Consider the following 72,089-nt stretch of genomic DNA (forward strand, 5'->3'; position numbering starts at 1 on the left):
TCGGTTGAAAGGAGCGAAATAGTGAAAGAGAAACGGAGGTGTGATTATTGCAACCGGACCCCGCGAACTAGGAGTGGAGGCTACGACAGGGCGCGGGATGGGGGAGAGGAACAGGAAGTGTTTAAGCTGGGCTGCGGTGGTGCGGGGGGGCCTCCAAAGAGGCTTTCGGGAAGTGGGGGGCTAATGGGGACGTCTTGCGGGTGCAACTGCAAGCTTTCGTCATTACACGCAGTTCAGTAACCCCAAAATAGCACCCGCAAGACGCCTCCTTGCCCCCAATTCCCGAAAGCCTCTTTCGGGAAGTGCGTACCTGTGCGTACAGCTGTCGGCATAGTCATTTATATTTTAAATGAGAAGTGCGTTTTATGATCTCTGCGCTTCAATAACAGCGCAAGGGCAACCTTGTCAACAAATACTACACAATATAGAGCTACTGCTCCATTATTAAAGTGTGCAGGAATTCCCTATCTTTGGAAAGTCACATCTTAGTGCAATAACTAAAAAAACAACCTCAAAGAGGGCTAGAATTACAGTATATTCCATCAACCTGTTTTGCTATTATTTCCCGAAAACGTCCTAATAACTCGTTGCTCCCGCTCACAGTTTTCTGTGGGCGTTACGTGTTGACCCAGGTCGCAGAACTGGCGGAAAATTGCTCTTTCTGGAAACCAGCTTAAGGGAGTTGAAGGGCCATTGAGCCGCCGCTGATTCGTTCGATGACCTGATTTTCCTTCGCCCCTGTTTGCTTTTTTTTTATTTTAGGAAAACCTACTACGGTTCTGTCGGTAGGCAGGTAAGGTTTCCGCCAAGGCGCACCGATGAAAAGAACTGAGTGGGAGCAATCAGCGACGTTTTCTATGAAAGGGTCGCCGACCGAGCTGAAGCGAAATTGAGTGCTTTGAGGGCGATTTGTATCTCGTTTTCCTTTAATCGTTTGGACCGAGTTGACCAAAACTTTCACTCTAACGCTCGACGAAGGTTCAGCAATGACGCCCCTGACTTTAACACTTGTGGCAAATAATGCTTTGTAAGTTCCGAAACAAAGCGTGGAACGTTCTATTTTTATCAGGCTTCACTTTTTCTTCCATTGTCTCTTCGGGATGTGCCCTACTTTTGTGAAAGCGAAAAGGTTGGTCGATAGGTTCTTTTTTGCTCGCCAACCTTTTGGTCTCGTTCGTACCAGGATATCTCCGCAACGACGCGACGAGAGTTCCTTACTGAGTCTGAGCCAGAGAAATTGAGTTATCGTGGATGGGTCAGACCATGTCGTTTTTCTTGGTGCTCCCTTGGAAGTTCTAGAAGTAGGGCAACAGGCTACGTGACAAACATGATCCGGAAGAATTTTCTTCTCTGAGTACATCCTTAATTAATCGTCTAGACCAATATTACCACCGTCTAAGAAGTGACCCACTTTTTCCAGCACCAGATTGCTTGTTTTTGGGCCAAAAATTAAAAAGTAGGTGTGTGTTCATTTCTTGCAGTTTGGTGCTCGACGAGCTAATTTACAATTGTTGAAGTCGCGCTTTTTATGAACACGCCCCACTGAGTTTGCCTTCGGGTAATTGAAGCAATTTGTCATGGACGCTACGCTTGCACACGAAGGAAATTGCTGCGAACAAATCAGGCTGCCATTGTATTGCACGAGTTCCAGTGATGTAACAAAGTTTTATTGGCTTGGGCCTAAAATTTATGCTCTTCTTTCTAGTTCCGAGCAAACGAGTTATTTCTGCGACGTTTTCTTTTTTTTTATTTTTTTGAGGAGTAATTGGGCACAAGGAGTTACGGTGGCGAAGGCAACCGGCGTGCGGTTTATATCAATTACGGTGATTTAAAATGATCTGGTGGCATTATGTGAATTCCCAAATATCGATGCGACGTCACAGGGGCGATATGTGCGTTGAAATGAGAATCCTATCAAGAAAATGTTGTTAAGGGACTTAAGGTTTTGCATACAGTAGCATTAAGCTGTCTACCCTTTGGTTTCGCGAATTTGAAATTGCAATAACATATAATCCCACTCAGAAAGCATTGCTATGTTTGTTATTTTTTAATCATAACGCAATGGAACACAAGCAAATGGTAATTACGCAAAATTTAGGTAGATCTTTAACGTTCACACAAAAAAACTAACGTAGCTCCAGCAAGGAGCTTTGTGTAAATCTAGAAAAAAATATACTGAGCGAACACTCGGGGTGATTGAATGTAACTGCAGGGAACAGTGAGAAAATGAGTAGTAAATCTTTGAAAACAAGATAAGACCCACATTTAACATGCTTCACTTTTAATACAGTAGTTGGGAAGGTACCATATGGAAAGCCTTCAAAAGTCGAGAAAAATGCAGTACAGTCGGGGGATAATCGGTGACCGAAAATTATATCTAACGGGGGAGGTTAAAGAAGGTAGTTATGTCTAGCGCAAAAATATTGGCGCGAACGATATTGTGTACATAAAAAAACTAGGTAAAGGAACAAAACTGGACGAAACAACAAAGTAAACATTTAAATGGTTTACTTCCATGATTCCCGCAATAACAGATTATCCTTTTTTCTGTGCGCTCTGAATTCAGTGCGTTGTGAAGGTGCTGTGAATTCAGTATTCGCTAAATAAAAATGCCCAAGTGTGACACGTCCTGTACTGGTATGTCTTTATATAAATGTTGGTCCCACCGGGGACCTGACGTCTGGAATTCTGCGAATTTGTTACCCTAAAAGCGGATCATCAACTCAGTAATCTAAGCTCGCTTTTCGTGGCTTAGAAGTTTTATAAGGTCGACGACCTGGCTAGTAAATAAGTCACGGTAAATACATCCTTGCTAGAAAGCGCACGCTCGCCGAGGTAGCCGAGGTACTGCCGATGAAAAATAGATGATGCTGGAAGTTAAATGCGATCGCCGTCCCCTTGGAGCCGCATTAGGCACATACAAAGAATAGCTGCACGAAATACAAAAATAGGCTCGTCTCGAATTTGCCCTCATATGCAAATACTAGACTGCCGTCTGTTATAAGTTATTCATCGATAAATATATCCCAGGTGGGATTCCCCTCCGATAGTTCTCCTTCGAGCGTTAGTGGGAATAATGCCGCTAAGCTTCCCATAATGCTAACGAGAGCTTCATCACTATAACAAAAATTCTGCTGTAATGCTGTAAGCAATATGGTATCGAGTAGCTGAGCGTAAGCGGTTCCTTAGTCCTATATCTAGCTGCGGTAATATGCAAACGGGGTCAGCTTTTATTTTAACTATAAAATCGAAGACAGGACTCATTCGGTTTAACAGCGAAGCTGTTGAGCAAATCGTAGCTTTTCGTGTGCACAGTTGAAAATACGAATAAATTGCCCAGCACGCGCCTCGCGGCGAGCGCACGTCAGTTAACGAAACCAAGAAAATGCCTAGCGCGTAGTGCGTGCGTGCCTCGCAACTACCACCCAGCGTCCCCTGCGCAAGTTCGTCAAGCCAAGCATACCCAATTAGGGAGATTGGCAAATATTGGCAAAACAAAAACGTTCTCCGTAGTCATGGCAACACTTGCTCCGAACAAGAAAGACTCCAGCGTTCACCGTAATTGCGGTAATACTTGCTCGGAACAAGAAAGACGCTGCAAGAAAAACACTCCTGAACAAGAAGGACACTGCACCGTGATGTCTAATGATTATCACTTCCAAAAAAATAAAAGGAGCTCACATTTAAAGCTACAATGACAGAGTAAAGGCCATTGCGGCAGCTAAGAAGAAGGAAATGGGCTGCAATCGCGGAGTTAAACCTTCGTCATGGTCGTGGTTGCGTGCAGCTTTGCTACCTTCAAATTTTGCGCCTTAGTGTGGGCTTTGTTCATTTTTTAAAAGTCGTTTGTTGTTATGCTCCGAAACAGCATCCGGTTCTTTTGCCAAAAAAACTATTACAGCACTAGCACTCTTATTAAAAGTGTATCCGCCACGATATAAAGTAGTGACGTACCACCATCATAATTTGCAGCCCCTCCTTCACCGCTAGCGATGCAACACGGGCCAAACTTACAACAGTTGGGATTTTGTAATAAAACCTCTATATTTTACGTGTTTCCCGGCCGCGGAGGCCGCTTTTCTGATGGAGGCGAAAAGCAAAAACGCCCGTGTGTACGAGATTTCGGCGCACGTTAAAGATCCCCAGGTGGTCAAAATTAATCCGGAGCCCTCCACTGCGGCGCGCCTCATCGCCTGCGTTGCGTCGGTGCGTTAAACCCTACAATCAATCAATATATTTTACGTGTGGAGCATATCTCATCGAGTCACTTATTTTTGAAAGCTTGTTGGGGAGGTTTGTCTTCTAAAAAGTAGAATCTAGTTATTCTGTACAGAAAATTTAGTTTTCTAGACGATTTACCCGCACAAATGAACCAGTGGTTTAATATGTGACTCCATTTGGCTCATTTGGATGAAAAAATAGGACTTTCGGTTCCTGTATTGGTGTACATGCCCACCTATACGTATATGTAAATTGTATGTAGATTTTTAGGAACATGAATAAACATATTAACCAATATCCGCACCCCTTCGGTCTTTACATAGGGCGCAGTCATTGTTTCATTTTGCGCATTTGTTTCTCCATTGAACGTCAGACCTGCTACACAGACGCCCTTCCGGACACTTGTCTTAAACACATTTGCGTACCGTCATCTTGCTATAGTACACACTTTCGTGTTCACTGCTATGCACGGGCTTTTTAGTGGTTTCGTAATGTGTGCTCGTCGTCGGGACTCTTGGGCCCGTGGTTCTTCAACAGGTTCATTTTATTCCCTTAAAGCGAACCAATTCTCGCGGTAGCTGACTCTCAAGCCACTCGAATGAATTCTGTTATCCCCATTTTGGGATCTTCACCTCCTCCCACAACCCGACCATAAAAAGGAGGTGGTTTCGCAATGTCCGGGGCCCCTCTCATGAAGCCCATCTTATTCATCGCTCGTTGCCATTCACATCCAGTGCGCTTCTCGCAACCTTTTCATACTGTCCCGTTTCGGCGCACGTGCGAATTTAGACGAGGAGTGGAGATGGAAATGTAAACAGCCCCGAGCAATTCCCGACAAGGTTGAATTTGGCGCCCTTTCTTCGTGAGTCTCCGTGGGCTGGCATCGAGCGCTGGAGGCAAAGCAAACCAGAAAAGGTCGAGATATCTGCATACATCTTTCCTCGCTTTTTTCTTCGTCTAATCCGCAACCGTGTCGCCAAGTTCACGGCTTCAGGCAACAACTGCCATCTTCCCTCCATCAGAATATCGTCTTTTCTATTCGACTTTATGTTCGTTACATTTTTATTCGCTGATCCCAGCGGCGAGATCGGATTTCCAGGCCCACCGGTGACGCCGCCAAACAGTTACCAGGGAACAGTTGGGATCAGAGGACGCGCCAGCCTCGAGAGGTTTCTTGCGTTCCCTGGAGCCACCGGGCTAAAAGCGCCCAGAGTAGGAGTTAAGAGACGGTGAAAGACGTAAAAGTGACGGCGTGGCCCTAAAAGCCAGCGCCCGTCGATTGCGTGGCAACCCTGTACGAACGTGAGTCGCCTCGGAGATTTCGCCGAGGCGAACCATCAATAGGACTGTTCCCGGATTCCTCTATCCGTTGTCACCGCCGCCACTCTCGATCCCAGCGCCTCCAGCGAAAAGTGGAAGAGGCTGGCGAATACGAAGAAGAGGGCAGTGTTTGTTTGTGCGGCCGTTGTAAGGGTTGCGTGCGTGGGTAGAGCTGGGATTCTTTGCGGAGGATGCGAACGCAAAGTGGGGAAACGCAAGTGCGGCCAAAAAGCCTGTGTGGGACGCTTTCTTCTCGAGGCTGTGGCTTGGACTTTCTTTCATTCTTTATTTATTTTTTGGATATCATGTTTCTAGCAGAGCCCAATCGATCGTAACATTTTTGGTGCGTGCGTTAGTGCGTGAGGGGGAGTGTACTGCAAGTCTACACTTTTTAGCCTGGATCTCCTAAGCAAGTGCGATGTAAGCTGGAGTCAAATACCCGGTTTTCAAATTCTTCTGAAGTAAAAATTATATCTATTCCGGCACCATTATTATCTTACAAGCAGGTGTCAGCTCGCTCCGACGCCATCGCAGAGAGCCACGACCAAGCTGACACAGACATAATACGAACAAGGTTTTCTAAACCCCTATCACAGCCTGTTACAACAGGAGGAAGAAAATTCTGAAGCAAAGCTTAGAACTGCTTAGGCCGGGCTCAGACTGTTGTTTCCGCGCACTGTCGTAATTACTTTAAATAATGACGTCATTTCACGTCCCAGCCAACCCAACTGCGTGACACAGCCTTTTTTTACGTTCATAGGTTGCGATATAGATTGTGCGTCGGTAGTCTGAACATAGCATTGCGTGCAGAAACCGCGTAATGCCAAGTAAAGGCGCAGGGCACCCTGCTCTTCCCCCTCATTGCGCAGTTCCCCGTTCTGCGCATGCGTCGTACAATAACAGACAAACAGCCGCACGCCCAGCAGCAATCGGCATATGCGATAGTCGAGCAATGGCGCCGGAGCACCACTGCCAGGGTCACGTGACTTTTGGTGCCACATTCGTGTTGACGCCCACTTCAACGGCGGTCACTTTTCGCGTTTGGTGGGACACGTGATGCTTCAGGAGAGCAGCTAAATACTGTCCCCGTAGTGCCCTTTGATTCGATAGCGCGGGGACATGGTCAGTAAAAGTAACTGAGAGAGGATAAAACATTAATGGGAAAGGGACGCTGATATAATGAGATTATTGCACACGTTCGGAAACTGGACACAAATGGGGTTTCCTAATCACTACATAAAAGGAGCGCTCGGGTTCCCCAGCAGTTTCTGTCTCTGCAGCGCATAGGTATTAAGGTAAAGTCCTTATGCGCCCCTTCACTACAAAAGGCCGCTGTGTGGGCGACGTGACGGAAGTATGGTCACAAAAATACGTCGTAAAGCGTGTGGCCTAAGCTCCGAACATAAAAGAACGGAACATATCACAGCAGACAAGAAGCCACGTCATCTGTCTTGCTTGAGAAGTAGGGCAGCGTCCTACAGCGCTGTATTTCATTTGTGCTGGTTGTATGCTTTGTTCGATAATCTTGAGGCGACCGCAACCGCGTCTGCGACCTGGACGTTGGCACCGCCGTCTACATCTACGGTTGCTGCCACTCAAAAACATAACGCTACGCAAATACGCCGTAGGTGAAGAAGCAGAGAAGCGCGACAAGCGACAGAAACTCCTTTCCTCAACAAACACCTTTTCCTTAAATAGGCTTGATAGCACTGCAAAGAGTAAACATCCTCCCCCTAATTTGTGACCACCCGTTTTGAGAAGTCGTGAGTGGTGCTAAATTGGCTAAACTGGCTATGGCGGGAGTGTTAACGCGGCGTAGAAGTGGCAGGAACTGTTTTTCAATCCTAAAAACAGAGTAAATGGCGTACCGCCTGAAAATAGCCGACATGAAACCGCTTTCATACAAACTGACGAATTAAGTTTTTTTTTGCTTCTCTGAATAGAAATTACGCCAATTAGGGGCGATAGGGATAATCTAATTGTTTACACCGTGGGCATTTATCATCGAATTGTAACAATATTATTTGAACATTCATCGAACTGCCTGAAAACATCTCATGGTTCTACGGAGCTTACATTTAAAGTAAAAATGAAATGCCTGAAAAACATCTTGACTAACCAGTAGACAGTAAACGGAGCAGGACTGAGCAAAAAATGCGCGAGTGAAAAATGTGACAAAATGACAAAACAAATTGTAAAGGCTATTTATAATTATACGAGAGCCCATCAATGCGAAAATGTTTATTGCTGGGGTGGCCACTTGTGCCACCACAACGCCTTCAAGACACGTAAGAATTAAACCGCGTTTGATACCCGTGTTTAGGTGTTGAGAACACCGATCTGCAATCCACAATCTATTTCAATGTAAGGTACTCTACTGAACACGACACAAATATTTCACACTGCTTTACACACCACATGTTCCACTCAACCCATCGTTCTCTCATCAGACTATCCCAAAGTACCGGTTAACGGGGCAATGAAGACGAAATGCAAGTTTGGTTTATTCGAAGGCTTGCCTTGTGAAAATAACACTGACACCACTTTTAACGCTAACTTCACTCTAATACTCTGTATAACGAGGACAGAAGAGGATGGCCATGCAGGTCACTAGCTCATCTCCCGCACTAGAACCTATGACGTATTGTGGGCATGTGTGCAATTGCCTCAGGCCGGCAAAATTAAACGCAAGTTAGGCAAGGCTTATATAAGCTTGCAGAACGAGCTCGTGGTGTGTGCGCTTAAATTTAATGCATATTCATTTTATAGCAGTAAGAATGGTGGCGTTAAAAATAGAAATTGCGAAAATGTACGTAAACATAAAAGCCCATTGCGTACTGCTGTTGGCACTGTGTGCACTATGCTTGTTATAGCTGCCCGTCAGTCCGGCGCTTTGGGGTTGTCTCACACGACATTGACCTATTAGCGTAAGCGACATCGTCTTACGTGACCCTGTTTGTCGAGCACACCCAATGTTTCACCAAACGAACACTTCGGACGGTTACAAAAAAAAAGGCCCGGTGCAAATGCGGTCAAAAGCAAAGCGAGTGTGGACAGCGGTCCTGAGCAGTATTGTGGCGCCATCTAGAGGGTGGGCTCTAAACGAAAAAACGAAAAGCCGTTTCTTCATCCGCCGCAACCCTATTCAACACATTTAACCTTCGTTTCAAATACCTGCCCTAGATACGTCATCGCTGACGTCACAAAACATAATTTAGCCCAGCAATTGAAATTCCGGCTTAAATTGTGTAATTTCTCCGCGAAAAAAAGCATCGTTCACTGCCAGACAACACTGGAGGTACAATGAAGCGCCTAATCTTACGAATAAAACAAACCTGCATTTTGTTTTTACGGCACCTTTAAGTGTGTCTTTACTATTGATAGAAAATCAGGTTTCTACAGCCCGTCTCGTACCATGCATAACCATTAAGTGGCTCCTTACATTACAGCAGCACCTTTTAATTGATTTTTAAATTGTCTGCCCTCTGTTTACCTACCAGAATTTAGTTACACTTTATACCAGTTTTTCTTTATATCTGTAATTTTCTTGGCACCCTTTGCCCAAGTTGGCCTTTCGCCACTAATCCAAACATCGTCATATGTAGCAGCATCAACATAAAACCGCGGAAGTTCCGGTTGCAGGACACTAAAAGCGGAGCCCCAACTTCTGGGAAAGCAAAAGACTCCCCAAAATATACATACGCGAAAAAATCGCTCTAACGAAAGCAGCCGGAGAAGAAAATACATGATCGGTGGATGCAGTTCATACAAAAAAAAAAAACGTGTTGGCAATCTGTTGTATTTGCAGTCTTATGCTATTGTTACAAATGTTCGCCTTCATATTTGATAACAGTCCTGCACCTGAGAGTTTCACAATCTTCACGACGGATCGAAAAGTACTCCAAGCGGGCGAATCGGAAAAAAGCTTCACATCACGTCTGTAAATTGGGCCTGACCTGAGCCTGAAGTAAATAATAAATAAAATAAGTATATTTTACAGGCGAGTAAGCAAAAGCATTTCTGGAAAACCATCTGAGCGGGGGCGTCGTTCAACGACATTTTCACCCACACATAAAAAAGGAAAGGTATATTACTTCGCAAGTATTTGCCGAGTCGGGAGGTAGGAGCAAGTCTTAAAAGCAGCGGACGCGCTCATATCTGTCTGCGATGTTGAACCTCCGTTCTTTCTTTTTTTCTTGAAAATTTGAAGAATGGAATTTTGATCTTGCCTGAACTTTCCTGTTATCAGACAGGTGCGTCAAAAGATATCAAAGAGATCGATGTTTTTTCTCTGTCCTTCTGTCGCTCGACGTGCTCGTAGTCTTTTTAAAATTTTCATGTGGTTTGTTGACAAGGGGCTTACAAATGTGATTACCAGCTGTCTGACAGAAAAATTGCAGCGAAAAAGTACCAACCTACCATTCTTCTTGAGTGACTGACCTTTCACAATTCCGGCGAACACAGAGAATCTCCTTTTCTATTGGATTCTATTTACCGAATAGTTGCTTCATTTCAGAGCAAGAATATCAAATACTTGTGCGCGTACCTCTGAATGGTGCCGTTGGAGCTCATTTCTTCCCGTATCTGTTGCTCTTTCACGGCAGGGGCTATCACTAGTTTAATAGAGGTGGCACTCTTTCTTTACGAGGAACAGGAAACGTGTTTCATCGCCGATGCGAGAGAGTTTCGCCACGATGTGGGATTAGAAGAACAAAATGCTTCTATCAGTGCGGACATCCTGCGGGTGGAAACCCAGAATTTCTGGTTATTCCACCCGAATCAGAACAAACTAAACTACGAATTTTTTTTGCAAACAACAAAAAGTAGCAGTGGCATGGCTCGGCTATGTCAGGATATACGTAGCGTGAGCTAAGGTTCACCTGGTTATTTTTAGGTTTCCTGATTGTCTAGGATTAGCTGATTATCATGCTTACTGCTGCTAAAACGATTGCCAGTCCAATATAATCCATCCAATTGCAACGGCGGTGGCTCCGACGTGCCAGCTGTGCGCCATGAGACGTCGCTGCTCCTCACGCAGGCGCAGCACGGCTCTCCAGGAGCCACGCGAAACTGCTCAACCTTGGCCAGTGTAGCTCACGCTACAAAAGCCCACTTGTCCCTAAAAAGCCATTTAAAAAGACGCAAACATGTCAGTTTATTTTGGAGCCTTCTTTTTAGTATCAGCATGTTTCGGAACTTACAAATCAGTATGTTCCGGAGCCAATTTTAAGAGCCTTCGAAAGGTCTCTTAAAATTGAAGCACTGAACCTTCGAAGGCTAGCAGACAACCGACAAAATGGCGGCTCTACCGGAACGCGATAAAGCATTACCTTGATATTGTAGTGGAAGAAGAAATCGAATTCAATAAAGAAGAGCAGACCAACAGAATGGTGCGCCATTTCAATATTCACTTTTATGTGGGCGTGATCCACGAACTTGGGAGGTCGGCTGGGTGTGCCGCTGTTTCGCAAATGTCTGAGCGCAGTCGTGCAGGCGATGCAGACATGCGAGTATAGTCGTTTTAATGCGAAACCTTTGAATGTCTGCTTACGCGAAAATCTGGAGCGCGGCGTTGAAATGCGATTGTTCCAAAAATAACCGACTGGGCAAAGAGAATGGAGGTAAAGAAACGAAACAAAATGGCAAATGGGCCCTGTCATTTCAACCAGGGCATGAAATGCGAGTCTGGCATGCATTATCTACAACATGGCCTTTCCTTGGCGTTGGCTAACTAACGATGGATGTAATGAATGCGCTGTGGCCTCCGACCCACACATGTGTATCTGAGACATGTACTTGTACGTACAGGGGCAATTATAGAAGTAGCAAAGCATGTCTACGCCAATAGTGTTTGTGCATGTTAGAAAAGAGGAAGACGAAGAAAACGAGATACCAAAGTGACGGTAACCATCTAAATTGCGTCGCATCATGGCGGTGATCACTGAGTAGCCGGATTTACTAATCAACACTGACTCTGGCTTGCGTGTGAAGTTTCCGATTGGGTAAAAATCAAGAACGGCTTCTCCAATGCAGGGCGGCCGCCATGATGCGACGCTATTTAAATCGTTAGGCATAATTACACCACTGGGGGCTTATGGGGGTTATTTGAGCAGGACAATTGCAAAAGTGCAAAGCTCCTTTATACCAGCAGCGCAGATACGGGTTAACAACAGCGGTCGGCCACGCATCTGAGTCGTAGTAAACGAGAGAAGAAAATGAGGCAGATGGTGAAAATGATGACGATGGTAATGGGGAGGCACCAAGACACCACTGGACACGTTTCTGCAACCGGTGCTACTATCTCTGTTGCGACGGCCACTGAACCGTCTACCTCAGCGACAAGTGTGAAACGATGGCGGCAACGAGAGTACACTCCAGAATATTTAAAGGAGCACACAAGCACAACATGGCAAGGAAGTAGTTCGGCCTTCGCTGCAGCTAATATTACCACCAGCTGAAACCACGGCAATCATTCGGACGCGAAGATGGTACGCCGAGCACACATCACTCTGACGACGAAGAGATTAAGGCAAGAGAAAGTAGCAGAATCATGACCACCTACGATTACACATAAAAAGCCCAAAAGTCAAAAACATTTTATTGCAAACCGAAGGCTCAGTACATGGTTAGGATATACAGAAAGAGGCCTACAATTAAAGACTGCAACGTGACCTCCTATAAAATTGATATACGTAATTTTACAAAGCGCAGCAAATGGGGTATTTGAGGAAACGGGTGTTTTTAGCATAAATATCTAGACAATACCGTTTTTAATTACAATAGTGTAGATGTTATGTGTCATAAAATGCGAGTGAACATAAACATAAATATAATAAAAACACTCAAGTAAAAATATCTACCAAAATGAGCAAATAAACAAAAATATCAATTACTACTATATGTAAAGCACAGAAAGAGAACAAACACTTCATTTTGAAGGGAAAATTGGCAGAAAGTGTAGTGTACAATTTGAATAAATTTTCTTGAACTCAGTGTTGGTCGTATCCCTGTAAACACAAAAGAAATTACAAAAAGTTATGAATTCTGTTGGAGGAGGATCGCATAGCATGAAATATAATGCCATGCTTTTTATTTTTGTTCCCGCAGGCAGTTTTAAGTGTGTTGCTAAGTTCTTGTTTAATTTTTAGTGATATTAGTTTTTTACGTCTGCTCTGGCATGCAGTTTGTATACATACTTATGACAAGGCTGATATCAGGCAACATTATTCCGAATCATTCGGTGATGCGTAAACGGTGAAAATTCAGTTGTTCGGAATGGCGACAGCAAATGGAAGTGTTTTGCGCGAAAAAAAAAACAAGTTTATGGACCCACAGAAATAGTACGATAAGTGTGCTGTCCCTCTGATAAATGAACTCTGTTTTGATGATGCTGGCGAGTGTCGCAGAACTGGGAAGGCAGCCCAATATGAGCGCACATTGGGAGATATGAGCGCACATTGAGAGATATAGATGCTAGAACTAACTTGACGGAGCATTGCAGAAATTGCGAAAAAAGTGGGTGCAGGCCGCGACTGAATGAGATTAAGATTCTTGGCCGGGGCAGCAGCGATGTCGCGCGTGAGGTAATGGAATCCTTATTGATAAATAATGCGCGCAATTGCGTGAGTGACACATCTTTGGCTTTGTATAAAAGAGAGTCTGAATTTTTAAAGTCTTGTCTGTAGGGTTGACGATGAACATGTCCTTTCTTGGTGTTTTGCACATGTATGTTCGGCGCTTGCGCCAATTTGCCTGATATTTGGGGGCGTAAGCCCTTGAATAAATTAGTTGTTAGTTGCGCTCGTCCTGTTGCCTCCTCTTTCTGTCGCCGTTCTACGCAATCCTCATGGCGTTTCAAATATACCCATATTTAAATGCACGCTGCAACACTTGCGATAAACGCTTTCACTCTTTCCTTCCCTTTTGAAGGCACTGCGAAAGCTAGACTTATCGCCGGCATGGAGCGGCACTGCCTGATTTGCTCGTCGCAGCAAATAAGCCTTCCGTTACACCTTCTTTTGCTTTCGTGGCTTTGTTATTTAAATTGGCTATCGAATCCGTTATTGCTGCAACTGAAGGAAGGCCGGTCAATAGCCGCTGCACTACTGTAATGATAAATTCCCAGCGGTTGGGGAACGCCAACACCAGGAAAGAGGAAAAAATCGTTTGAGCAAAATTCTAAGCACTCTGGTAGGCATATAGCAGTTATTTTTGGCTTTGCTACTTTGCGACCACCTAATCTAAGTACTGGATGTGTTGGTTGACTACCTACTGAAATCAATTAGAATAAAAAAATTTGAAAGAAATGCGCGGGGACCCTTTAAGCGATCCCTTTTTGGTGTTTATAAAAATTAGAAGGGGAAGAGAAGGTAGTAGGTGCACCCTTATAGCGAGTCATGAAAAGTCTGCATCAAATTACTAAAAGATAACATTTTCCACAAAAAGCTGCGACATCTTTCAAAACCATTCATCCATACGAATAATGATTCAATTCTTAGGGAGAGATACATAAAGGGCATTTGAGAAAAAGGTCAAGCAAAGCAAAATGACAAGTTTCTTGGATCATGGTTAGAATTCATTAAAAGGTCACAATGCACCAGGGAGCTTCTAAGAATACGTAGGGTTTGTAAAAGGAAGCCCGAACTAATCAACGGAGATAGCTATCAAGAAGACCTTTTCACGGCGACACTGTACAGGGTGACAGTAGGAGACTCGCCGAAAAAGATTGCGATCCGAGAAGAATAGCGATAGAATAGTCGAAGTGCGATTAAAGAAACCGAATACAACGGCCAAGTCACTTGCGCAGAGATGGAAGCACAGCAGGCTTTAACAAGCATTACGGAGCTCTGTTTGCTCAAAGTAGCGTCGATGTGGAAATGTTGAAAAATGAATACGTCTCTCTTGTGTCTACGTTCTATAACGAAACAGCTGTTGACTCTGAAATACCGATCTAAACTGGGTACGTAAAGTAAAATATTTCAAATATTAAACAGGGGGAATATCCGGCCCTGACTGATTGAGCGCTGCGTTCTATAAAATATTTACACTTTAAGTATCGCAATACTTGAAGACGTCTGCAACAAAGTTGAAAGCGCTGTATTTATTCTTTCTTTGCACACATGTGATGTCAATTCCCAGAACTCTGAAGGTGATGGTATTGATGGCACTCCACGCGCCAAGAGCTGAATGACTTTTGGCTTCCCCGTCATGTCTGTAGAAAGCGGCAGTGAAATGTATAAAACATCGTTATTTATTGTGTTTTGATTTGTGAAATCAAAGTGTCTGGTTTATTGTGTCCTAATGGAATGCCAAGAGTTCGGATGTGCTCTAAGGCGGTGGTAATGGGAGTTCCCGCGAAAAAAAATAGTTGTAGCTTGAGAGTTCTGGAGTGGTGGGGCCGCAAGCAGAAAATGGACGTGGTTTTTAGCATGACAGCGAGCTTAAGCAGAAAATATTGTTGTGGAATTTCTGAAGACTTATGATGGCTGCCAGGAGTTATGTTTTCATAGCCTCAGGAGAAAAAGAACTAATTGAGTAGGCCATAATTTGGTGCCGTCGGCTTTGCTGGCAAAGGTGGCCCGGAGGATTTTTTTAACTGTCTGCGGCCAGTGGCCCTGCCCCGGAAAGTTTTCAACTGAGAATCACACAGCTCACACAACTGCCCAAGACAGCAAACGGCTTCTTATGTCTGCTGTTTCCCCATTGTCTACGACCACCTTTTGGTCTCGTCATCGCCAGCACTGTGAACCATTCGATTAAAAAAGGACAAGAAAAATCACCTCCGAAACTTCACTCCGCACGGCTTCTTCGCGTCCCTTCTCGGACTCCTCGATCTTCCAAAACCTCCATCAATAAATACATCGCCAGTTGCAGCTATTCTCCAGGAACTTTCGGACGATGGTACGCCCCTCTGCCAACACCGAAGTGCCCTTACTGCCTCAATGCCACCAAAACCAACCGGAGGCACCTAGTCTGGTTCGGCCACAAATACGCACATTACCGCGAATTCACAGGCCCTACAAAACATCCATGAACCCCTATAAGCCATCATCCTCTTGTGGCCTGTTCCCTCGCGTTCATTGTAGATTTCCCTATCAATAGCGCTTTTGCGCCAGCAGTCTTGAGCTGCAAGTCGGATCTCCCACGCCAGCAAGCCCACCCATTCCCAACCTCCCAGGGCACAGATACCCAGTGTTTTGTCCCCAACCGACACCACAAACCCTCACTCCCACTCCCCTCTGCGCTCTCTCACAATAGGCCCATTGCTTTCCTTTTTAATCAAAGTTTCCTTTCTAATCAATACATAGTACACTGTAAAACTTCACTTTTTCACGTCATGTCTGCACCCGTTACCCATAAGGTGCGTTGATTACAAATTACATTACAGTACAAGAAAGAGTACATACCTGCAGTAATAAAAGAAATAATTCTCGCCGAACGTGCAAAATCAAAACAACATCTTCATTTACAAAAATTCACCTAGCAAGGTGAGTTCCCGGAGTACTGTGACGGCCCGCGTAGCACCGTTGCAATGCAATGTTCCTATCTATTATGGGCGTGTCCTTCACTGGACTCAGCCAGAAGTCGACACCTTAGAGGCACAAGCCTGAACTCTAGAAACCCGGCCCCTTACCTCCAGCGGTGGCTCTGGGGACCCCACCACAGCTCCTTTTCTTGCCTTCCTCCAAGAGATGGGTGCCTAGCTGCACCTTAAAATTGATTATTTTTATGCCAACAGGCATATTATCGCAAATACAAAAAGAACGCGCTGCGTTGTGTTAGACACGATATATTATTATCAGTGTTCAGTCGTGTTGGAGTTGGGCCAGTAATAACAGAAGCTGTTCTGGTAGAGTACAATGATTGTCAAACAAAACTTGCCACTAATAAGTTAGTTGGGGAGAGTATGGCGGTTTCGATGCCACTTTGTCAGGGATGTCAAGTGGCACCTGTACTGTTCAGCAGGAACAAACCATTTCTTATTACTGTTATCTGAAGCACCGAACTTTGTGGTATACAACTTCAAGCAGCCTAACTTCGTGTATTGGCTTATTCCAACGACATTATGGTGTTCTGCGTCAATTGACAAAGTAGTTCCCAAGTCCTGAGGATCCGTCAACTGGGGCACATGCCCGGGATTCTGGTATGGGCACTGACTTAGAACAGACGTGTTTGCGAGCACAGAATGCAACCCTACACCACTCAAATACCTAGAAGAAAGTCTTCAGTACAACGAAAACCATGTGTCGCACAAAACCACCTCAACGGGAGTAATTGTCACTGTTCTTCCTCTCCGTTGAACAGCGAAGCTGTTTAGCAATTTGTTGATTCTGACGTTTCTATTGATTCTGGTGTTCAACGCGCCTACGCAACGCAGGTGACAGAACGCGCCGTAGAAGGCTCCTGATTAATTTCACCACCTCGGGACCTTTAACGTGCGCCTAAATCTCGTATACACGGGCGTTTTTGCTTTTCGCCTCTATCAGAAAAGGGGCTGCCGAGTCCTGTAAACGATTCCACGTCCTCGTGCTCAGAAGCACAACGCCTTAGCTGCTCAGCCAGCGCCGCGGGTAATTTCCGACGTTTCACAAAACTCAGTGTAACAATAGAAAGAAGAAATCACCGGAACCGGCCGGATTAGAACCTGTGTCTGATACAGGTAAACCAACGGAGATAGAGCCTGTCGTCTTACCCACTCGGCTACAACAACGAGTTAGTAACCGACATTCAAACGGCATACTCACTCGACTGTGGCTGTGGGAAGACGAATCACGACACATGCTCGACACAGAGCATGTGACATGGTACAAGGTGCACTTGCAGGCGCCTAGTTGAAGGGTGCGCGTTGAGTTCGTTTCTTCTCCTTCTTGCATTTGCTTCTTCTTCGCCGTTATAGCAACAAAGATGAAGGTCGTTGAGGCAGCGAAGAAGAAGCAATACGGCCTTAATCCTCATAATGGTCGGGAAGGTTGCGTACAGCTTCGCTCACTTCATGTGTTACGCGTTAATGCAAGCTTCCTTCATTTTTCTTACGTTACCCACGCTCGGACTTCTCGTCTTCATGTCGTAACCAAAGTCCTTCAATTAAAGTTATTATTCATTACCGCTGATTCTATTGTACTTGTTGTGACCACGATGTCGCAGGTTCACGTCTTGGCCTCTTTGGCTCTACTTTTTTATGAGACAAAGAAAGAACTAAAAATACCTTCCGGTGCATGTGAAGTTTCTGTGCCCGTTAAAGACACTTCGGTAGTTCAAATTAATGCCTAGCCATTATCTACGGCATGCAACATGGCTGACAAAGTGAAGCTTCGGCGCGTTTAAGCCCACTTAGGAATGGGCCTCATTCATTAGTGTCATCCTTCGGACCACCTAACAGAAAAAAGGAAAAATTAGGCCGCTCCCGCATGACCTCTGTACAAAAAGCCACAGACAGCCACTGTACTAAAGCTGTCAATGTAAGACGACCGCACATTTTTGTAGATCACTTCGGTACGGAATGTGTCACTTGCAAACGAAAAGCACTGACATTGCAACGACGGGGTGGGCAGGATGGATGGCACTCTCAATTGAGAGTTTCTAGAATCAACACACCATGGCTATGGGCTCAGTATCTACTAGGTGCATCGATGGGACCATAGCGCACTTGTATTCCCCTTTCTGATGCAAAAGGGGTCGAAACGTTTTGACGTATTTGTCTTTGCTTAGAGTCCAAGAATAGCTATTATTTTGAATTTGGACCACATGGGAAGCTACCAGAGTGCACTTACCCAATTTGCCGCCAGGGGGACTATGCATGGATGAATGCCGCGCTGACACAGACAAAGGGTCAGAAATGGGGATATAAGCACAACGTCACTTAGTGCATTTTGATCTAAAGCTTTATGATTCCTCTATGTACTATTTAATGGAGGTTACCATTATTCATTACTGCGACCATTTAGTAGAGGTGAGCTTTGGCAACCAAGATGCATGCCTGACCAAAGCGGGCTATCCCAAACACTTGCTTATATTGAACGCTCAAACACTACTTAAGGAAGTATAAAATTAGGCGGAAAAGCTGTCATAAAGTAACGGCCATGCAAATGCGTGCATATACCGTATCTACATAAGCTGTTGATTTTGGTAAAAACACAGAAACTGCAATTTTGGCACGAACAAACCAAGAAAGCTGCGTAAACTGTCAAACCCAAGCATATCAACCAAGCATGGATGCAACGAAAACACAGAAATAATTTTCTAGAATGCGCAGAAGGCGTCCTTTACACCATTCGACTGCGTCCTGAAAAACGTTACACTGGTATGTTCGAGCAATGTCAAAAAGGTCGGTTGAGGGAGAAAAACAATGTAAAGATAGAATCAGGTAGGTGGATGGCCATGTATTGCAATAAATCTCGCCGACGGTCTTCTGTGCAGTAAATGTAGAATTGTAGCCAAGCACAAAGACCGACTCAAGCGCAGAATTATAGAATCCCAGATAATTGCGATTTCGAAGTACAAACGCTTTGCACTGCTTCACTGGTGTTTTCTACGACAGATCTCAATTTCGGACATCGAACTCTACGAATTAAGTATGTAATTGCACGTCTGTCACATTCATTACATAGAGAGAAACCAACAGCCCCTGAAACTTGGTCGTTGGAAGTTAGAACCCTGTATGCGTTCTCCTCTCTTGGAACTTGTCTGTGTTAGCGCTATTTTTATCGTTGCGGTGTCGTGCAACCCATTCTAATCTAGCACTCTCGTAGAAAACTGTTTTACTTATCCTGCTCCATTATTCACGCATCTGGTGGTTATCTTGTTCGAGACGTGTTCGCATCTACAGGATTGGGAACTTGTGTACAGAATTAAAGTTCATTGTGTTCTCTTGTTAGTGCGCATTATTTGGTATTGATATGTTTGTATGTGTGTGTATAAGCGTTCTTATTTATTTTCCCCGTTCCCTCAAGTGTTCAACTTCCACTCATAACTTTGCATTTTTAACCACTCCTGCTATAGCCCTTAAAATGCTGTAATATTTACAAATAAATAAACAAATAAATGAAAATCTTCCCATTTTCCACCAAAAACCCTTTTCGATGAATTATTGCTTCCTTGTACTAAACTACACATTTTGCAATAAATTCACTGCTTTACAGCTTATTTTCATCCTTGAGTGACTCGTGTCATGTTTAAGGCAGAGATCCAAAAATGGCTCGCATCAATTTAGAGCCCCTTTGACGGCGCGGATGCGGGGAATGTCCCGCAAACTGTTGACTTAGAAAAAAAGCTGGCTTCTGAACCACCCGTTACGCTTGCCCGCTTCCAATTTTATAGCTTATCAAAAATGTTGTGGAGCCTATTTCACAGCGTTAGGCAAAGCTTCTCAATCGCAAGGCGCGAGACACTACGGCCCCGGAAAAAGCAGCGCGCTTAGTACACGGATTTTCAAATTTGCCGTCGTGATTATGGTACTGAATTTGTGAACACATTTGATGTCCAATGCAGAGATTCGGCCGATATTCTCATATAATGAATGGAAGCCTGCTATCATCCCTGAAGAAGAAAGTGTATGACAGCTGCATATTACCGGTACTCCCCTACGGGACAGAAACTTGGAGGTTCACTAAAAAGGTTCAACTTAAATTGAGGTTGGCTCGGCCAGCAATGCAACGGAAGATGATAGGTGTAACGTTAAATGACAAGAGGAGAGCGGAGTTGGTCAGAGAACAAACGCATGTTAAGGACATACTAGTAGAAAAAGAAATGCGCGTGGGCATCTAATGCGAAGGTAAGATAACCGTAAGTCATTAAGGACAACAGACTGGATCCCTAGAGCAAGCAAGTGTGGCAGGGGGTGGCAGAAAGTTAGATGGGCAGATGAGATCAAGAAGTTCATGGGGATAAATTGGTCGCTATTAGCCCAGGACCGGGATAATTGCAGGTATATGGTAGAAGCCTTGTCCACGCTTTGTCCACGTAGAAGAGCAGTCCACGCGGAATATCAGAGGCTAACAAGCAAAAAATTTACAACATCTTCCCGCGAGGTGAACCGTGGGGTAGATGCGACGCATCGGGGGTTGCCGTTGCGTTATTCGAATCATCGGACGATGTCATCGGAGCGCCGGCGGCGGAATGACTGAGCGGAGCGGCGCATTTACCGCGTTTTTATGCAGCGGAATGAGAGAGAGCAGCGCATAGTAGGGCATGCGCATGTGTTAACCGAGCGCAAGCGCGAGCGCAAGCTGCGCGCTAACGCACAGCTGGCACGGCGACGGGAGTGAGCTCACCGCGCTGACGCACAGAAGGCGCTGCGGTGAGAGCGGCGGAGCGCACAGCTGCCGCGCCGAGGATGCGGACTACGCCGCGACAACGATGCGGGACAAGGCGAGTTAAAAAGATGCGTCGCATCTAAAAGTGAAGCACTCGATTCACTGCGATGGCGGGCGTTTTTACGGAAGCCATAAACAAAAGTGTTCTTGTTTGGAGATCTTAGTTCATTTACAAAATTTCAGAAAGGATCCAAAGCAGCCAGTTGCCATACAACTATTAATACGAAGCGTAAAACTGTATTATATTTTTAAAATTACTGCCGGTGTTATACCTGCTTTGCTGATTTTATACCTGTTATAGCACTGTCTTACACTGAGGTCATGAATTCAGTTGTCGTGCCTAGTGGTTTTCGCCCGAAAGTTTCTAGTTCGCGTGCGAGCTTTCACCCACTCCGAGTGAGTTTCATCGGAATAAACGATGCTCTAGGCGACCGCCCAACAGAGTAACTGAAAGTCGTTACACGTTCAAAAACGGCGACACGATGGCTTCACTCTTTCACTCAATGAACAGCTGGAGTGATCTTAATGAGCGGCAAGTCTTTACTGTCTGATAATATGGTTAGGCGACCGGGCCGCGAGACTTTTCTTTCAGCGAGAAAGGGGTGTGCTGCCAGTCGATTCCATGGTGACGCTTACTCCGTCCACGCGCAGGCGTTCCCAATGTTTTGCTGCTCTTGTTAAGTGCCCACTGTGTCAACTACGAACACATTACATCGGGTATCTCACCTTCGTCCCGTACATCTTGGGTGTGGTTATCCCTTTTCGTGCAAAGCCCGAGTTTATTCGCCAAAGATGCAGCAACTCACCCAAGAAGTTCTGCTAAGCCACCTTAAAACAGTACAGTCCCGGGGAGAGATTATGTGCCCCTGTAAAGGGTGCACCCCCACAAGTAGACCTTTACTGCGGTGTAGCTTATCTTAGGAAACCAAGTAAACGATGTTCGAGGTGGCCCACTCTTCAATCTGCACAAAGCAGAGGAGAGTGTGGTCTTGTAAAGCGTGCATTATTGCATTTCTCCAGTGCTGCAGTGGAGTAAACTTTCAAAATCTAACGCCATACCAATTTGTTGTGGGCAGCGAAAAATGGATGCCGGGTTGCAACCACCCTTATATGGAAAGGAAGGGTGGGCGAGAACAGGAAAGTTAGTGCCCGAGGGGAACTTTATGGTGAACGCTAACTTACGACATTCGCCCTTAAACCGTGGACGCATTATATGAGCGAAGACGAGTGTATGCGATGGTCAGGCGTTAGGCCTTTGCTTTAGAGTAACCAGTTATCGCCTCTTGAAGTACAATGAGCTTGGCTTTACCTGCACGTCATTAAGATTAACGTTAACGCCTAACATAGACTGATCAAAAACAATTCTCCTGGACTCGTGATAATTCGTAGAGACGTAGAAAAGACAGAAAATACGAAGAAGAAGAAGAAGAAGAAGAAGAAGAAGAAGAAGAAGAAGAAGAAGAAGAAGAAGGAAACGCAAGCAGGAACTTGGCAACATAACTCGGCGAAGACGGCTTCTCAACCATCTTATTTATTTATTTATTTATTTATTTATTTATTTATTTATTTATTTATTTATTTATTATTCATTCATTCATTTATTTCAAATACTGTTAGCCCTTACGGGCTGTTACAGGAGTGGGCAAGTACATCAAAACAACACTCACACGCACAAAAACAGCTCAAGTCCCAGTGCAAACAAAGGACAAGAAAAGAACTCATATTATTTTAGAAATATTTCACAGTGTTTCACAAAGCTTTCAGTGGTATTTGGTTCAACAAAGACTCGCGGGTCCAGGTTATTCCAGTCAACAATAGTTTTGACAACAAAGGAATGCTTAAAAATATTAACCCTTGGAGAATAAGGCAAAACAGCATACGGATGATTGATGCGACGAGAGACTCGTGTGTGAATTTGCAGATATAACTCAGGACGTAAGTCTAGTTTGCCGTTGTACAGTTCGTGAAAGAATTTAAGTCTTGCCATTTTTCTACGCGAGGCCAGTAACGGAAGTTCTGCCCTCGCAAGTAATTCCGTCATCGACTGATTTCTGCGATATTCTGCATAAATAAACCTGGCAGCTATTTGTTGAGCTCCCTCAAGCTCATTTATTTGATACTGCTGATACGGGTCCCAAATTATGCTTCCATATTCGAGAGTTGGCCGCACGAACGTTTTGAATGCCATCAGCTTAACCTCCGCAGTTGCATCTCTGAGCCTTCGTCACAGATCTTCACATCATATGAGAAACCTTAGGTCTCCCATAGTCTTTTTCCGTCGATAAACATCTAAATTGAGAAGTCATGATACAAATAAATATGCATGCCTCGCACTGTGAATGCAAACGCTGCTGAAGCTGGAGGGAAGGGCGCAACTAGTGTCACTAGATAAGGTTACAGAGTATCGGCACTCTTTTCTCCTCTTGTTCCGTGCCGCCGCCGTGATCATTGGTCAGTTGCATCACGTGACTTTTGTTTACACTGCGACGGTTCATGGGCACCGCCATTTTGTTCCTTCTGTGTTTTCTGTCGTTCAACTGTGGTATTCTCAGCTTGCACTACCTGGTCTGCGGATGCGGACGACTGACGTCATTCTGAACGTGAATCAAAGACAAAGCGCTTCGCAGCATTTCAACTGCAGAAGTGTGTCTGAAGATGCCGTGTTTCTGCGTCTTCGGCAGAGTTGTTTACAAATGACCTCGTGAAAGTGGTGAGGCCGCAGAAGCGGCAATCTGGCAACACTTATAAACGAGAAAATGGCGCCGTTTTTCACTTGCGTGCCACAGTGTCGGTACTCCGTAGCTCATCTAGTGACACTAGGCGCAACTTTCTCAACCTCCGGCTCTTGACAGCTCAAACCTGCGCCGTACATATATAACACGATGAAATGAAGTGTGCTCGCATTACACTCGCCGTTGAGCACGCAGCCCGACAGCGAGTGACATTCGCGCAAAATGCTGACTTTGCCTGTCCTCTTTTCTCTCTGGACTTCTTCCGCCAGCTAGCCGACTACCGCGTTGTCTCACAGCACCTAAAAATCACGGAACTTCCTCTCGCTCGCAGCCGGCTCAAACCACTTGTAATGCTTGCCACTTCAAACGAGCGTTATTATAGCGCCTGTTCTTAGCTTTTCTCGATTGTGACGTACAGAACGCGACTTCGGATTCCACCTGCCAGAGTAGTATTAGCAGAAAAAGTTGATTTTAGAACATATAAGGGGGAGCCGTTAAAAAGGTTAGAGGGAGACTTGAGAGTGTCGCGCTGTGTCTCGGGCTCTATATTCAATACCAGCAGACCCGCTGCGCGACCTGACGGATTCGAGAGGAATATTTAGCCCCTAGCGTTCACTGAGCCATCGCAAGATGGCAGCAGAAAGCAGAAGACGAATTACAGACTTCGGCGGAGAGAGGTCGCTAGTTATCCGTGCCGCGGTGACGGTACCTCCAGCCTCCAGCATAGACCCGAAAACCCGCCCGCTCCGTGCAGGTATGGTGATCTAGAATTCTAGTTGTCTGTACCTCGGCGGAGCATCAAGGTGGGACTGACGTTACGAGGAGAGGGCCTTTTCTATGCTTGTATGGGGAGGAATTTACTGCTACCTTTAACTTACGCTGGCAAACTGCTGACAAGTTTTGAAAATACCAGTTTTGAACACTGCACAAAATTGTGCAAATTGTCGGCGCGTCGATTATCTGCACTAAAGAAGGTAAACCGATGTGATTACCTCTTACAAAAGGCAACAGGACATGGTTCAAAATCTGCAAAAGAAGTGGAATTGCTGCAGTGTACTGTCTCGCGTGGTCACTTGAATTATTGTAGCTACGAAACGAATTAAATGGTGTTGAACAGTACAACGCACTACTGGAACATCGAGATCCGTTTTTTTTGTCTCAGTACCGGTGACTGGCTTCTGGGAGTTCCTAGTTACTGAGGACAACGCCTGCAGCTTTAGGTCTCTCTGACAGTGATGTTGAGTCTATGCCACTCTTTTCGCTGAGCGTGACGCCACTCCAAGTTTTAGTGGTGCTGCCCCTACAAATAACCGCACCAATTTCAAGGAAAATCTGGTCTAGTTTTTTTAACAACACGTGGCCGGTCATGAAAAGCAATTGCGGAAGCTTTGTCGTCAATTTTGAAAAAGTCAATCAGACAAGCCGCTTTGATTCGTTCGCAATGATTTACCTTCGCTTGGGGAACCAAGTGGATATATCTGGCTCTTGAATACAGTTTTTTATTGCGGAACATTGGTTGTTTTTTTTTTAAATTAGCGTGTTTCTTTTTGTGAAGGTATCAAATTTTCAGTTTCATGTGCAGAAGCAACACCTGGGGCCGAATTCTTTGAGCGAAAGGCGGTGTTTTGGAGCGGCGTGGTGTTGGCATGCAAGTGCATGTATTCTTTGACCTCGGAGTCACTTTGGGGAGCAGCATCCTGTAGAAAAAAATGTGGTTGATGCCTCTTTCATAGGAATCGGTAAAGCACGAAAGTGAAATGTGACTTCACAAGAGCATTTAAATGTTTATTGTGCATCCATAATAACTTGCACATGGCTATTTATATTATGTCGCCATGGCACCGTTATACTCATGAACGTAAGACACTGGATTACACGCGCAGGAACATCGCGTAAATACAACTGAAATCACAGCCCCTTGAAAACCGTACGAACAAAACAGAACCGAAACCGAAACCAACAGCGGTAGGTAGCAGGGTGTGCCTCAATTCACCCGCGTCCCACGTACACGAAGACGCTGGCATAGGGCGGCAACTGTCGGTGTTCATTACTGTAACGATGAACTACTTCGCGTCGCCTCTCTTAGACAGCAGCACTACCTGTATGAATAACGTAGTCGGAAATGAGAGTTCGTGGCTCGAATCCTGGCGAAGCCGCGTCAATGGAACTTTTTCTGGCGATGTCATTTCCGTGACAGGTATGATGCCTGTGAGATCTTGGTGTACCCGGGCATTAAACACTTCCCTGTTAAAACACACGGGGAGCCCCCCTGGAGGACTTGCTGCCCCTGGTCCAAAATGACACCGCGCATTGAGCGCCACTTTGCGCTCGATTTGGACCAGGAGCACAAGGTGAACCAGCGGGGCTCCTTGCATCTTTTCTACAGAATCGTGTCCCGCAAAAGCGACGCCGAGGCCCAAGAATACATGCATTTGCATGCCAACACCGCGCAGCTCCAAACCTGCGCCCTTTGCTTTAGCGAATTCACCCCCTGGGCTGTGAAGTGCACATTAACGGAGGGCCCTACCACATTTCTGGCAACTTGTAAATCCTTACCGTGCGTCAAATTCTCCGAGCGTGATCGTTCTAATTTTCAGCCTCAATGAAATAAACGGTTTTCTAAACCGGTATCAAATCTGCGCTGTATCAAACCTGCACAAAACATCAGCCATTGAGCCCCAGCTACGGCGAACCTCCACTTCACTAAAACAGTTTTTTCTGTATTTATGGGGGCTTCTTGTGATGCTTAGTTATTGTTTGAGGGTGCGTCGGAATGGGAAGCAAGTGGGTTGGTTGATGCCTGTTGAAACTTGAGAAAACAGAGCGACAAATTGGACGTAGACTTCGGAGGATACAAACAGTCGGTTACAAGCAATCATAGTTTATTGTGTCCAAGCGCCCTGAATGCACGTCTGAAAGGCACTAGAAAGAGAGAATAGAGGTGGAAAGGCAACATTATTGCGTCCGCGGTTGTTGCAAGTCAACGTCCCAGTGTTCGCTGTATCATTAAGTTTCGGGTAGATATGTGCACGTAAAATTGCCCAATATTTTTGTTTTGTTTCAGCTTGGACAGGAAGCTTGGTACATTTGTTTAAAAATAAGCATACAGTTTCGGTGACGACCAACTAACTGCTACCTGGCGAGGTCCTCACGAAGCCGGGTATATGGTGGCTTCGAACCAATAACAGCCGACTATGACCCCTCCATCGGTGATCTCCGCACGAATCTTGAGAGTAGTTGGTGCCCACTGAAACGAAACAAAAATAAAGCTCAGTTTTGTAGCCTTTGTGCACAATGTAAGTTTCGAATATGGTGACAAAAAACGTTTCTTAGAAACACAAATTTGCGTTGCTTGGGGGTACGTTCGTTTGACTGGAACTTTCATCTGCAATTCATCTGCAGCAATTAAACGGGTGGGAGGTAAACGAAAATTGAAGTTAACAATAAAGACTTAAACTTTCTGTCTAAGAATTGCACCAATGACCGTGAAAGAATGTTTATTATGGAAATGGCTAATCTGATTGATGTTCATCATACGCGGCTTCCATCTGCCACAGGTCTAGAAATGAATCCATGTCTTACTTTGAAAGATAAAAAACAAAACAAAAAATACACCAAATATCCTGGATTATGTATGACCTCGTTATATATAAGTCAGACGTCTCAAGCTTGCCAGGTTTGGTATCCTTTGGCAACAAGCAGAAAAACTCTCGATTCTTGTCAGGCTCAATGGCTGTACAAGCATTACGCGTGCAAAACATGGTTAGTGTTTTTTTACAACAAACTGATTAAATGTGATAGTATATATAATAATGTATATTACTTTACCAACTACTTTGATTCTGATTACATTCCATAAAAATGTTCTTAGAAATACACAAATGTTCCTTGTTTTATGCTGGTTTCAAAGCGTAGTATTTATATTATTGTTGCCGATGCCGAGACCACTCGATACAAATGTCAGAAATACACAAATGTATTTTGTTTTCTGCTGCTCCCCAAGCAGTCACTGTCGAGTGAGGTCGATTCACTGTAGAGTGTCGATGCCAAGAACACTTGATAAAATTGTTGTCAGAAATACACAAATGTTTCTTGTTTTCTGCCGCTCCCCAAGCATTCACTGTCTGTTCTGACTGGTGAAGAAAGTCAGGGGGCCAACGTTTCACCAAAACTTGAAATAATGGGCTAATTTTCTCATTACACACCTTTGAAGCGTCACGTAGAAAAACAGGCGCGTTGGTGCAGCCTCCATGACAGTATCTTACCTATGCATCGCAAAAGCTTAGGGAAAAATTTCATTGCCCCACGATCGAAGTTGCGTTGTACCAAAAAGCGCGGTTAAAGGCTTTCGGCTATTGCATCATATCGCTTCAGAATGTCAGGAAGAGTCTGCACTCGGTCCCCAGCCAAACTATGGTGGGCAAGGACAAAGGTGTAGCTAACTCACCCCGATGACAATCTGGGAGATGCTGTAGAGGATAAATGATTGGCGCCACTGCAACGCCAAAGCCGGAACAGGACATTTGTTTTCCCATAGCTCTCCGAGCATTTGCTCCTTCCGACTGGTTCCTTCGCAGAGTTTGTATTCGCTGAAAAACAGAACGGGACAAGTACATCATGGTTGAAAATACCGAACATAAAACGGCCTAATTTTCAAAATTAGAAATATCAAGTTAGAAAAAGGAAACAATGAAACATTTAGCATCCACCACAATACCTGTCTTCCGAGCATGCGGAGATCTATGGTGTTTGTAAAATGAACCAACATAATATCATGACAAGTATACAATATGTTGCACAGAAAATCACTTTCTGGCACGTTATTCCGGGATTTAAGGCAAGTTATCTGTAACTCTGCGAAGCCAAGCTTAAAGGATGTGTTCTTATAGAGCGAAACATTCAATCATTTGCGGTGCACGCTGCAGCAGAAAATAGGCGGGTAAGGTTTGCCACTACGAACCTCTGCGACCAATACAAGTGTTGAAGCCGGGAAAATCGACGGTGGAGGACGTAGACACATTTTCAATAAACAAATTATCTACACTATCTTACGACGCGGTTTGAGTGCGCACGTTTGCCTTGCCTAATTGTGGAAAAACAACCACATTCTTACACATCAAGCCGTAGGTCCAGCAGTATTTTGCCTCATTTCGCACGCTCTATAACAATGGCACTTGAAGGCGGCGCACATAGGGAAGACCGATTACCAAAACTGTTTTTGCTGTTGCTATAACACAGTGAATTGTAACATGTGGTGTGTCACACAAAACGTCTTATTAGACTCAGAAATATTATTAACAATGACAAAATAATAGGCTGGACAGCTGATTGGCTACGTTTGAGGTCACAATTTGTTACATTTGAGCATGCGCAGTCATCGTCGTGTGAAGTCACTTCCGGGGTACCGCAGGGCTCGGTGCTTGGGCCCCTATTGTTCATTATTTACATTAATGATGTCACACAGGTCATTAAGGACACACCAGTGAAGTTGCGATTGTACGCTGGCGACTGCGTTCTTTATACTAGCGTAAATAATGCTCATGACCAAGATGTTCTGAACAAAGTATTGTCGTCCTTTTGTGATTGCAGCACCACGTAGCAAATGAGCATTAATTACCATAAAACTGCTCAAATCACATTTACCAATAAAAAATAGCCGCTAAGGTTTAGTTATAATTACAATGGGCCCTACCTAAACTCTGTGAATACATTCAAATATCATGGTGTTACCTACACTCAAACCTAAAGTGGCACCATCACATCGAAACAATTTGAGCTAGGGCACTTAGAAAACTGGCACACATAAAACGAACACTCCAGCACTCCACCAAGGACTGCAAATTAACCTCGTATAAATCGCTCGTACGCCTCAGTGGTATGGTCACCCTATACTGCACTTGACATAAATATGCTCGAGGCATACAGAAAAAAGCAATACGGTTTATTTTCGGCTGGTATGACCACAATTTGTCTCCCTTATCTCACGCATGTTCGTTGTCGTTAGAACCCCTTGCTTTTCGACGCACACTTGATCGTACTCTGCTACATAAGATTGTACACAGCCGCAGTAGCATTAAAGCACCGATTACTTTTCTCATTCAGCACGACGAGCCACGCGTCGATCTCACCCACTCATCATTGTTCCCTTCCAGCCATTTGCAAATTGCTTTAAGCATTCCTTTTTTTCAGCCGTTGTTGAGATTTCGAATAACCTAGATGGTTCACCGCGCAAAAAACCAAATGGACGTTTTTTGAAATAATTGCATAACCATATTTCGTAATATGTTTTAAGTGCTATGTATGCTTCTGTGGTGTTGCTTAATGTATCTTCTTTTCTTTTCCTGATGTACCCACTCCTGCTATGTCTCGTGTATCGAGACAGCAGTATCTGTAAATAAATAAATGACTGACTAAATAAATAAATAAATATATAAATACATAAACAAACAAATAAATCAATAAATAATTCAGTGAACTGCTCAGGTATTGTTTTTTTTACGGGAAGACTTGTTCGTGTTCATGATGCGTCTTAACATATGCGATTATATTTCTTTACAAGCTATACGCTCATGCTGCAATGTGCACACAGAATTTGTCACGAGCCTCGTTCTTTTCTTACAAATACGTCATCATTGCACGTAAAATTGTTTGTTTTACTTCCCTTTGCCAATAGTACTCTTTTGAATACTTCACGGAGATTTCAAATACACTAGTCTCTCGATAAACGGAACTTGAAGCAACCGAACAAAATTGTTCCATATAACAGGAGTTCCGTTTTCTGAGAGGTATGTGCAAAAGTGAAAATTTATGTGCGTACACACTCCTAAGGGCATTTCGTGGAACTCTAAGCACTGGAAGGTGAATGTAGCTGATAGTTTTTCAGAAAACCAGAAAACTATAAGAGGTTTAGGTACAAAATTGACAAAGTATTTATGGCAACAATTAGTCATTGTGCCCTAAAAAATGCGTGAAAACGCATCAAAGAGCAGCTTTCGAAGTCAAGAATGATGTCCTTTCTCTTCTAACGTACTCGCATGGGGTGCACGCCTCAGGGTTCGATTTTGCGAGTGCTTACGAGCCACCAAATGTATAAGACGGCAATACCATAATGAAGCACGATTGGGACCACGGTGGCACGAACGAGGCGGCAGGAGCTAAGCCCTGTAACCTTGGCGACTTGAATCGAGCCGAACGACTACAACAAGAACTGCGATGTTGCATTCGTGAGGCTAATACGGCTGACTACTAACATGATAGGCTTACAACGCCAACGAGACTTAAAAAAGAAAAGAAAAACTGAACAGCCGGAACCGGGAAAAGCTGATACTACAGGCCATGGGTTTGAGAAAAGTTTCATTTCCGGTTCCGTTTACACGGTGAGGCGGAAATTTTAGTTCTGATTTCCGAGTCTTTTTTACTTTAGCTGAATACAAAACCAACCAACTTACAGGCTACAGCTCCTTTAAAACGACAATTCCGTTTAAGCGATTTAGGTTTATCGAGATTCTACTGTATACTCATGCGCGCCCCAACAATGGTGCTAGTATGTAATTTATTCAGCCTCGTTTTGTTTGTTTTTGTGCCCTAGAGCTGTGTAGGCGGTGTATAAATTTTTTGAGCTGCAAAACCCACTACTTGTGCTGTAAGCCCTTTATGCCAAGCAGCTTCTTAACTTCGGCATTCATACGAGAAAGATTCTCCACAGTCAAAGTGATATTTCATTGAGGCGATGCGTCTGAACTCTTCCACAGACACAGTGGCTGTACGCTTCAAGAATTTGGCCGTAGTAAGTAACAATATTAGGAATCTGGATGAGGAAGCAGTGCAGAATGTAAACAAATATAGGGAACTTCTCATATGCTTGTCGTTACCGTAAAAGGGGTATGACCATTATTATCGAATCGTGCTCCCAGTGTAGCTTGCGCCATTCACACCTATATGAACTTGGCACCTCCCGGTCACATGAGAAGCAAGGTATTACATTCTTTTGGCAAGTGGGACGGCAAAACGGATCGCAAAGCCGAACCGATTAAAAAAAAATATCCGCATACCAAGAGCCCATTCCAAACATGCACCAAAGCCTGGTTCCGTCTGCTGTCCAAATAGTGAATCTGATCGTCGGCTCGGATGTGAGAGGACGGGTGATGTTTACGTTGAAATCGACGTGTGTAGTTTCACCAAGTTTTGCCCCCGAAATTCTCACGTTGGAGAACAGAGCTCGTTGCACACCTGCAAGTTTTAGAAAGAAAAAAAAACATCAGGCACACAACTGGGCCTAACTTGAAGTGCGAGAGGAACCGGCGTACGGTATTCGCGTGGAGAAAAATATTCCTTAAAGAAGTTGACATAGCCCGGAGCAAGCTGATTCGCTGCTGTATGTGAAGTTTAGGCCAGAGGCCGCTAGCTGTTTGTTTTAAAATAGACTTACTTGCGCATGAATGAATCGTCGGCGTTTGGTAAGAAGCAACAAGCAAAGCGCTTGCCAGGGCTGTAAGGACAGTTGCCGGCAGCATCATGGACTCGAGTACCGTAACTTCCACTTAGAGAACGCAGCCTGAGTGTAGGACCGCTCTCAGTCTGCCTACATTTATACCCGAAGAGTCGCTTGAGTCATCCGTGTTAGATAGCCATGATGGTCCAGTCATTTCGACTCGTTTAATTCCGCGTCCTACAAGGAATGATTCACATGTCCTTCAAAGTTATCAAGTGAGAAAAACCACTTTGGAAAACCCGACGGCCACAGGAAATATTGGAGCTCTATCTCAACTCTTCCGCCGGATTCATGCCCCGGTTCATCGCAAGGCGCTTAAAAAATGTGGCTCTTGGCTGTTTTAATGACGACATCCTTACTTGGGCTACTTAAACGCAGAAATTTTGGTCTACCTCTCTGTCTGTCTGTCTGTCTGTCTGTCTGTCTGTCTGTCTGTCTGTCTGCCTGTTACTTAATTGAGCCGCCCAGCCAAAGTGCAACAAGGGCTGCGCAACAGTTTTATATACTCATCGCCAAACCTAAACGTTTGAGTCGGGTGGCAATGTTCATACTTGTCAACATTGTTGAACAAGAAGAAAACATAACGCAAATATGACGCATAGAATGAGCACATAAGTAATATTTGCACTGCTACTTTATAAAACAATTCATGGCTACTTGATTTTTCCGATAGCAACTGAAATACTGCGCTAACTGCAGGAAATCATCGCCTCCGGTGGCCCGCACTGCAATAGCTCCTGCCGGAATTTTAAGGAATCAAACAGCAACAGTAAAGAAAGGTTCCAGTGTATAGGTTCCGCGTTCCCCTTAGAACGCACATGGAGCAGGGCAACGTGGTTCTATAAACTTTGGAGTAGGGTTCCTCGATACACGCGTGTCTCAGCCGTACGACAGCGCTGGAATCGAGGCACCCGGCCTGGAGCATGGGAACGCGGGAAATTTAAATTGACATGAGCAAACCTTTGCAGTGTTTACCTTGAGAGAAGAGCGACGGAAGGGGAACAGCACGAGAGGTGAGCGGGAAAGAGAAAGAAGGCATTCACTTGGAAAATGTCGACAAAACACCATCGTCTTTCGACGACATTTTGAAGCCCAATTTCACGCACGCACCGTGTGTCCACAGATCTTACAAGAGCTTTTCCGTCGACCAACAGCTCTGTGGGTAAGGGAGTTAGTATTTTGACCGGACGCCACCGGCACCACTAAGATAAAGCTTTCGCATTAAAAACTGTGTTGGGTGTGGTTTGTGCGTCTTGTGGTGAAAACTTGCCTTGTCTTTTTCTGGCTGCGGTCTGCCCACCTGGCAACATTTCTAATGACTGAGCTCTTTAAAATTTTGTTTCCGCCTGATAGCGTTACCGGAAAACCATAACGAGAAGAAAAAATACCGAACGCAGGTGAGCATGTGCCTCGTCAGAAGCTCCGGCGTCGGCCAGGCTTGCGCGTGGGCGTGTGCTCCGTGAAGAGCTCCCAACAATACAAAAAAAAACGATCGATCGCACGTGAGCGTGCGTGTGCGTAGGGGCACCCCCTATTGGCTAGCTCGACCTTCGAGAACATTCTGCTGAGCGTTCGTGGCGTTATCTCTCGCGTGCTCTTCTGCTCGCAAAGTCAAGTGCGTTCGCGCCTCAAGAGGTGAGGGGCACAGACGCTGAGGTCGGGCTACAGACGCCGAGTTGACAAAGCCGGTTGCCGCGAGTTCTAGGGCGTGTTAACGCGGTCCACTTTATGAAAGATGCTAATGGCTGCGGATAAATGAACCCTGGCCTGCCAGTCATGAAGAACTCTCAGCGACAAGTTCGAAAATCTGTGTGGCAGCCGGTCCTCCAACGAAGGAAGATGAGCCGCCAGTTCTGCTGTTTCTTCAGCCTTGCACCAAGCTGCGCCAATTTTTCTTACTTCAAGAAGCGCATTAGTTTTGGACAGAAAAAAATTCTATTTATTCCGAGCACTGGGGTATTCTTGTCATCAAAAACTAAATAGGCGCATTTCTGCATTTCAAAATTTTTTGTGTTACCATTCGTCCGTTCTGTTGGAGAAGCCCGAGATTACGCTCTGCGGATGACCCAGCTGGCAAAGCAGGAAGTTAGGCCACTCATATAGCCTCCACAAGGATGTATGCTTTGCGAATGCTGATTTCTGATTTCTCTATCCTACCACCCGCCATCACTGTACAAGGAGGAAGCGGCCAAAAGAGGCACTGGTTCAAACTGAAGGCCTGATCTCATTGTCTTGTGCAAGGAAGTGTTCGCTCTTGCACAAGTAGAACAGTTCGGTTTTACAATGACGGCGCGAGCGAAGCAGAAAACTTCAAGCTGTGTGCCTTCTATTTCTTGTCCCAATACAACCATATAACTCTGGCATGCTCATTCAGCGCACCTTGGACACGTAAAAAATATTATAAACAATTTTTGCATTGCGCCCATGGGTCAATAAAACGCATTATTGTGACAGTGTTAGCAACAGCCATGTAAATTTCAGGTTAAGGTTCATTCATGAGCCCGTGTTTACAGATTTAGGCGTACGTTGCAGATACCCAGGTGGTCAAAATAGCCCTCAGCCATTCACTATGGCGCGTCTCCCAGCCTAGTTGTAGTTTTGGCGCCTTAAACTCCACAATCGCCATCATCATGGATTGGTCGAGGTAAGGCCCTGATAACTCCGCAAGAGTAAGGGCAAAGGATAGAAGTATTATTTACCAACCCTTGAAAATTTACCAACCCTTGAACCGGCGTATTCAGCGTATACGGTCGTTCCCGGTTTAGAATTATAAAGTGATGTCTACTATTGATTACTACCTTCATTTACAAAAGTGCAGCGTTGAGAGATTTTGGAAATACATGATTCTTGTAATTTTCAGCGTGTAACCAGCTGATTCAATCTTGTTCACTGGTGCTGGCCGGGCGGCATTTGATCATCTTGTGGTTACCATACTCTACACGTCACCAAGGCTGAAGTAAAAAGCGACAAACTGGCATTGTGCCAAAACTAACAGGTCTTTGAATACCAAGACACGTATTATTTTTGTCGGAAACGTACCGGAGCGTCCGCATTAGCTTGAGGCCAAGCGATCTGAAGCCAATTTCAGTTATTAAATATATCCTCGCCAGAGTGACTACCGGCTTCGAACCTATGGCCACACCGGAAACGGCGACGTCGGAAGAGATAAACACTTGATAACAGGTTGCATGCACCTCACAAGTCTTCCATGTATTAACTATATAACCGAAGGTAAGGTGTTTACCATCAACCGGTGGCCAAAACCTCCGGTAATATTATGTACACCTGTCGTCCGCATTGCTTACTAACTGCCAAAATATCCCACCCTAAATCTTCTGTGCTTACTGAAATCAATAACGCAGTAGCATTCATAAAAATGTTCTTAATTCGCGGGTAAAAGAGTCTTAATCACCCTCTCTCTCTCTCTCTCGTTCTCGCTTTCTCTATCTCTCCCTCTGTCCGGGTATTTGTCGCAATAAATTTCTGCGATTTAAAGCATTCTGCGACCCAAAGTATCCGCCTAACATAATTTATATATTTTAATAAACCAAAGCCCCTTTCTTAAGGCAAAGATGATTAAAAGTTAAAGCTTCCTCAAATTAAAACTAAGTCAAAGACAAAGCCCAAAATCTGAACTGCTTCGGCCTAGTGGTAATGGCGCAGTCGAACAGACGTTGGCCTCATTACGTGAAAGACCCAGGTTTGATTCCGACGACGGGAGGCATTTACTTCTTGAGGCGCTTGATGCACCTTCGCTTATCATCGTCATCGTTTTGTCAAACCCATCGAGTGAATTGGATTTTCGTGCACTTTAGTTCCCCTTTCTCACGTCATCAGCGGGGCACAGCAAGCTTCGCATTAAAAATGGAGTCACAAAAACGACACACACGCTGTACATCCCTCTATTACTTGTGCGTGCTGGTTTCTTCCAGTACAATCATAGACAGATACACCGTGAACGCGAACATGTCAGCCTGAACATACACATAGCGCGATTTCTTTCCATGAAGTCAAAATGATGCCCGGATTTATCACAGTAACGAATTTAAAAAGCGTGGTTGTCCAAATATAACAATATCTCGTCATTATTGGACCTCCACGAACTCTATTTTTTTTTTTCAAGTTTCCGTGTTCTGGTCCCCATTTTCGTGTTCGCATGTCATTTGTCCATGACTGAATAGGTATTGGTTCAGAGGGGACATAGTTCACATGCAATATGATGATTGTGCAATCACACACATTACACTTACGTTAACTTAGCATGGAAGATATTATTGCAAACGGAAATCTTTAAGGGTGTACAAAACTATATAGAATTTGCGGGATTGTTCGGTGCACGGACGGAAAACTTGTTAGTTGCGTTTGGAAGAAGGAAGTTACTTCGCATTCTGTACAGTCTACCAGCTAGACGCGGCGCTATTGGCTTCCTGAAAAATTGTGAGGATGGGCACGTGGGGAGTATATGGGAGTCCGGGTCATGTTGTTTTTTACCATTTTAACTCCCGCTTTGTAATTTGCCAGACAGTGTGTTCAGAACGCAATCGCTGGCTATAGTTAGCAAAAATTTAGCGTAGCGCTTATAGCTGCAGAACGCTTGTAAATAAATAGCCGCTTCATTTTTGATGATGATTATTTTTTATGGTAACCCCTCGGAAACTACATTGTTCAGTAAAGCATGTTATTGGGCTTGTTGGCGCTTTACACTGAAACGTGTTCACAGTTTTACTTTACGTCTAACTACAGTGTTCAGTGGTCTTATTACCTAAATATCGGTAAAAAAAAGCGCTGAGTTGGCCTGCGTTTCGTTGGAGCTTGTTTGGCATAGGGTGGCAGGCACTGACAAGCTTCTAGCAATTGGTAATTGCTTGGAGTTTCGAGCTGCTTCTGTGCATACGCTACCACTCTGCAATTTACGTAAAACTACCATTCATATATGGCGCATGTTTCTTACTGCGGGGCGAGACATGGTTAATATATTTTCCAACAGGCTTTCCCGAAATGCAAAATAAATTTCCCGTGCTACGCGTTTTTTGATTGGTGATTAATGGTTGTGGTTACAGTAACTCGGAGCGTCATACCAGGGTCGTATTGGGGCTTCTAAATCCGAAGCAAGCCTGGCCCTTCACGCCCACCAACAAGTTCAAGAGGGAGAGGGACGAGGTGCTCATGCATTCCTAAACATATATCAATGGATCGCCAATTACCTGTGCTTTCTTCCCCAAACACCTATGTAAATGGTAAATGAATATGCAGCGTCGGTAAATACGTGCAAGTAAAATACCTAAAAACAATGACTTTTTGTCATTCTCAACCAATGACACTCCTTACAGAAGTGCTGCGTCAGAACCCAAACGTAATTTTTCGTGGGAGGCACCTTACCTGGAAATGATAGTGGAGTGCCCGCTTGCTGTTTACCTCTGCCAGGCTTGATATGGTTTTGTAGTCCATGGTTTTTGAGGCACCAAACGAAAACATATTTCTGCAAAATGCAGCAAGGTAAAAAACAGTGTTCTTTTTATTTAGCAAATGGAACAACGATGGTATATTATTTTATTTTCTATTAATTGCATAGACCAGAGAGTAAACGTTTAGGTAGTTACACAACAGTAACGGAACTCTCGTAAATGCTGGCTTACTGCATAGGCCTTTAACTAATCATTAGGTACTTTTTATTTGTAATATCTCTAGACGTAATACTTCGTGCTGACGCAATAAAGAAGAAAGTGAGTTACACAGTTTCAGCTACCAGTAAATTGGGCAGAAATTGCGCAGGCAAAGTAGAAAATCACCGCTCGCTTTTAAACTAGTCTCGAGAAGTTTGTATGAAATCCAACAGCATTCCTATCTGCGCGTATTGATGAACGCGTGTGTGTCATTGCGTGTACAGACGTGTGTGTAGGTGTGTTTGTATATACCCCTCGTAGTGTTTTTAGCATTGCAAGTCAATGGCACAATGTATGCAAATAACATTTGTAAAGTAAGGCGTCGCGTACTTACAGCAACCGTAGGCTGCAATGAATAAACTAGTACACCTCTATTACTTAACCCATTAGAAGCACTTACCTTCTAGAACAGCTTGCTAGTTCACACTTAAACTTACAAGATGGAATTTTATGGATTTTTAAACAGACAGCGAAGGTAAATCATTTTGTTATTTTAGAGAACTTTACGAAGACTTGTAAATGCAAGAGTGGCCATTGCAAAAAGGAAAGGATCGGGTGTAAATTGTGCCTGTTTATTTAGTTGGGTAGCATAATATTTTTAACCAGTTTTTGTACCGTTCATGTCGAAGTCAAGGTCAATCAAGTTAACTTATAAATGAAACATAACGCTTTCACCTCTACTGGATAAGCATCCCGACATTGGCCACCACTGCTAGAGTGCAGACAACAAAAATCTGAAGCTGATTTTTTTATAGGTAAAAGTGGCCAGTGCTTAATTGACATCCTTGAAGGTTACGTGCTTCCGGCCGTCTTGACGAACATTGATTCACTGGTACACACTGACCCGCATTGACAAATTGGTACACTTGCGGCATTTCAAAAAAATCGCCCAGGTTAGGCATTACGAAGATGAACATGATCAGAAGAATTTGAGGCCTTCGAAGACAAAAAAAAAAGAGGATTGATGTGCAGGTGTTCCACCCTTTACAAATTTTAATGGGAGATAAAAAGTTTGATTTCCGAATATTTGTTCCTAAAGAGCTGGTAACTCTTCACCGTGTTTAGTCAGTCCTTCAACGTAAATCTAGACTCGATCCAGCGAAAAACTTCCACTTTCAACTGCGGTGCCTGGCCTCGCTCCTAGTACTATCCTGCGTCGGCGATGTTCTCTGTTTCAGGCATAAAGGCATCGCTGGCCTAACTTAACTCCACCCTGAAGGATTACACTAGCTCGCTTAAAAGCGTAGAGGCAGTCTTTTTGTCGTAAAAGTGTTTGTACAATGATTCGCTAAAAATACTCTCCAACAGTAACACCATGGGTAGAATTTTTGCCCTGCGTACGCGGCTTATATTCACTGCTAATACATTTTTCAGCAAGGATCTTTCTTCGCGGTTCGTAACGAGAAACCGGAGAAGACGCCATCAGAGTGGAACCAACTCCCAGCAGCGGTCGTTGAAACTAACAATTTAGAAGAGTTCAAAAATCGGCTGCACGCGTACTTTGGAGTACAGGCTGCTGATTAGTTGCCTGATTCGTGCTATTCTCATTGTGTACATCTTTTTTAGTTTTTTGTACGGTTGAAGTGCTTGATTGTTGCATTGCTTGTAATCGAAAGTTGTTCTCTTTTTTTTCTGTCCTTGTATGGTATTGGATACTACCGCTATCTTTTTTGCGTTTAATTTATGTCTGTAAAGAAACTTGTTGAACATTGTTCTCTGCTAAAAATGTACGCTGTACCACTCCCCTCTCCAATGCCCTTGGGCCATGAGGGTACATGAAATAAATAAATAAATAAACCACGTCTTTGTGGCTTAAGAAGTAAAACTTGCCAAAAAAGCCCTTGACGATTACTGTACTCCTTAACGCGAAATTTCTGCGCATCACGAACTGAGGTATTCTCGGCCCCGGCGCATACCAGCAGCGTCTCAGGAAATGATCGCGTGCTTAGCGAATTCACGGGAGCACGCGCTACTCGGCCGTTATCTCCAAGCACGTGGTTGCCGCCGGCAAACGTGTTGTTGCAAATTGTGTTGGAACCTCCAGCGCAAATCACACGTGACTAGGGTGAGCCTCGAACGACGGAGCAGCGCCTAGAAGAAGTGTGAGAGTGAGGGCACTGCTGAGTGGCGCCGCATGAGTAAAGTGTTAGGGCAAGGCAGTGAGTGAGACAAATCCACAGCAGCCCGTCGTACCCTCCATCTCATCTCACACTTTCGCCAGCGCTCCTACTCGGCTTTCTTTCAGCCTTTAGTGTCTTGTTGGGTCCTTTGGTTACGCGGGCACTGCCTTCGCCCCCTCCGCCGCCACCAAATTTCTGTACTACGCGCCAATGTGCTGCACACTAAAGCTCCACAGGTAACAATGAGAAAACGCAGTGTGTGGTGACCTAGCTTCCCGCCGATGCCTTCAGGAAATCGGAGTAGGTGAAACTTTTATACTACCCGCCGCGGTGGCTCAGTGGCTAAGGCATTGCTCTGCTGAGCACGAGGTCGCGGGTTCAATTCCCGGCCGCGGCGGCCGCTTTTCTGATGGAGGCGAAAAGCAAAAACGCCCGTGTGTACGAGATTTCGGCGCATGTTAAAGATCCCCAGGTGGTCAAAATTAATCCGGAGCCCTCCACTACGGCGCGCCTCATCGCCTGCGTTGCGTCGGCACGTTAAATCCTACAATCAATCAATCAATCAAACTTTTATACTGGTCCTAAATGGAGTCAGTGGCACAATGAAAAAACAGCGTAGAGAACAACACTACCACCTAGCTTGTGTGGATGAGGTAGGCCAATCAGAAGAGACATTGGGATATGAGCTTGCACATCACTGACTCTCGCCGGGTGAATAACAACAGCACAGGCCGTAAGGCTTGCGCACCTCCAATTATTAGGGCAGCTTTGAGAAATTAAGTACGTGGTTGGGTAATAAAGAGATATTGGGCCACAAACCAAAACCTCATTGGCTCCTTAAGAAACGGCAGCAACCGAACGGGATGTGAATTTCTAGCATCGCCCATTTTTCTACGCTCATATGAAGGTAACCACAGCTCTAAGCTCTCTTGCATATTTCCAAAAATAAGGATGCGCTGGGCCAATCAGAAGAGACACTGTGCCGCAAGTGCAAACGCCATTGACCCCGCAGGAATATTAGCAGCAAGAGAGGCCGTAAATATTGATCATCTCACATCCCTTTGGCTCATAATAAATGAAGACACAGCTCAAAGCTGCCTGGCAGCCTTCAGGGCGGGAGGATGCGGGTGCTCAAAAAGAGGCACGGTACACCACCACCTTACGTTTCACAGGCTCTCGTGGTGGGTGTAGCAACTTCAGAGGCCATACGTATTGAGAACCGCCCATCCTTAAGGCCCACATTTTATTGAGCCACTGCTCAAAACGTTCTTGCAGCTTTCAGAAACCAAGCACAGAGTAGGCCATTCAGCTGCTGAGACATTGGGCTGCAAGCTTAAACGCCTTAGGCTCCCGCAGGAAAAATAGCAATGGCAGAGGCAGAAATATTGAGCATCTCCTATTTTTAGGCTCATATAGAATACAGCCACAGCTCAAAATTGCCTGGGAGCTTTCAGAAGGTGATGCCGCTGGTGCCCAATAGGAGAGAGATTTGGTCACAAGCCTGAATTCCATTGGCTCCGCTGATGGCATAGCACCAGCACAGGCCGGATATATTGAGCATCGCTCATCCTTTTGGCCCACCTTCAATGTAACCACAACTAAAAGTTATCTTGCAGCTTTCAGAAAGTGAGGCTGTGGGTGCCAAAACAAGGGAGACATTGGGCTGCAAACTTAAACATTATTGGCTCCCGCAGAGAGGATAGCAGCAGCGGCCATAAATCATGAGCATACTCCTACCTTTAGGCACATTGAATGAAGGAGCCGCTCAAAGCTATCGTGCAGCTTTTACAAAGTGAGGATGCCGGCGTCACACAGGAAAGACTTTCGGGCACATTATTATATTTTATTGGCTTTCACAGAGGAGATAGCAAAAGTAGAGGTGAAATATATTGAGCAGCTCCGCTTCTTAATGGTCAGATTGAATAGAGGAACAGCTCAAAACTGTCTTACAGATTTGTGAGCGTAAGGGTTCGGTCCACTAACCAGGAAAGACAGGGCCCCAAGGGCAAGCTAAATTCGCTCCAGCACAAAGGATAGCAGCTGACGAGACCGCAAATCTTGAGCATTACCCATCGCTTGGGCTCATATTGAATACAGCCAGAGCTATAAGCTATCTTGCAGCTCTGAGAAAGTGAGGTAGCGGGTACCCAATACAAGACACATTGGGCCAAAGGCTTAACTTTTAGTAGCTCCCGCAGGGGGATAGCCAAAGCAGAGGCCATAAATATTAAGCATATGCCATTCTTAAGGCTCACATTGAATTGAGCCGTAGCTCAAAGCTGTTTTTCAGCTATCAGTAATGCCGACGCGGGTGCACAATAAGACATACATTTGGCACAAGCATAACTTTTATTGGCTCCCGCAGAGGTGATAGCCGTAGCAATGGCCGTAAATATTGAGCTTCTCCCATCTTTTAGGCTCATATTAAATGAGGCCACAACTCAAAGCTGTCCTACAGTTCTCAGGAAGTAAAGACGAGGGTGCCTAATCAAGGGAGCCATTGCACTTCAAGCTTAAACATCATTCGCTTCCGCAGGTAGGAAGGGAGAAAGCTTTAATGAACACTTAACAGGTTAGGACCACCAACCTCTAATTACCTTGCAACGTCAGAGGGGGGTGATTATAGCAAGACTAATTAATAAAAGAAAGGGGGAAAAAGTACGAACTACAAATGAATAAGAGACAGAAGAATGAAAATTAGTTGTAAACGTAGAAAATTTTACAAAACTAGTACAAAAAGAAATCTCAGTATCTCAAGGTTACAGAACCTCAAGTAATCCTGAGTCAGAAAAAAGGTTAAAAGAGCCTTTCTCTCTTGCGCCGCGTCAGCGTCGTTTTTCCACGGACCAAGAAAGTTACGCAGTGGCATAAGGGTTTTTTTCCCAGTTGCCATCTGCGGGCCGCAGCTCCAGAGCGACGGTTTTTCTCAGAACACAGAGCAGAATGGCAAGTCCTCCCATCCTATTCCAACAGGGAGGGTAGCAAGTGCAGAAGCCGTAAATCTTGAGCCTCTCCCATACTTTAGGTTCATATTGAATAGAGCCACAGCTCAACGCTGCCTCGCAGCTTTCAGACAGTGAGGATGCGGGTGCCCAATAGGAGAGACGTTTGGCCACAAGCTTAACTTTGATTGGTTCCCGCAGAGAGGATAGCAGCACCAAAGGCCGTAAATCTTGAGCATCTCCCATCTTTCAACCTCATGTTGAACTGAGCCATAGCTTGAAGCTTTCCTCCAGCAGTGAAGACTTTTTCTCCACGCGCAGCGCAACAGCACTCATAGTTTATGGTTTGGGTTTTTACCCGCGCCAGAATTCAGCTTTCTCAGCAAATTTCACTTTACGCCGAAAGATATTTCTAATACATGTTACGACTAAATAATTGGAGTACTTCTGAGATCAGAATATCACCTCAATAAACCGCACAAGCTATTCGTAAAAAAATACAGTTCATAATTTTGACAATCAGAGAATAATGGGAAAATTTCTACCCTGACAGCTGTAACACTTGGAATATTTTTTTACAGGTCTTAAATATATTTCAACCAGCATAAACTGGCAAACGTAAAATGGTGCGAAATTTGTCCCGCAAGTCAGTCTACGAGTTTAGCAGTAGTTTACTGTGCTTGAAGCAGGTTTGCCTTTCCAAATTTCAACTTTCGCACTCCTAGTGTACACAGAGCGCGAACACAATTGCACAGCAACACAAAACAGACATGCTTATTCAGGCATTCGTTGATCTCAGCATGAACGCTCGATAAACTTGACTGCATCTGTGCGTCGTCTTCGGTGTTTCTGTACCTCGTCTTGTGTTGCCCTTCAATACTTCGCTATGAACCAACTCACCAAAACCAGTACTCTGCTGCGTGTAGAACCCTCATTTTAGCATTTTTGGAAGCCCTGTCCTTTTTTTTCCCCTAAACCCGTCTTTCGCACTCCTCCTTTTGTAAACAAGGAACCATTATAAGCTTTCAATATGAAAACTCAGCGTCACGCTCAACCAAAGCCAAGCCAAGGCGTCGGCTTAGATTTGGTTGAGCGTGAGGCTTACGAAACGCTTGGCGGATGTTTCAATGAACATGGCGTCTCCTGTGTTTTGTGCAACCAGTAACAAAGCTTTATTTCTACAATACCGATGCATTGCCAGCGAACAAACGTCACATTTCTGCATAAATACGTCGAAAACAAAATAGCATCGACAACAATATTCCCCGGATGTATATCAATGCCGATAACATCTTTGGTTTCCCGTGGAGGCAATTAAGGAATTCCAGGAATAGGTGGTACAAAGGGATGTGTTCGGTTACCCTTTTGTATATTTTAAATACCTAAGACAGATAAAAGATATTTTGCTGATGTACACAATTGCGCGAAAATATGAGTGACGGCTTCGCTCATTGGAACCTGTCATTGCTGATCATTTTCCTCAACGTTGTTTACCTCGACTCTCACCTTCCACAGATTTCCGACGAAGAAACTTACACAACCTTCATCCTCCACTTCGAGTAACTACCGGGCTTGCCGCCTACCCACAACCAGGAACTTCCGACAAAAAATACTGAATACTTGCAAACAGCCTCCCTTTCGGAGCTACATCGGACGCATCACAATGGACCGTAGTGTTCCAGCCGACTGTTTTTGCACAGAATATTTACAACATGCTGCCGGATGGGTGCGTCCTACTCACGAAATCTCAATTGCCCTAGTCTCACTTTCGATGAAGCGAGGAAGACTTTGTACCAGTTTCTTTGTTTATTGTGTATCAATGATCATATCATTTTTGTATTAAGTGCAAGTTTTGTTTTTGGGGACATTGAAGTAAACCCTCACTCCGACGACATTGTTTCTCCCGCATGCGTACCATCATCGCAAGTTTCCAGTAACTCTTGGAACAGTTGTAAAACGCCGTTGTGCCTAACCTCCATTTCAATATGGCCGCCCAGCCTACTATAATAAGTCAGGTTCTTCGCTACAACTCTCTGGTTGAGGGACTAGAGCAAACAGTAAAAACTTATAAATCGGGTCCTCCGGCATGTGCTAAAAGTAATAAAATCCATGGAATATCAATGCTCACCTAAGAAACAAAAACATTTTTGGGTACGTAATTCACCTAGCGTGACGGGAATGCGAATAACTTGTTATGCTTATCATAAACTTTATTAACGGTGCACCGCGTGTGCTATTCCCTCTTGGCTTTTATTTCGTCGTCTCTGGTCAAAGGTATTTGTAGATGTCGACTGGTAACATCCGCCCGAGTCGATGTTCCGTACGTCGTCTTGTGCACAACGCGGTGTGCGCTCTCCCTTCGTCTTCTCGGAGTGATAGACGTTGACGACCTCCTATCTGTCAGTTCGATCTCGGACAAGTCCCTGTGTTCGTCGCCAGACCCCTCGAAGTTGCTCCCAAGCCTCTGCGGTTCAGGTGGCTCATTCTTAAATGTGGGGACCTGAAACGTTGGTAAGGTAACATTTGAAGTCGATGTACGTAATCTCAAGTCAGAGGGGTCGCTTCGATGTGTTGCTGGCCGAAAGCCGTTGAACACAAAAGTCAATATGGCATGCCTGATGTGCCGTTGGTAGTGACTGTCATGCCGGGCGCCCTCCGAGAGTTCAAAGCAGAGCACAGGCCGTTGATGGCACGACATATGGTTCCTCGGTAAGCCAAGGCGTCATAGTAATATCACTCAACTAACTTCATCATGGTCCACACGCTCGATTATTTTCTTTTCTACATCATAAAGCATGGTGTCCTTACTTTCGAGGTCAATGGCCACCTGAAGGTCATGCGGATTCGCTGAGGTGGCTTCCAGAAGGTCCAGTGCTGCCTAGAGCTGTCTGGTACATGAGCCGTGAAGAATGCGTAGCTGTCGCCGCAGCCTATCCATCGCACGCATACGGTCGGTCGTCAAACTGCGGTCAGGACCGGCCATGCTGACCTCCGGATGAGGGCTGGGCTGAGCAGCGTAATTAAACGTCAAAGGATCGGGGTTCTACTAACCTCAAGCCGGAGGTGACATCGGTAGTCTTCATCGCACGCGTTCTTTCTCCCGGGCTTAACGGCCCCAAAATATATCATAAGAACGACCGAAGCCAGATCGGAACCATGGCTGCCCGTAACGGGGCGGATCACTTTACTGGCACGGTAAATCTACACGATGACGATGACCGACGCAAAGCCAGCGGGAGATTTAACTGCCCCCACACCAGAAATATTTTAGCGCGACAATTTGCTTACACAAAACATTAAATGCCGGTAAGCCGCTTGACTGAAGTACAATGTCAGATTGCGACACGTGCGACTTGTAAAGCACAATCTTGGCTATGTTTGGTTTAAATACTTTTGACTTTATTCTTCCAGGCAGTGGAACAACGTAAAACCAACAAGTTCGATACTTGACTTTATGATCCTTTGAAATGCAAGTGATGTATGTGCTAATCAATAAAAATCAGGTTTTTTGTATTGCATCAGAAAATAAAATTAACCAAAAATTAATGCCGGTTATTTTTTCCAATCATAACGCGTTACTTTTATAGTTACGTGACGTTAGTTGTAATGCAACGTTGGTTGTAACGGCCCCTTCAAAATTACGCGCTCTCTGGCCGAATGGGACGGCCGGCGCCACGGCGGCCCGCCGGCAGCCGATCGCGGACGCCGTGGTAAAACATCATCAAACATTTAGTTACCATTTTAGTATCAAAAATTAAGTTAGTTGTCAAAAAAACACTTAGGTAAATCTAATTCGAGTATAGCGGTTGTGTCATGTTTATGCTGTGGCATGATTGTGGTGGGACAGTTGCAGAAGAATGTCCTATGTGGATAGCTTAGGTCGGAAACCAATTATTGTATTTGGAAGGGGTGTTTCTGATGTAAATTCTTGACCAAGCAGTTGTGTATAATTTGTTTCATGAGGTTTCCTAGGCAGGAGGTGAGGGAGATTGGTCGAAGATGCTTAAAGGCGAGTGCTTTTCCCGCTTTAAAGGTAAACGTGATTTTTGAGTGTTTCTACGATTGAGGTAAAGTGCCTTGAGCTGAATGGTGACTAAAGTTCGGGAGGGTTATAGTAGAGTCATCATCGAAATTCCTCAGCATTCTATTGGTAATCTGGTCGATACTCGGCGCAGAATTCGGTCCATCATTAAGGAAAGGTTCCCTAACCTCTCCATCAGAAATCTTTTATGTGGCAGGGGGTTTCTGGGCCGGCGTAGGTTGGAAGTGTATCATGGGTGCCTTTAGTTAAGTATGTGTCTATGATTTCGTTAAGGGGTGTTGCATCAGAGCCTGGTAATTTTCAATAGTGTGAGCACGCCTGTGATTTAGCCCCACTTTGGAGTGGGTTAAATTTATTAGATGCTCCAGTAAATGCTGAGTACGCTTCATACTGAGGTTACCCTGCACCTGGTTGCCAATTTCCTCCCATTAACCTTGTGCAAGGTATGCTGCATGTTCTTTTATTTGCATTTCCAATGCGGCGAGTTTCCAGTTATGTTTACGATTGTGTTTATTGCCTCTACACCATTTAGAAATGCTTCCTGTACCACCCATATATGTAGCAGGTGTGATTCAGCATAGTTAGCGGGGTTTTTAGAGTGTAATGTTCTTGCGGCCAATTTTGTGTCTTGTATGAGTTGTGCGGTCCACATTTGTGAAACTCTAAGGTCTACACTGTTTTGCGAACCCTGATTGGCGAGGCGTTGATTCGTGGATTCATCCGATTCTATTAGCCGTATTTGCTTAGATAGCCTTTTAACTGGGAGCTCGTATTTAAGACCGGTTTGAGAATTAAAGCGGTCACTGCCTAGATTAACTTCTGTCACTGTACATTGTGATTATTTGTTGGTAGTGAACGTACGGTCTGATGTAGAATCCCGTTGTAAGCTGTTTTATATCCTGGAGGGGGGGGGGGGTGTTCATGTCGTTCTCGATTGTAAGGTGAAATATTTGTGCTTGATCCCAACGGCGCTGCCATTTTCTCGTATTCTGGAGGTATCACCAAGCCGTGTGTGTCGCATTACCATCCCCAACTATGAATAGGCTATGGAGACCAGCTTCCGTGCACGCAAGCGAGAAAAGTAAGTTAAATCTATGCTCTTTGACCTTGGTTTTACTGCAGATGCTAAGCAGGAAAACTTTGGTTTATTTCTTTTTGTGGGTAAGATAGGGATGTAATCGTAAAGGCTATCGATGGTGTCGAATGGAGTCCTATTGGCAGGAATTTTACGCTGTAAATCACGGTAATTGGGTTCTGTTCTGCTCCGTATGCTTTATATTCCTGATGGTTTACATATTTTTTAACTTCTTGCACAGCTATAACAACGGGGGCGGCGGTATCTACATTTTGAATATGCTTTTGTAACACATCTTTCTTCTGTGAGAAGCCCCTGCAGTTCCACTGCCAAATTCGCGTGATTTTTTGCATTTTTGCTACGTTGTTCACCGAATCAGGGGGTGTCAACATTTCTGATGTCTGCAACGAGCGGGTTTCTTGTTTCTATGGTGATAATTATCAGTTTGATATTGCTGTGCAGTGTGCGAATTTCTGCTACCGTTGCTTCTATGGTGGGCTGCATTGTGGTTAGGATTCCTACGAGGATACCGTGTAACTTCGTATGTTCAGTTTTTTGTTCTACTATAAATCTCGATTGTTTTACAGGTTGTTAATTTTCTAAGAACCTGTGAGGGGAAGGGGTCCTTGTTTTTTTATCAGAATTTCCGTGCATGGTGCTTGGCAATTTGTGCCATTATGGGATGCTGCTTGGTCAGACTAAAGTGTGGCCATTTGCTTGCGAGCTTTGAGTGACATATGTTCCTGTTTAAGAGCTGTATTTTCCGCTTTCTGGGAGGTGATTCCAAGCCTAATAGTGTGCAATTCTCGAATTATGTCAGTCATTAGATTAAGGGGTGTTTCGTTTGACTGATCGCATGCAAAATTATGTGAACAGACGGAGGCAAGTGAAGACTGTCCACCTGTTGGTGCGTTGTTTGTTCCCGGGACGTCGCTTGTTGCGGTCAGCCCGGCTTCTTGTTGCTTCTTGCCGTCGTCATGCTTGGGTGGTACCAACTTCTCTCATTGGGCTACAACGGTACGTTATCCTTGTCGGGAAAGGTGCAGGCTGTATTGGTTTAGGTCTCGCGAGAACGACACCAATGCTTGCACTCGCTGCAGCCGGACAAATCCCTCCCTCCACAGACAGTACACGTAGGCGTGAATGAATGCTGATCCGGTGCGTCAATGGCACCACACCGGGGGCAAGTTGCGGTTATTTGTGGCCCAGGGCAATAGTCCTGCCAGGGGCCGGTGTTGCAGCGTCGGGTGCAGGCCTCCGTCTTTCGACGGGATGGTTTAAACCGGTATGTAGTGGCGCGGTACCTGACCTAGCATAGAACATGCGGTCCATCGAAAAGTATCTGCATCATCCTGGATGTGTTGTGTCTGCGAAAGTTGCAAATTTTCAGTTGGGGGTTGTTCTTTCGAGATCCGCTTTCGAGAAGCTTTCCAGATCCGCTCGTGTCTGATTCGGGGATGTTGAAGATGATTTGTGTTGACGTGTTCGATAAGCTATTTCCAGACTACTAAATTGGGGAGTTAAAATGTCGGCTGAGAAATTTTACTTTCATCAGTTTCTTCCCGCACGTGGATAATAAATTCTTTCCTCCCAACAAGCAAGATGGCGCTTCGCAGACCTTTCGCTGTGTCATGCGGTATACTTTACGACGAGCCTCACCGTGGAGCGGACTCACCAAGTGCGCATGAAGCTAGAGAATGCATTGCAATGGTTTCGAGTAAATACGTAGCCAACTAATAAATCACTGGTTTACAAAAAGGTCGTCAATCGTTGCGTGTGCATTCGGATTGCAAATGTGGTATTGTGTGCAGCTGTAATAGTAAAATTTGCGGGCCAAACCGAAAGAGAATAAATTGCGATCGCTGGCTATAGTACACTGCGAGTTTTGTATTCTTTCAGGGCAGTGTGTTTGAACTCGATATTTTTATTATAATCGTGCGAGGGGCTGGCTTTCTTAAGTGTTTTTGAACGTCTGCTTTTTTTATTCTCCTTCTTTCGTCAGCACCTTAATTTCATAGAGCCAGTGTGCGCCTGGTTCATGTCTGCTTCGTGGAATTAGCCATTGTTTAGTACTTGAATGAATGTAGCTTCAGAAAAAATGGGCCATTCGTGAAAGCCAAGCAAACGTCTTGTATATCGCTTGAATTCAGTTCCGAAAATATCTATGCTTAAACTTCAGGGTGAATTCCTAAGCATGCTCTTATTATATTCGATAACACGTAACGGTGAATTTGCTCTTCCACAGATTTCTAAATGTCTGCCGGGTTCATAGGCGTCCCGAAATGTCTCTAGTGCCAACTGCACAAATTTCTAACGTTCTCGCTCTCATGAAGTAGAGAATAAACTACGTTAGGGCAAAGCATCCTTAAGTAAATTATATAATTTGTCTGGCCACATGGGGTTTCAGCAACACATACTCAAACGAAGAAAGTGCACGCTACGCGAATCTCTATTAATATAACATTCTTATCCTCTGCCACGCGATATCTTGCTTTGTGCTGCGGAGTAATGTAGCCAATCAAACAATTGTCTCAATGATGAGCAAACACACCAAGCGGGCTGGGTGACAGCAGCTCCGTGGTTTTCATGAGAGGATCTATGTGCGTTGGTGCTCTCTGCTGCTTATATAAAATCAGATTACTGATGGCACCACAGGCCTGTGAGTCTAGATCATTGCCACCGGTGTTCAGCATTCATGTCCTTCGAAGCAAAAACAAACCAATTTTTGTGATATGCATGCTGTCCAGCCCTAATCGAAGGAAATCGGTTCACCTTGAAATCAGAATTTTTTCGTGATAGATTCCTAGAATGTTAGAAAAGTCACTTTTTAGATCCACCAACTTTAAGTATGCTGCCGAAACAAATGCTGGCCACCATCGCAAATACACATGCGACAAAATACCTTGAACTGTACGCCACAATAAAACAGTTACAAAACTTGTCGACAGCTAAAGCAATAATAAAAAGAAGTATTTCCTTTTGCACTGAGCCGTTCTTGAATCCAGCTTTGGATGCGACGCAGTGGTTTGCAAACAAACGCTAGTGTCACGTTTAGACACGGCGTAGTTCCTCCTTTTTGATTTTGGAAAGTTAGGGCTATTTTTTTAAATCTTACCGCCAATTTATTCGCATCGTTTTTCCGATGCAGCCGAAAAGCCCAAAAGTCAGTGTGTCGCGATTTGGGCGCGAGTTAAAGATCCCCCGCGGGTCAAAAAAAAAAAATCCGAAACACCACACTGCGATCCGAGATTCGGTGAGCCAAGCACTATAAATTCACTCAATTTATTAAAATTTTCCCTGTCTGTACCCGATTATGTAAACCGTTGGCTTTCATAAGAGATGAGGGCGTGAACACCACAAAGAGTGGTTTGCTATCCCTTCAAGGATGTTAAAATGAAAAGCTATTAGGGCAGAACCCAACCAGAATATTACAAAAACGTGTTTCAATATTCGATGGAGTACCAAATTTATTTAGTTTTCTAATAAAGCCGAACCTCTGATGTTCCATATTTATTTTCAACAGGAGCTGCTACTGCTGCGGAACACCATATTACAAAATGGTGCTACGAGAACCAAGTTATTATAAACCCAGCCAAAACCACTTTATGAGTTTTAGGTCTGCTCAAAGGTCATTGCCTTTTCATGAACCCATAAACCTATGCCCTCACTTTATTCCGCCTGCGGTAATGTTTCTTTTTATGTGACAATCTTGACTCCATCCTGAAGTTTAAACTCCACACTGATTACATCAAAAGTAAAAAAATTACACCCATCTCCCCGAAGGGAACCATGACTAAGATGCGGAGTGTCATGGGGGTTCCGTTTGCGTTTCCATTACGTTTGTTAGCCAAATTTGGTGGAAATGTAGTGAACCCCGTAATGCTCATATATCCTACTCGTGGTTCCCTTCGGGGAGATGGGTGTAATTTTTCTTATTGTATGCGTATATACGCGAGTGAGACGAGGTTGAAGTGGTATTTAAAGGTCTTTATTTAGGTTTGCACGTCTTCTTACTTTGAGTATGACGGCCTTATGGCCACTGAAGTGCACAGTCAGTGGATCTCGTAGCAGCGGTTGTATGTAGTCGTCGCCGTTGCAGTTGGCAAAGACGATATCGATACACGTTCCGTGGATTGTAGTTGGGTTTAATTGCTGTTAGTGTTCGCGCTGATGCTCTCACATAATTGCGTCAGCACACTCACTGACGGGGCTGTTGCTTCCATCCTACTTCATCTTAAGAATCACGGAGTCAAGCGCAAGCACAACCGGAGTTGTTGTTGTTGTTGTTGTTGTTCCTCTTCTATAGCACGTACCCACGTGGGGGATTGGCCAAGAAACAGTGGTGTGCGGACGCCGGACCACCGCCGACGCCGCGGGACATACTCCTGAGCATAAGACGCTCCGCATCTAAAACGGGCTTCGGAATTCGGGACTTAACAAATGTTCGTCAAGTTTTTCCTATAAATGTACTTCTGTTCCTGCATTTCGCCTTCATTCGTTCTCATTCCATCTACACTATTACTGCTTGGAAAAACACCTATGACTCACATCTATCCTTCATTCAGAGTGTACAAAATCAAGCGATCCGTATTGTCACAAATACCTCGCCTAACTCCGGTGCAAGCGGTCTACTCCGTGACAATAAATTCTCACCTGTACGTAAGTTGTTGTTTTTTGCATAGCCGTTTTTTTTTGTTTTCATTGTGAGTGCACAGATGATGTTTGATTTTATTGATCCACTTTTTTACAACACAACAGTTTGACCTGATTTGCAACCAACCTGAACTTTTTACTACCTGCATGGCGCACAAATTATCAAAAATTGATGTTTGCCTTGACGGCCTTTTCCTTTATGGAATGACCTCCCTTAATCCATGAAACTGATGTCCAAATTGCCATCATTCGATAAGTCACCTCAATGATTTGTGGTAAAATATTTGCTCCCTGTCTTTAGTTCTTGGTTATTTATTCGATGTGATTGTATTCTTGTTGACAATATCTGGCGTTGGTAGCATATATTATTTTCCTCTTGTCTGTTTTTTTTTCTTCTTTCATTCATTACTCTTCGTTGGCTGTTGTGTCACTTAGTTTATGTCGGTTACTCGCCCCAAGTGATTGTGTAATGAATTGCCATTCACTCGTATTATATTTGCTTGTTTGCTTGATCTAAATCCTTGTTTGTTAGTATTCATTGAGGGTCCAGTTACAATTTTTAACTTTGAGGCCCTCGTGTGTACAATATTACTGGTGTACTTTTTGGAATCACTAATTAACTGAAAGTGAAACTGACACCTTTCTGGCAGGGCGCTTCCCTCGGTCTTATCTTACACCAGATTACGCTGGCCGAAGCAAAACCGGCTAAGATGCCTGAAGGCGCCGTAGAGGATACGCCCCAGTGGATGCGTGTATCAGGTTTTCGACGCTTCGCGCTGGCGCCGTTTGAACAGCGTGCTAGCCTTCCCAGTGCCAACCGCGAATGCAAATGGATGTTCCCGGTGAAACACACGGTAACGACCTTTACGGGCAAATTTTCCGACTACGAGCAAACTTCACGTCCGCAGTAAAGACATGTACAAGCGACCGTGTAGAAATGCAAGAACAAAGCTTAGATTTAGGGCAATGCTGCCTATGTGTGGGATCCACATATTCTCATCTAGAATCTTTGAAATGAAGTACGGCTGCTTGTAGGCACACTTGTATGTAAAGGTACTGAATGGCATTAATAGAGACGATCGAAAAACAATCAGAATAAAGAATATACGTTTGTACATCTCCTGTGGAGGCACCATCACATGGTCCATACTCAGATGGTATTAGGGCCACCGCAATCCAGCGTCGATGAATAGCCGAATATTCACAGTTCTTTCCATTATTGGGCTGTAATCAAAACTTCGAAACCCATCAGTAGTTAGGGAGTTAAAAAATATTGCTGTAGCATGCGATAATAAGTTTGTAGCCCCGTAGTAAACTTCAAAAAATATGTACTTACATGTCATCATGTGGCTCCTGCCCTTCCGCTCAAGCGTACGCATGAAGCTACATTATAAAAACAACAACGTCCACCAATAAAGGATACAATGTTTTGACAATGGGTGGTTTAATGTTTCAAAAAGTAGAATACCCAGCGGCGCTTTACCTCTCGAATATTGTAAATATAACGCCACTACTAGTTCTGCCGCCGGCCAACATGACCGCATTATCTCTTGCTATACCCCATAGAATGAGCAATCTGAAGTCGTCTATAATAATCTAGAAGCAACGAAGGGCTAGAATATTATCGAATATCGTTCCTAAAATGCTGTTAGAGCATGCTAAATTAAGGTAAGGCCATCACACTTTTTGTTAACAACCCCTTTAAATACACTAATCACTAGCATTTCTCGGTTCTTTCAATTACCCTCACAAAAATACGGATGCTTTTGTCGCCCGCTTTCCGTAGGGCATTTCCACTTGCTTGGGAAAAGAACAGCAACGTAGTAGAGCTCGACAGACCAACATTTTGTGGTGTATCGTGCAAAGCACTCAAGCAATTCAGTTGGTTGTATCACACTGGCACCAATATCCTGCATCATTCTTTTTTTAGTTTTTGTTCTTCGGAATCGTGTTCAGTATTGTTTTTAAATTCCCGTGATTAGCAGTTCCTTTCGGACTTCTTTGAACTTACTTGCAAAAAAATGTATCTGCAATGAAAAATTGGCGCAGCTTGCAATGGCAGTGCAAAGCTGAAGAAACAGCGGTGCTGGCAACCCCTCTCTCTTCGCCAGGGACCTGGCTGTTGCACCTTACATTTATTTCCGAACTTGCCGCTGAAAGTTCTCCATGACTGGCAGGCACAGATCGTTCTGTCCGCAGGCTGTCACATCTCTCCCAAAGTGGACCGTGTTAGCGCATGGTAGAACCCGCGGCCATGTCCAAAGCCAACGTCCGTGCTACGAACCCAACGAGAAGGCTGTCTGCACTCAATGCAAAAAATCTGAAAAGAAACTTCCAAATCTGCTGCAGGCAATAGTAATAGAAGAAAGTAAACGCCCAAGCAAGCTTGTACTTGAAGAAACAGATATTAAAAGCAAGGTTGAAGCACTATACGACGAAGGATACCAAGGTGCCATCGTGTGCCTGCGCGCGCCGATTACATATGGTCCGGGGAAATGCCAACAAAGCATATGAGAGGTATTGCAAGAGGTATTGCCAGCAGAATGAAATAATTTTAAAGAAATCAGTTTAAGGCGAGTAACACAACCCTACAGAGAAACAATTAGGGATGCATTTCTGGCATCTTCCTCCAACAAGCGTTCTGTGGATGATAGTTTTAAGGTGGAATTGCTGTCGATATTAGATGAACAGGTATGAAATTCATTAAAGACACCAATTACAGCACGGGAAATAGAAAAGCCAGAAACTAGTTATGTTCCGGCTAGACATGCGGGCGAGATGGTTTAAATGCGGAGTTTTACAAGGCATTCAAAATTCGAGACTGCCGATTTCTTATAACGGGCCGTTGATGAAGGGTATGAATCACTGGTGCTGCTATTGTCTTTCGTGCAGTGACAGATTATTTTAATTAAGTATGGAGAAGTGGTGAAGCTTCTTTTTTTTAACCCTATAGACGGATCCGCGTAACTAACGTCTATTATAAGATTTAAGTAAAGGTGGTGGCAGGAAGCTTGCAATCAGTAATCCAGCAATGAGTTGGGCTACCCCAGACATGTGGTAAAAACGGACGCACAATATTCACCAATGCACGCGTAGGTAGGTGCATCTTGGCGGATTGTGATGGGTCGGGTGGAACTTATGCGACTTGAATTAGAGAAGGAACTCAATAAGACGTCGTATTAAGCTATAACGGCGATATTAGAACACACAAGGTTTCCAGCCATCATACAGGAACGCCTCAAAATGGCGTATGCACATCATAACACGCCTTATTGTAAACAAGGAGTTAAGTGAAGGTACGGTCCTAACATAGGACTTACGGTCCTATGTTAGGCAAGGCTGTCGCTGTTGCCACTGCTTCAATAAGGCATTCAGAAAGTTATAGCGCCGATATTAGAATACACATTTTCCAACCGTCATACAGGAACGTCTCAAAATGGCGTATGCACCCTGCATAACAGGCATTGTTGAAAACAAGGAGTTAAGTGAAAGTATTGACCTACGATTCTATGTTAGGCACGGCTGTCTGCTGTCGCCACTGGTTTTTTGTATTATACCTAAAGCCGCTTTGTTTAGGTATAATTAAGGGCATTTACACTTGCTTCCAGCGATGTTAAGATGGTGGCATATGCAGACAATTTACCTGTAAACATAGATGACTTGTGTCTGTGTTTACTTTCTGCGTGATCAAAAAGTTACATCTTTGCGCATGGTGGTACACGTTGGAATTAAAAAGGCCTGCCCGAGTTTCCTGTATATGTGTTCTGTCGTGCTGTACGAGGATATTTGTGTGAAGTTGCTTTTTCGTTTTTTAAAGTCCGTTTTTCTAATGAATATGTGTTCTCCTTTACTAGGAAACAATTCTTTGAAGATCTACTTGACAAGGTTCCCCATATCCAACTGTGGAGTAGAGTAGAAAAGACTTTTATTCGGCCGAAACCACTGGCCGAGCATGTCAAACAACTGGGCGACCAGTGTGTACAGATCAATTTACAGTAAATAGTCAGGACTGTACGTTTCAAAAAGTGGCTATAATGGCTATAAAACTAGCAATAAAATGTTCTTCCTTAAGCACCAGAGCAGCACTCCACCGTTTGCAAGCTGGATAGCGGGGAAGGGCGTGTTTGTGCCTTAGACCATTAAGTGTGGGCTATGTCAGGTCCCTGAACCCAGTTATGTATTCATGTTTGCTGGAACCTTGTCTTTTATTGGGATACACCCCAATGAACACTCAAAAATAAATTGCCGGTCACGCCCAACGAAATCTGCTTTCTTCCAGCGCAAAATGACGGGGGCGTCCTGTACGACATCATCATGGCTCTAGCCCTTCACAGTATACGAAAACAAGATTTTCCGTGAATAAGGTTGATGGGACTGTCCGACCTGTGCGTGAGAATGCGGGATGTGTATCGGACTCAGGCGCACCCACATGACTGCAAGTACTCGATGAGCTAGTTTTCCTTCAAAAATTAATGTGAACGCCTCAGTGGCAAACTCACTGATACCTTATTTTATCGTTTTCAAGAATTATATTTCTTGTGTCTAAGCAGGCGATAAAAAATGCTAATCAGAAAGACGGTGGTCTGATAACGCGAGAGACCCAGGCTGCATTTCAACCACGGGAAGCCGTATTTTCCATACAGTTGGCGGCAGAGGTTAGGTATAGGCTGCTAACCCCGCATCCCTCCGGCCTTTTGGGGTGGCCCAGGTCGCCGGTGTTATGGCTCCGCGGAGGCCCCGGCTTTAGGGATGTCCCGGGTTCGATTCCCTAGACCTGCCTGAATACATTTTCCCATTCAGTCTTCCAGGTTGTCTTTTGTTGCGACCGACAAACCTAGGCCTAAACAGTTCTAGCGTTAAAAACTGCGGGGACGCTTTGGACGTTCTGAGCAGGTGAAGGCGAACGCCCAGTTAAAGGGACTCGGCAAAACTTCCTATGAGTGCTTTCACTGTTTCCTTCACGCTTAAAAGCACTGCGAAAACTGAAGTTATCGCCGGCACGGATGCGCACTGCGTGATTGAGTGGTCAGAACTGATGCGACTTCCATTTCTGCTTCGCTGTTCAGGCTATATTTTTTAAACTGGATGTCGATTGCGTTCATTGCTCTGACTGAATCAAAGTCGGTCAATAGCCGCTACACGGCCGAAATGGCGTAATTCCAGTAATCGAAGAACACCACTTCACAAAATTCCGAAAGCTACGAATATGAAACATAATGGTGGTAGGTTATAACATGCTGCGCTGCACCTGAACCTGATGGCACGCAAGTAGAATATGTGCACACCATCCGCGCAGAACCCTGAATCCATGGTTGTTGTGGAGGATGGTTAGAAAGCTTTTTAATAAACCAGCGAAATCAGCCAGACCAGCCACCTCACTTTCTGTGCCACATGTGAGTGAAAGTGACAAAAAATTGCCTTGCACGCTTAGATAAATTCAGAAACACAAACGGACGCGACACGCACACATAAAATCGTGATAAGACAATCAGATCCAGAATTACAAGGTTCTGTCCAGTCAGGTGTAAGGAGAATTGGCGTGTGTCGGACTACTTACTGCCGTATATCGCTGCATAAGGCCAATGAACTAAAAAGAAGAAAAGGACGCATAAAGGGCGTAGCAGAACAGGCGGCAGTTGAAGGAATTCACGACGACATACAAAGGAAGGAAACGAAGAAAGCGGCGCAAATGTGACGTTGCAGAAAAGAACTTGATAAGTGTCACAAGACTTTTTGTGTCCGAAACACGTAAGCTTAGTTAAGTGGACCTGGGGAAGCTTTTTTCTAATATCGGTGTCAAACTCAATATTTAATCATCTTTGGTGAGCAAGTATTTTATGTATAACCGACACTGGGGGAACATACTTTGTATCGTTCTTTTTTTATACTTTGACGACTTTTGTGCAAGATGGCTGCTTCCTCCTACACGGTTCTTTTGTACTTATGTACTACTCTCTATGCAAATCCTCCATGACCACCTACCTAAGTTTGGGACATAGGTTCACAGGACTGTAAATATATAGACCCAAACAAACAACTTTGGGCCAAAAGTACTTCGCCACTATGCTCAGTATCGGAGGTAACTACTAGCTCCATTGAGGTGACACTTGCAGTCCGGATACAAAAAAAAATTATTCAAGCTGCTGAACTATTCGGCAGGCGTTTGCATGCGGCACCAAAGTGTAAAAGACAGAGATCCACTATTGACATGGCGTAAATTGGTTTAGAGCTCATGAGTGATACATCCAGAAGTGGTAAATATGGAGCAGAATGCATGTTTCGGTGTGAATATTTCACCACACTTTGGCCCAATAACAATGTATTCGGTAGGCAGAATCCTCTCGAGTTCCGGTTGGAATCCACACTCGGTGAATCCAGATTACGTTATCTAAAGTATGAACCCCTGAATGTTAAAGAAATACATGACTGCATGCTTGATAGTTCTGGCTACAAGCATGTTTTATGTATGGCGTCCTTACCCATTCCTAGTATAGGTTGCTTACAATATTCAGGTGGGACTTAAGACAATATCTTTGTCGGTAGAAATCTAACAAAACACGCTGTCATCAGTCAAAAAATGGTTGTTGGATTTTAGAGTGTAGGGATACTCCTTAATGGAAATTGGCCACAGGTAGGTCTCTTAGACAGAGAAGGTGGAAATGGAACATCAAACGACATGGGTTTTTATTCATTGAAAAGTCCCCAAACCTAAAGTTAACATTCAGAGCAACGTCATCATGGCACATTTTGACAGGCTTCCCTAGTGTGATCTCTGTTCCCTGCCATAGCTTGAACACTAGTGGCATTGCAGTATTAAACATTCCATGGCTACCAAAGCAGCGTTGTTTTGAAAATGTGTAACATTTGCAGGCATTCAATTTTTAATTCTCAGATGCCATTTTTATGCGAAATGATTATACAAATGTTTTATTATTTCCCTGAGTTCCAAAACAACCATTCGGATCTGACCATTTAACGTAATCTGTAGAATTTCGAAAGCGGCTGTAACTTAGCGAAATATCTCTTCTTGAAAGCTACCATCGTTGGCTATCCATGTGCTTAGTAATTATGGAATGTTTTTCATGCTAAGTGGATGCATTCTTTGCATTCATGGTCATTTATGAAATTGTTCATAGCACAGGCCTTGTTGACTACCAAGACACAATTCGTGAATACCCTTAAAGAAGAGTCTTCTTTCTAAGTTGTGCATTATGAACATATGTCATGCAGGGTCTTGAAAACAAAGAAGCGTCTACGTGCGCCATAGCTTGAACACTAGTGGCATTGCAGCAATACACATTCTATGGCTATCAAAGCAGCGTTGTTTTAAAAATGTGTAACATTTGCAGGCGTTCAATATTGAATTCTAAAATATTATTTTATGTGAAATTATTATACAAATGTTCTATTATTGCCCTGAGTTTCAGCACAACTAATACACTACAAATCATAGTGAACAGAGTAGCAGTAGATCGTACAATAGGCCGCATAAAAATGCGATGTGCATACATTTTCATGAGCCTTTCAAACAGATCCCTTCGGCACAAGGAGGCACCAGCCAACTTGCCTTATGGATAACGTTAGCAAGTATTGGCCAGCGTTGGGAAATATGAGCGGTAAGTTACTCCAGCGGCAGTTGCTACGCGCTCGAGGCAGCCAATTGCGTTAGTTCGCTTGGCTAGTGCAGTTTCTATACGGGTGCTGTAGCCAATTGTGGTCGACCACATGCGGCTGGGAGAGCTGCTATACACTCTTGGCAGCCAATGATATTTTGCTACGCAGTTCATGCAGTTTCTAACCGCACGCGGCAGCCAGTCATTTTCTGCTGAGCAACAGGAGAACTTTTCGCATTGGCGAAGGACTACTCCCATAAAGAAACTCACACTCACGCCTACCAAGCTTGACTGTGCATATAAGGGACCCCCCAAAAGACCCAAGAGTCATTCTTGTACCACACACGGTGTAGCTTCATTTGGACCACTCGCATCTTCACAAAAAAACTTTGTTTCTCCCAGCACCACCGTTTCCATCAAGGTAAGCCAGAGAATTACGTAAAACTTGAATAGATTGCGTTCAGTCTCGGGTCGCAATATCATGTCGATGGAGAAGGGAATTCCTCTCCAAACCGCATATCCTTTATGGGAAAGACCGCAGCCGTTTCGCTAACTGCGACGGAAAACGGATAACCTAGTCTCTTTTAACCCGAAATCTCCGGCTGATTATTTCAATTAGAGTTTGAAAATATATCAACAAATTTTCAAATCACCGTCAGCTTCAGCCTTGACGATAGACCCAACCACTCCTGACGCACTTTTCAAGGTACAGCGAGGGGTCGTCTATAGCGGAATTTAACTTATCTATAGCGGAATTTGTAATGCGAGACTACTTTGCTCTGGGGTCCGTGAACATCTCATTTTATATAATCATGGCAATGCACAAAAAAAAGAAGGCAATACATGTTGACCGGACATTTCTAAAGTCGTTGCCTCGGACAGCCGTAATACCCTCACAAAGTATATTCCCACGCAACCCATTCGCTTGAACAGGTGCTCAAAGGTGTGCCTTCGGTGGACGAGTAATTGCCTAAACACGCTAGATTCGCAGCTTCATTTCCCAAGCTAAAAATTTTGACGCTCTAATTTTTGTAATTCAGGCATGAAGCAAGTCACATGAGAGCCATTACAACTATTTTATGCATAGGATGTAGCCCACAATATAAACTGAAATACGGGCATCAAATGCCTCGAAAAGAAATGAAGATTGAGATACTGCAAATAGGTGTGGAGCATAAAGTAAACAAAATTGGTATTATATAGTAAGGCAAGTCATAATCACGGTGCTGTTTCTGAGTACTGTGCTAAAGAAATACCTCGTCACGCTTTTTTGTGTCACCATATGAAGGTCATCCACAAGCTCATGTAGGCACCCTCACGTATGTCATTGTAAGAACTCATTCCCTGCAGATGGACAGGATTACCAAAGATCATTCTCAATCTCAAAATACTCTCAAAAACGCCGACTTCCGTAGGAAATGACTATTCATTACAATTAAACCTAGTAGGATCATGATGAGACTAGGAGTAACCAGACGTGTGGCTTCCGTGTCGACAACGAAGTAGCTTCTCCGAATAGTCGGGCTGTGTATATTATAAGTTATATTCTAACAAAATACGGGTTTGTAAATCAACTTACCTAAAAAGGGAATTACCGCATTCTTGAGACAGCACAGTATGAGGTAAAGTGCGTCTTGCGAGACAAAAAATAGCCGGTAATTTAGTTATGTCAATGCACACTGCATATAAATTTTAAATGTCCTGTCCTTCGCGGAGATACTGATTCTGGTATGGGTAAATTTAACAAATTACCAGAACGGCATCAGCATCATTTCCCTACACACGCCCTACGACGAGCGAACCGCTAATATTCCGCAAAAATCATGGCAACACAGCGCGCTTTAACACGCCGAGCCATATATCTGCCCGGATGTCCTCTAGTTTGCTTGCAACAAAAGTAATCCCTGTGGCAAGAAACAGAGCATTAAGGGCAAGCAGGTGACTTGTGGATGCTGACAGTGCTCAAACGACCTGTTTTCTTAGTGCGCCCTTTAGCACAACTGTGTTCGCCGTGAATGCAGCCAGCAAGATAGAAACAGGTACACAGCAAAGAACACACAACAGCCACATAGACCACCGCAATGGAGAGCCACCGGCCGTTCGTGCCTATTCTTTTCACTGTCTCCCGTTCTCTCACGCTGGTTCTATTCAGGGTGCCTTTCCAACTCGCCCAACTTAACACCCTTCTCCGTTAGTCTCCCAAGCAATTAGGACGTATACTCCTAGTCGCTTGCCCTCCGGTGCATGAACAGAATAACACGTTATAGATTCGCACCATTTTTTAGTGGGGTGACGATTAGTAGCTTGGTCAGAACGCCTCTTTACTTTCTTGCACTCTCCGAGATCTTGATCGTTGTCTGTAGTAATTGGGAGAGAGCTTGCATATATGCTATTCTGTCCTTTTTAAGGAGCTGATATTTTGCTGACCTGAGACTGACGACCACAATTTGAGAGGAGAAGTTTCGGGAGAAACGTAGCCTCTTGCAGATTCAGCCAGGCTGGCGCAGTGCTATGGTCTGGCGCTAGTAAGCCTAAAGTTTTGGCCGCCATGCATGTTTCTAGCGGTTGTCTGAGGTATTTGAGGCCAAATAACGACGGTGAATAATGTGGTTGGGAGCGTTTCTGTGGCACGTTCTCGTTGCGCTTTATGTACAAAGTTCCGTGTTCTTGTTTCTCTTGTTCATGTACAGGTTTAATGACAGTGGTATTTCTTCAACATAACTGTAGTAAGAAGCTTGCACAGGCTTTTAGTGCACTACAAGTCCTCATTTAAAAATATTTACCGTGGTATGAAGTTTTAATTCTATTTGCAATTAATGATACTGACGACCCCTTCTCAAAGTTTGATAATAAATATTTCCAAACTTTTGCAGTCAGCCGGAATGATAGAAGGGGTGAAGGTGTCTTCCTATACGTCAGGAACAGTTGGTTATGTGACCGCATTGATGTGGGTTTTATGCGAGACTTAGATGTTGCCTCTATTGATACCAAAGGCTAACGAAGAATATCTGATCTGTGGTGCGTACAGGCACCCTAAAAAATAACCCTTTTGAAATGCAGAGCATTTCTTTAACTCACGATGTCACCCGGCGTTGGCGTGCCTCGGCGTCCGCAATAGCCGTTTCAGGTGCGCCCTCTCCCCCACTCCTCCTCGCCTGCTCTCCGCTGCTCCTCGCGTGTTCTCTGCGTGCTCGGATCGCGTTCAGCAACAGGTGGGGTGCGCATGCGTCGTAGTTTGGCGCGGGAGCAACAACAGTTGTCGCGTGATCGTGACGTAGTCGTGACGTGGTCGTGGCGCGGCTGTGCCGTGATGGGGCGGTTTTCGGCGTTCGCTCTCGCTGTCAATTTCTTTCGAACCAGATAAAATCGGGTATGCTGCTGCCACACGGTCAAATGCTATGCATTTCACAATGCCCCTCGCGAGGGGGATGTTTCCGAAGAACGAACCTGTCTGTGGATGTGCTTTCTTTTTAGCCGAGCTGTTCACATATCTAGGGACGTACATTGCTTCCAAAATACTTAGGCTGGCCGCTGATTTCACTATAGATTTAAAAGCTACAAATAAATCAGCAACAGGTGACTACCTACCTTTGCTTGCCAATTATGGAATGGAAAACAATGTAGATGGTTACACAAGAGAGCAACTACTCGTAAATAAACCTATCCCAACATCAATCAGCCACATCTCTGCAACAAGGTCTAACAAAGATGTGCTTGGATAAGTTACTGAACAAGAAATGGCTGATCACCGTTTCGTTTTGTCGACACTACTATGTGAAGGAGTCTCAAGTGCGCAACTTCTGCCCGAAGATACTACTGTAATAACTGTAATCAGTAGCGTGAAAGTCAATAAACGAATGAGGTCATATATTTGGAATTCACACACTACTCGCGATAACAACAAAGCTTACGAGCTAGCCATTGAGAACATAAAAAAACATACGGAAAGGCAGAACAAATTAAGTTAAAGCAAACAAAGCATACCACCCCTTGGATAGATAAGGAGATAATAAAACTCTAATACCTTAAAAGCAAACTTTTAAGTAAATATCTTACCAAACTATCCTCACAATCCTCATGATGTCACTGCGAGACTTGAATCTAAAGGGTCGACGAAGAAAGTTGCAGCAAAAATTTCCAGAAATTTCGAGGATTTTCTACTAATGCGCGGCATTTTTATGCAGCTTTCTTCAGTGGGAGTTCTTAAACAGCCGAGTTTTTTCTTTTCTAAATTTTGTCCGAATTTTCTTTCTTTACACTATTGTAACGACTGCCGGAGGAACCTCCGCGAAATCTGCATTATTGTGGAAATGCAGGGCGTTGCATGGTTTGCTATTTTCCGTAATTTTTTTTTATATTTTTCTAATCTTTTAGTTTCTCAAAATTCTGTTGGACCAGTTATCTCCACTTACGCTATGATCACTTCTGCAGGCAGAACTTCCACGAAATCTGCGTTATTGTGGAAATGCAGGTGTTTCACAGTTCATAATTTCCCGTAGTTTTTATATTTTTCTTCATCAAGCTCTTCAAAATTTTGTTCGAGCAATTGTCTTCATTTAAGTGATATAATTGTGACAGGTTGTCATTCCGTATAATCTGCATCATTGTGGAAATGCTGGGCGTTACACGGTTGGCTGTTTTCTATATTTTTATATTTTTCTTATTTTTATTTTTTCAGAAGTCAGTTCTACCAATTACCTCTATTTACGCTATAAATATTGCAGGTGGAACGTCTGTGAAATCTGCATTTATTTGAAAACGGCGTTACACGTTCGCCATTTTCCGTAATTTTTTAAGCAAAACTTTCTACTTCTACCTTCCAACGGTTCTTTCGTGGCGTGCAGGAAGAGAAACTCTCAACGCGTCTGGTGATGTGGAGGGCGCTTTTAACACGCGGAGTGAAGTGTAGATGGCGCGGTGATAGGACGCTATTACCCAGAGTTCCCCGCACGCAGGTGACTGTTCGCATCGGCTGGCGGGTCGGCGGGCCGCTTTGTCATCTTCTTTAGCGACAGTTGTTTTGGGCCTGTTTTGGCGCTGCTTCGAGTTCATTGCGCGCTTTCTTCACACGCATTGAGTACCTTTTTTGACAGCGCCTGCTGTGTAACCCGGAGCCAAAAAAAATAGGTTTGGGTACGGCACAGATACGTTAAGAATTGGTTTGCAGGGCGGGAAAACAAAATGTAGAGACCACATACAGGCATCTGATCGCTAGAGAAATCCTACCTTTTGCGCACGGCTTGCCACGATTGGGGCTCCGTTTTCTAAATTGGTGAAAAGTAATTCGGTTGTGTTTGAGGAGGTATTACAAAATGCGAAAGGAGCAACTGGATCTGATAAATATCGATAATAAAAGTTCCCCCACCTTTTTCGCAATTATCAAACTTACTAATCTAAAGGGGATTCACTAACCTCGCATGCCACATTGTTTCAGTTTGTGCGCCTGTGTCGAGCGGTGGTGTAGCCCCGAGCTAGAACATTAGTATGGCTAGGATACGCTGTCTCACCTTTCAAAAGACACTTCTCTCCATTTTCTTTTCGCGGACGCGCGGCCGGGCTACAGCGTTGGCTTCCGCCGCTCTAGCCCGGCCGTGACCGACGCTGCTGCGTTCGGGACGCCGCACCCGCAAATTCCAGGTAACCGCTGTCCGAATCTCTGGCTTCACTCTTTGTAGCGCCACGTTTGTGAATTCAGGTGACATCGCTTAGGCAATTGTGATGGGTGTCGTTTAAGCTTTGCTTTCCAACCACCTTCCCAGCATTGATTGGGGCCAATTTTTTATATTTTCTAATTTCAGTTTTCCAGTATTATGTGCGACTGTTTTCGCTATTATGACAATAATGGGTGGACCTTCCGCGATATCTTCATATTTGTGGAAATGCAGGGTTTTACATGGTCCTGGCTAGGAGGGTGCTCGGCAAAAAATTCCACGCATTACAATTATACTGGCAAAAAAGTACTACCAACTAAACCAGTTTTATGTATGCCGTAAAAATGGGCGTATAGGGAGCAGACTCGGATGGTGCGGCGGATGCGGCTTCCTACATTTATTTGGAGAGCGTAGGCCCGGGCAGAAGGGTAGCGGCGAAAACGACCCACCACCCAGCTGCCGAGTCGTGCTCGATCTCTCGCGTAGCACTGCTGTGTGGCGTGTGGAACCGCTCACGCCGCCAGGCACCGCTGACGATGATTGTGAAATTGTGCGAATGATGATAATGGCACAAATGGTGACGATGGCAACGATGTTGCTAGAGAGCCAAACCCTGCGACTTGGTAAATATAATTCTTGAGTAGCCACCAAAAAGATATATTGATGAAACACTGCAAAAAAATGCATTTCCAAGAGACAATTTTGTGATTCTGGCCAATGAATTTATTGATCACTTTGCTTCATTGGTAAACAACCTGACGCGTAATAGCGTAATGAACAATGTGTTCAATTCAACCAAATCGTCCGCTATTTCCGCCTGCATGCCAACTGTCAATGAGGATTATTTATGAAGAGTCTTCCTGTCGATGTCTATTACGAAGTCCCCCAAAACTGATATTAGGATCATAATTTTGATTTTTAATTTAGCGAGTATAACACGCTTCTCCTGTACACTGTCAACAAAATATTTTCGACAGCCTAAGTTCAAAAGTAGCGCTATCGGGCCTCTACACAAAAAAATTCAGAGCCCTTCCACCCCGTGAAGAGGGATGGCCAGCAAAGCTGCGGTGCCGAACCTCAACGTGAGGTTTGACCGGGTCGTAGTCCAACGGGTGCACGAGAAGCAAAACACGTTTGTTTGTAATTTGCGATTGAGAATTGTTCTTGGTTATTAACTGAAAGTCCAGTCCTGTCCAGTCACTGCTCCTCGCGCATGCTCAGCACGGCTCTTCACGAGCCACGTGAAACAGCTATCAAGCGGCTCCGACGCAGCGTCAGACTTAGCTACTGCGCAATTGAGGCGCACACCTGGGCACGCACCGGCGCCAGTGCGTCTTCCGCGGTTGTGACGCAACACAATCCAACACAATCCACTTGAATCCAATCCAAGCCAAGCCAAGTTAAGCCAAGCCAAGCCAATCGATTCGAATTCAATCCAATGCCCCTCGCGCTTGCGCAGAACGGCCCTTCACGGCACACGCGAAACTGCTCAACCACGGCGTGTAGCTTACGCTACAAAACTTACAGGAACCGTGGGTAGAAATTTTTTATAGCGCGGGTATGGTAATCACGGCGCATGCTCTATGAAGGCCCTAGGACCTTTTTATTTTGTATGATTTTTTCCTTCCATGCCCCGGGGGTGTGGCGCGCAGTTTTACGATTCCGGGGATTTGAGTGGGCTCCGAAACGTGGCGCTACGCTAGCTAGCGATTCCTGTCTACATCGCTCTGGGACCGGAGACGATCTGCTGGATCCTAGCCATTTACACCTTTGCTGTAAAAGTGCCAAAAGGCAGCTATCGTCATACGGAACTCATTGGTTTGTATTCTGGGAATAACTATTGAAATAATCATGTCTTCATTTTGTGCAAAATATAATGTAAACAGTAATGCCCAGCATGTAATTCGTAGCAGACTGAGCACCACAAGCTTCCTTGAAGAATTTGAAGACTATGTTTGTAAGGAAATAGAGAAAAATGACATCGTGGTCATGATGTTTGTCCACTTACAAGAGACATTTGATACCATTAAACGCTGCTTCTTCCAAAATTAGAAACTAGTTGGGCGATTATTTCAGCAAATCTTTGAATGTAAATTGCGGGTTACCCCAAGGCTGATTTCTTAACCTCTTAACCTCTATGCTACTGACATAACCAGTGCAATCGCTCTGACGTGCGGAAATTGTAATAAAGAAGTATGCATCTTTTAAAAGGGCATTCTTCTTTATTAAACTGTTATGGCCGCAACGAATTTTTATATACAAATCCAAAGCAACCTTTTTTCGCTGTTCACACAGACCGCGCAAAATATTACAGGCATCGCATTACGGTTACTTACATCACAGTAAGTGCTAATCCTGATCTTGCCCTCCTCCTAAACTTACAGGTAGCTTAAAATATCTTGGTTTACACTTTGATAATACCTCATGTTGGTGTTCCCATATCGAATATGTCTCGAAACAAATAGGGTTGCATTGTGTTTAACTGTATACTTTGAGGTCAATTTCCCGCATCTCTGCTAGAAGGATGGTTTACAAAACTCTAGAAGAATCTATATTAACATACGGGCTAACTATTTCGCGTCTAGCATCTGCGTAAAAATTGAAGAGAATAGGATTATGCGTAAATTTTTTTATAACCTGGCCCCAACATGTGGAAGGCAATTCCGCCGCTATGAATAATTTTAGCTTGCTTCTATTAGGGATGAATTTATGCTCGTTGCACTCATTACAAATTACTCCTCTCTACATTGTAAAACACCAAAATGCAAGTACACCCTCTAAGACATATTGATAAATTTACTGTTCCGAGAACATACACGAATTACGGCAAAAGTATTCGTGTATAACAGGATCCACTTCTCTTCAATAGAATGTCAACAGAGGATAGACTCACGTCATTCCGGGACATAAATAAATACCTAAGAAAATATTCCAATATTTTGTCAAAACGATCACTGCATTGTGTGTAGTGGTTTCTGCTGTCAGTATTATTGATTTCTTGTCACCTGTATAAGATCAGTATTGATCGATATTTCCTGTTGTGTTCTCTGAAAGAAAAATGGTCTTCCTTTTTCGAGTGACCTTGTATGCATGTGGGATGGGTTGTATTTCTTGCCTGTAGGTTCATCAGGTTCTTGGCTGAACTGATTTTATCCGAGACTGCCCAGCCCCGCACAGAAGCCTTAGGGCTTATGCTGGCTGCATTATTCACATGTATGCTTATAGTTGCAAGAATAAACTTACCTCATCTTATGTTATCTTACCAATTGCAGTTCTTGCCAAAATAGCTCAGCCAGAATTAAGCAGTTGTTTCTAGACGCCGAATGGTCATTGGTTTCAATGCGGGTCTCGCAAAGTTTCAATCATTGAATTATTTATTATTCTATATTTGCTGTTAGAGTAGTTTTTACGCGTTTTATGCCAGTTAAGGACCCTTATTACGTTGTTAGCGTTTTTGTTTGTCGCACATTTTAATATGTCGCACCAGTTGCTTCTACTAGGCACTAAGTAATCCATCGGAGTTCATCATTTGAAATTACCAACGGAAGCTTTTGATGTTTATATATGGTTGCAGGTACGTCAGAGTGATTGTTAACAGACATTAGAAGGACCTTTGGCACTAACGTTTAAATTAGTACTTTCGAGTTTACCGCTATTCCTTGCGTCTTATATTTTAACTTGTTGCTTTTGGGGCGAGCCCAAAATTACCTAGGATTTACGCACTCATGTGCTTGTTCTACTTTTACGGACTACATCTAACAAAAATCTAACATTCATGCGCACATTTTCTTTTCAAACTGAGTTTATTTTAGTATTTAAACAGGGGAACAAAACAAAGCAAATATTGGCCGTGTATCCGCTCGCTCTACTGCAAACGTCGTTGAAAGAGGACAGTTCTCCGCAACTCCTCCCACGTAACTCTTTCCCCCTTCTCACCGCCGAAATAAGACGCTCTTTTTTACCTGTCTCGGTCCTCCCGTGAAAAACAAAATAAAGGTTCCCTCGTTTCAATTCAAAATTCCCGCCGGCCGTCCTTTAGGTGTAGCGCCATCTTTTGGGGCCCTCTGTTACTGTTTCACTTAGCCCCACATGAGGGATTCAGGGCGAGCTTTTTGCATTCCTTTGCCTATATGAACACCTCGTTCAAGATTTTTTAACATTTGGGCCGGTGGCTGTATCAGGGGCAGACAAAGAGCCAGACGGACAGGCATAAAATTTGTGTAGTAATGCAGCCTAAGAAAGACTATCGTTTTAGAACTTTCTTTTGTATTCTTCTTCATCGCAGGGCAAAGTTGAAGCACAGCCATGGCCACAAACACTGGTGTAACGGACACAATGGACATTAAAACCCTCGAACACGTTGTTTCACTTCGGCAGAAGGATGGATTGCACATTGACTACCAGGTAATTCGAATTAAGAGCTGAACTATTTAAATGTATAAAACGAAACAACATATGGAGATTTTTATTGCGAGGGAAGGGTATTTGTCTGGTTTGATAGAAGGTGCATTGAGAGGAAGTGATGCTCTGTGGTGACTTCAGGACAGAAGATTTGGATTTGTGTGCTCCAGGGGGTGGTAGGAAACAGGGGCGGCACATGGAGCCATGTATAGCACGGGGCAAGTGACTCGCAAAAGTCAGGGAAGGCGGTTCAACACAAGGCCAAAGCTGAGACGCCTCCGTGATCTTCCAGAATGGCCGCCTGCAATTCGTAATCTCATACGTAGCCGGCTTCATGTCGACCGATGGTATACGGTGATGACATTCCATCAATGGCCCCCAAAAGCTTACCCCAATCTTGAAGCGTTGCTTCAGAGAAGTAACCATTTAGATATCGTGAGTATACGTATCAATTATATTATTGTTTGAAGGAGCCTTACGCGTAACCGAACTACTGAATATTTAGGACTGCTGAAGTACTAACTCAAAATGCTACCGGCGTGAGGTGGCGCAATTGGCGACGCAACGAGTGTCTTTATGGTATCGAGAAGGAACGCCTACGCTTACGAATAAGGTGCGACACCGGCGATAAGGATTGAATTGCAACTACAGGTTGCTGTTTCCCGTTCACATTTTTTTTTTGGTGGCGGAGAAAAAATTGCACAGAAACGTTCTGAAAGCCAAGAAGCCCAATGTCATGGCTTGTAATACTACCCTCCTGTGGGACGCTTGGAAAAGCTATTACGCGGCGTTACCCCTTTCGGTTTGGCCCTGTGAGATTCGCCGGTGACGACCAATCCCCATTTTATTTTTTTTTTTCTACCAAAGAGTGAACCCCCAGGGTATGTCGAGAGGGCAAGCACTGATTGTCACTCGTTGAAACACAGAACACGTAGTACACCTGTATCAGAAGAATGTGTGCATCGGAAGCGTTACTAATCACGGTCGCTAGACTACACCATTTAGGTTTACCTATCCCTCTCTAGTGTCAAGAATGTAAAAACCCCGTGAATTTCATAACACGAATGTATATATGTAGGTAAACAGGGCGTTTGACTAATTGGCGTGTAGAACAATCCTTATAGTGACTTTCTTTTTCATGTTTAACGCACGGACCCTCTCTTTGCAGTATGGCTTCATGGTCGAGAAAGACTGGCACTTCGTATGGCCTGACCCTAAGTACAACGGCTGCAGTCTTCGAGTGTTCGTTCACAACGTGGTTACCTCGTGAGTTCACAGACTAAATATTGTCAGGAAGCCAAAGACGAAGCAGTTGTCTTCAAGGAAAGCAAGTTTATTGGAGCGAACTTCAGCTACCCTAACAACTCAAAGAATACACAGGTGTCGCGAAGAAGCAGTCATCAAAGTGACGTGCGCAAGCGAGCGTCGGCGAGTAGAATACCACAGCGTCTTCTTTGCGGAAATTTATCTTTGGGCGCGAGTGTTTCTGGAACCGTCGGATTACATTCACAACACTGTAGATCAAAGAAGATTATTCTAGACTGTTGACGTTAGATCGAAACATTCTCCCTATCAAAGCAGATAACACATGCGGCATAAAAATAACGAATGGAACAAACGCTTCACTTCGCACACACATAACACACACCCGCGCAGCCGGGCAGTAAAACAAAACACAAACAAACCCAATGCAAGGTTCGCGGCATTACCCCCTTCTAAAGGTGCCTCGACACGGTGCTAAAATAAAAGACACTGCGAACAAACAAACAAAACAAAGTTAGCCACCATGCGTAGTAAGGCTTAAGGCGAACCGCGTGGACGACTTCTGGCCGCGTGCGTCGTTGTGATGTTTCA

The 72,089-nt window shown here is 44.3% G+C and overlaps 2 protein-coding genes across 3 annotated transcripts in view; one reads left to right on the forward strand and one right to left on the reverse strand.

Moving 5' to 3' along the window:
- Positions 1-26,060: 26,060 nt before the first annotated feature.
- LOC144141501 (uncharacterized) lies at positions 26,061-32,150 on the reverse strand. The gene is made up of 4 exons (XM_077673053.1): positions 32,013-32,150; positions 31,636-31,813; positions 28,032-28,173; positions 26,061-26,831 (listed from the first exon to the last, which is right to left on the reverse strand). Exons 1-4 carry the CDS (start codon positions 32,098-32,100, stop codon positions 26,733-26,735), a joined length of 507 nt encoding a protein of 168 aa, XP_077529179.1. The 5' UTR covers positions 32,101-32,150; the 3' UTR covers positions 26,061-26,732.
- Positions 32,151-70,089: 37,939 nt separating this feature from the next.
- LOC144141503 (uncharacterized) overlaps positions 70,090-72,089 on the forward strand; it is an 85,724-nt gene continuing 83,724 nt past the window's right edge. The window contains exons 1-2 of one of the 2 annotated variants that reach the window (XM_077673054.1): positions 70,090-70,238; positions 71,404-71,501. In XM_077673054.1, coding sequence (XP_077529180.1) covers positions 70,216-70,238; positions 71,404-71,501 — 121 coding nt within the window. In that variant the 5' untranslated portion in view covers positions 70,090-70,215. Of the gene's footprint in view, positions 70,239-70,531; positions 70,671-71,403; positions 71,502-72,089 lie in introns of those variants that run through there. The other variant, XM_077673055.1, reaches the window with a different exon arrangement.

The sequence above is a fragment of the Haemaphysalis longicornis genome, unplaced genomic scaffold (genome assembly GCF_048455015.1).
Source record: "Haemaphysalis longicornis isolate Haplotype H1 unplaced genomic scaffold, Haemaphysalis longicornis Haplotype H1 scaffold_6, whole genome shotgun sequence".
NCBI classification, from domain to species: Eukaryota; Metazoa; Arthropoda; class Arachnida; order Ixodida; family Ixodidae; genus Haemaphysalis; species Haemaphysalis longicornis.

Coding starts and splice junctions, on each gene's coding strand:
- LOC144141501 (XM_077673053.1), bottom strand. CDS start 32,100: ATGATGCTGCCGGCAACTGTCCTTACAGCCCTGGCAAGCGCTTTGCTT. Junction 31,814..32,012: donor GACGATTCATTCATGCGCAA/GTAAGTCTATTT, acceptor TAAAACTTGCAG/GTGTGCAACGAGCTCTGTTC. Junction 28,174..31,635: donor ATGTTTGGAATGGGCTCTTG/GTATGCGGATAT, acceptor TCTGTTTTTCAG/CGAATACAAACTCTGCGAAG.